Genomic DNA, 65,208 nt, shown 5'->3' on the forward strand with positions numbered 1-65,208 from the left:
TCCTCGGGTCCGATCCTACACAGGTGGACTCTAGTGAGGTGCCAAACATACTCTAAACAACTCATAAACAACTCCCCAAAAACCCCCTAAAGCATCACTTAAACATGCATAGAAAACACTCATGAAACGGCTGGACAGGGCACTTTCGGCGGCACTTTCGGCGGCCGAAGGTCCCTTCCAGAGACGAAAGTCAGGCAGGTTCGGCGGCACCTTCGGCGGCCGAACTCTCTCTCCAGAGACGAAAGTCAGGCCTGACTTTCGTCGGCCGAACATTACCTTCGGCGGCCGAAAGTCTGCTTTCAAGCCAAAGCCCAACTTTCGGGGGCAAGGTTAGGCGGCCAATCCCTGCATCCTCAGGCAGGTTCGGCGGCCGAAACCACCTTCGGCGGCCGAACCTGAGTTCATCCAGAACTCAGCCTTTGTGCATTTCAAGCCTCCCAAACCTTCCAAACACCCCAAAACAAGCATCCAACTTCTCAAACACATGCATACATCCTTAACCATGCACAAGGGAGCTCAAACAAGCTTAAACTCCCAAAAACAACATCTAAAGCATACATAGATAGTTTATGACCCACATAGGCCAAAACCATCAAAACAAACCAAACCTCACATACTCTCTCCCAATCATGCATACTCTCTCCCATATGCTCAAGGGGCTTGAAACTAACTTAAACCCCAACACAAATATCACAAGAACATACATTATCACACATTGGGCATAAAACCCACATAAACCCTAACATGCATATCTACCCATACTCAACCATCAAAATCTCTTAAAACTCACTTAAAACTTCATGAAACGTAAAGAAAAGCATAGATCCACACTTACCTCTTGAAGATCGAGGGTTTGTGCGAGCTCTAACTTGGAGATGGGAGGAAACTACTCCTTGGGTCTCCAAGCTCCCAAAACTCGATCTAAGCTTGAAAACTCTTCAAAACAACCATGGAACTCATAAAAATATGAAGGAGATGAAGAGAAAACATGAAAATGACCAAAGGAGGACATGAACACACCTGAGCTCGAGAATGGGGAGAAAACTCACCCATTTTCAGTCTGAGGGGCTTTTATAGGTGGCCAGCCAAACCTCCTTCGGCGGCCTAACGTGCATGCAAAATACCCCCATGTTCGGCGGCCGAACTTGAGGTTCGGCGGCCGAACCTGGTTTGTTCAAACAAGGCTTTCGGAGGCCAAAAGCACTCCCGAAACCTTCTCATGTTCGGCGGCCGAACCTGGCAAAACCTCCTTGGTCTTTTCTTTTCCAAAACTCAAATCTTTTTCATTTAAAACCATGAAATCAGTAAAAATCATTTTAGAAATCACATTTTACCCCTCTAGAAGACTCTGGCCTCATCAAAATTCCATATTCCAACGGAGATTCCGCCGGAAGGTAGGGATTCCGATGCCGGAATCTAGCCGGGTATTACAATAGTACCCTGACCGGAGATCTAATTTAGTGAAGAATTTTGCTTGACCCAGTTGATCAAACAACTCCACAATTAGAGGTATGGGTACTTGTTTTGCACAGTCACTTTGTTTAGGGCCCCATAATCTACACACAATCTCAAGCTTCTGCCTTGTTTCTTTTGAAAGAGCACAAGAGCACCAAAGCGGGCTTTTGTTGGTCATATAAATTCGGCTTCCAACAATTCATCCAGTTGTTTCCTCAACTCTACCAATTCCGGTGGTGCCATTCAATAGGGAGCTTTTATAGGGGTCTTCGTGCCTGGTAACAACTCAATTTCATGATCAATACTTCACCGAGGCGGCAATACAACCCGTATCTTCTTAGGCATCACATCTTGATATTTCAACATTAAATCTCTAATCTCCATAGGGTATTGTGACACCCCTTCACCCTCCTTCATTATAAGGACTACTACATATGTCAACTCCCTACGTTTAACTCCCTTCTTGAATTGTAGAGCCGATAACATCTTCTTTTCAATAATAGGACTGAAGGTGATAGGTACAACACAAGGATTATCCCCCATCAAAGAAGGCAGTTTGCCGTTGGAACTGGGACAGCCCGTGCCTTTTTAAGGAAATCCATCCTAATCACAACATCAAAATCATCTAAAGGTGTGACCGTGAAAGTTAACTCCCCTTTTCAGGGCCCTATTTCGCAAGACACCGCATGAGCTACACCCACAGTGTTCAACACCTTGGAATTGACAGCCTTTATCTTTCCTTTTTTTGCCTGCACAGACAACTTAAATCGAGTGGCTAAAGAATCTGCTACAAAGTTATCGGTGGCACCGGTATCTACTAATGCTCTTACTAATCCATTGATGATCATATCCACGTACATCAACCCCCTTCCCATAACTGGTTTTTCCTTTTGCTTCTCTAAAGCTCCTAGGAAGCGTAGAGCCCCTACTACTGATGGGTCATCCTTATCTGTAACGACCCGGAAATCGGACTGCTACCGGCGCTAGGATCCAGATCGGCTTAAGGCCGCCGGGACCCGTAGCAAGCCTAACATACATCCTGTCACCTGGTCAAATCCCATACATGATCAAAATATTAACATAAAAACTTAAACATCTGATGTATACACCGAGCTTGACCTGTATGCTACATAAATAGAAACATAAAGAACCCCCTACTAGAGCCCTCAACAAAAGCTCTAGCTGGGTCAACATAACATACATCAAGCGGGAATCACATTCGATGAACCAAAACCTAACCTGTGCATGCATCAAAACCATAAGCATAAGACCTCCACTAGAGTCCTCATCAAATACTCTAGCGTGGTAAACATCACATGCCACAAGTTCGGTTCACACATAACTCAACATTAAAACATAACATACATCATGTACAAAAAGGGACTAACCAGACCTTAGGGCCAAGCACAATACTAATCCATAAACATAACTCTACTTTTCATTACATTACATCACATTATATTACAATACATTATATCAATTTATATTACATGTCCACACTAAAACACTAATCTATTACATAAGCATGACATTACCCTTGACGTCTTCCTGGACTACCTCTGACCTGCAAACCTGGGGGTTAGGGGAAAGGGGTGAGCTGAAAAGCCCAGTGAGCAGAACAATAAACAATAATAATAAAACATGCTTTTATGGAATGTGTCACAGCATAAACAATTCACATCACGGATGGACACGACTATCAAAACTCCCTCTGTCTGTAACATATCATGGTGCCCGGCCTTCGAAGGGGCTCTTCAGGACTTCTGTAACATAACATGGTGCCCGGCCCTTCGGGCTCCTCAGGACTTCATTATGCCCGGCCCTCGGTGGGGCTCCTCAGGACTTCATTAACATACATGGTTCGGGCTATTGGGGTCGCCTTGGTCCATCCACATCAATAATAAATTATGCAATGCAATATATTCGTGATTTCTAATGCAAGCAACCTACTACATATACATTGTATTCATGATGCGTGAAACATGCTTAAAATATTTGAGTTAGTTCTACTCACCTCTGGCAAACGCTGGACTGACTCCGCAACAGCTAACACTGCTGGCCTCCTCGGTCCCTCGGGTCCGATCCTACACAGGTGGACTCGAATGAGGTGCCAAACACACTCTAAACAACTCATAAACAACTCCCAAAAAACCCCCTAAAACATCCTCAAAACATGCATAGAAAACAACCATGAAAGGGCTGGACAGGGCACTTTCGGCGGTACCTTCGGCGGCCGAATGTCCCTTCCAGAGCCTAAAGCCATGCAGGTTTGGGGGCACTTTCGGCGGCCGAAAGTCCTTCCAGAGCCGAAAGTCTGGCACCTTCGGCGGCAGGTTCGGCGACCGAAGCTTCTCACAGATCCGAAAGTCCTGGCCTTCGGGGGCACGTTAGGCGGCCAAAGCTGCCTTCCATGCAGGTTTCGGCGGCCGAACATACCTTCGGCGGCCGAACCTGGTCCCCTCTGAACAGCAGGTCCGAATCCGTCACAAGCAAAACCAACCTCCAAACCACCCAAAACCTCACATGCTCTCTCCCAAACATGCAAACACACTCCCACAAGCATATAGGGGCATAAACTAACTTAAACCCCCAACATAACATCATATAAACAAACATTAGGCATAAAACCCACATAAACCTTAACATGCATATCTACCCATACTCAAGCATTAAAACTTCTTTAAACTTACTTAAAACTTTATGAAACATAAAGGAAATCAAGGATCTACACTTACCTCTTGAAGATCGAGGGTTGGTGCGATCCCTAACTTGAAGATATGGAGAATCCAAGCTCCAAAGATCTCCAAGCTCCAAAGATCTCCAAGCTCCAAAACTTCGATCTAAACTTTAAAACTCTTCAAAACAACCATAAAACTTATAAAAACCTTGGGAGTTGGGAAAGACATGAAATCAACCAAAGGAGGCATGAACTCACCTATGACCGAAATGGGGAGAGAAAACTCGCCCATTTCCGATCTGGGGGCCTTTTATAGGTGGCTGAGCAGAACACCTTCAGAAGCCAAACCTGCTTCCGAAACACCCTCATGTTCGGCGGCCGAACTTGAGGTTCGGCGGCCGAACCTGGTTTCTTCCCTCAAATCCTTCGGAGGCCTAAAGCACTCCCGAAACAGCCCCATGTTCGGCGGCCGAACTTGGGTCCTTCTTCCTTGGCCTATTCTTTTTAAAACTCATTTCTTTTCCATTTAAAACCATAAAATCATGTAAAAATATTTTAGAAACACATTTTACCCCTCTAGAAGACTCTGGCATCTTCAAAAATTCCAAATTCCAACGGGGATTCCGCCGGAAGGTAGGGATTTCGATGTCGGAATCTAGCCGGGTATTACACTTATCCATGTTTTGTTCACCCACTTGAGAATCTTTTCCTTCTTTTTGGAAGGCCTGCATGGCATTTAGAGCTTCTCGATATGGATAGTCAGCCACCCTGTATGGTCCTTCACAAAGGAAATAATTCACTGCATTGGGCTTCGGCATTGAAACAACATTTGATCCTTGGGACCGACTACCTTGTCTCCCCACATTGGACTTTTTCCCTTCCTACGAAACCTGCCCAATTTGAACTAGTCTCAAAACTCCAATTCTTCCTCTCAACCCCTCTAGCTGAGAAATTGGGTCGAGTCGGTCCCCCACTCTATGACTTATTCCACTTGTTTGGTCGGCTATCCTAGGAAATAGGGGGATTGAATTTTCTTTTCAAAGTTGGAGAGGAGTAGTCATCTAGGCCTTCAGCTGCTGCAATGGCTGCATCGACATCCTTTACTTTTTGCCTCATCAACTCATTGAGGGCCCAAGGTTTCAAACTACACAGGAATGCGAAGAACCCGTCAGGTTTGCCCATATCTTTTATATTTAGCATCAAGGTTGTGAACTCCCTAACATAATCTTGGATGGAGCCCGTTTGTTGCAAATCTTTCAACTTCCATCGTGCATTAAGCGCAATATTCTCAGGATAGAATTGAGCCATTAATGTTTGCTTGAAAGCATCCTAAGACTCAATTTGGCCTCGTCTCGCTATTGACTGTTCCACTTTCGATCGCCACCATAGCTTGGCATCTCCTTTTAAATACATCGGGACAACTTTTAACTTGTCCCCATCAGAATCTCATTTGGTGGCATCAAAAAATAATTTCATGTCAAAGAGGAAGTTGTCTACCTCTTTTGCATCCCTAGTCCTAGTGTAAGCCTGGGGTTCTGGGATTTTATACTCAAACTCCCAATTGTCCTCATCAGCACATTCACTTGTGCCTTAAGCCCCTGTACCTTGTCTTCTATAGGCTTGACGATATTGTCGACGCCTTCTCTTATAACATCCACGATGTCTTTGACATTGTCCTTGATCTCATCAACAACCCCCACTAGGGAAGTGTGAGCATCAGCAAGAGATTTTAGATTGTCCATCATTTCATCAACTTGAAAGGCCACGCCCCAAGTTCATTCACTTTTATCTCAAGATCACCCCACTGGGTGTCATTTCCAATAAAGGGATTTTGGGTTGGCTCCACCACTATGGGCTCTTCTTCACTTTTGGACAACTTAGCTATCACAACCAATAGTTGCTCATTTTTCTCTTTTAGCAACGCCATGCACTTGTAAACAGTATCAAACTCTAATGCCATCCCCTCTTGGGTGGCATATGTATTAGACAATGCAGCAAGATTATAAACCCTCCTCTCAAGGGCATCAATATGGGCTGCCGACTTCATCATGCTTCCACACTGCTCATAGATCATCCGAGCTCTAATACTAAATGTCACGGGCCCAGATTTTAGTGTTTACTTGGGACCGTGTGGTACTTGACTTGAACACTATTAAGATAAGTCAGCCGATGTATTTACACGTTGAACTGCATAATGAAACATGTCGGTTAGCACCAAGTGGCTAATATATTATAAAAGTGAGCAATATATACATATCAAGCGGATATCAGCATCAAACAGGCATAATAGCATAAGCAACGCAAATATAGAACATAGGCAAATAGATTTTAATAGAAGAGCTACTTATTTTATTTCAGGGGCAAAACAGTCATTACACAGTTTAAAGCAACAATCCTCACACCACTTGTAGACAGGAAGGAATGCCTACAAGGAGTGAAGGCACAACACAGGGACTCAATAGGCTTACAGTGGCAAGCTTGGCCCAGCTCTCACTGGTGGCCAACTAGTCACTCCCCCTAAAGAGTCTCAAAAACAAGTTGAGCTGTGGCAGGAGGAGACATCAATATGTATGAGGTGACATCCACTTAATAAATACATAAAAATGAATTACAAAAAATTGACACGGCTTTTTTGATACTACTATTTTCTACTAATTTCTACCCAACTTGTTTCTAAGAAATCCTATGTTGAAAAATTACATTTTAGTCTTCCAAGATTCTAGACCCCTAACACTACAGAGCGTCTTCTCCGGCGATAAAGATGGATCAATTCTCCCCTCAATAAAGATGGACCCATCGGTTCTTCCCTCTAGATATAATATGTTTTTGCTCTCTTTGCATATTTGTATATTTGATATACTTGCTTTGTTGATTATTGATTTTGAGATTAGTAATCTTAGATCTACTATATAATGCTAAGTGTTTCTAGGCATATGTTCTTTGATTGTTGAATGTTTTTTTTTTTCTTTTTTTTTTTACGTGGTTTAGATCAAATTTGAAACTTGGGATTGATTTTGCTCATGATCATTGCTGGAATGGTTTAGGTGAATCTTATTCAATACTTCTTGAAAATTAAAAACTGAAACTTTCATTTTCTTTACTGCTCCCATTGTTTAATTTCTTCACCATTTTAAATTACAAGCATTTCCATCATGTAAATTCTTATAAATAAGAGTGAGTCTAAATATTTCAATTTCACAAATGTGGAATCTTAGAGATGAGGTGCCAAGGAGTGCCGAGGATCTGTGAGAGAGGAGTGGAGATAGGACTTTAATTTGACTTGAAATCTTTAGGTCTTCTATTTCATATTTCTACTCCATCTCTATTTCGTGTTCTTGCTCTTTATTTCTATTTTGTGCTCATCTTTATTTTTTATGCTCTAATTTCAAATTGAAATCAGAAAAAGTTCATTTATTACTTTTTATTATTAGAATTTAATAAAGGTATTGAATCTTGTTTGGTTTTGATTAGAGAATAGAAAAATAAAACAGAGAGCGAATATTTTTATCATTTTATATTTCATTAATAGAAAATTAATAAATTTCGGTCTCTTATGAGTTCTGCCATGCCCGTTTTAGCTGACTCGCCATTGTGTTTATGCTTCTGTCCTTTGCCCTTTATCGGCTCATATTTTGGGTTTAAAGACTGTTGTGTGGACTTTTGTTTTATTGCTTTTCATGCCTCGATTGTTGAGATCTTACTATGGAGACATGGAAAGTGCTGGATGGTTACCTATGATGAGTAATTACGCTGTTGACGATGACATTTCCACTTGGTTCAGGAGATGGGCATTTTCGGGTTTGAAATATAATAAAATAAATAATTATTTTTTATTTTAATAATATAAAAAAACCATATAATTTCATCCATCTTTTAACATTTGTAGTTTATTTTAAAATTTATAATTTAATTTATATAAAATAGAATTTTGCAAAAAAATTAAAATATTTTGATATAAATCCATATTAAGTGATATTAATAAATCACATTTATTTATTATTTTTTACTTTTTTACTATTATTTTTTTCATTTTATAATTTTTGAATAATTTTTTAATTATATTCATTTTAAAGATAAAATATTATGAATTTTCATCCCAAAATTATTTTGTTATTAATTTTTTAATTATACTATCTTAAAAAATAAAACTTTATAAATTATAATAATTTACTTATATGTTAATATAATGAAAAAAAATAAATAAAAATTTTGGAATTAATTAAAAAAAAAATTATGGGACAGATGACTAATAAATTTGTAAAAAAGCCAAAAAAAAAAAAAAAAACGAATGTGTTTTCAATCGGCTGGCGTTGGCTGCTGCCGTTGAGCAGATTCAAAAGAAAATAAAAAGCCCTTCTTATAGCAGAAAACTATATCGACTTTCATGTTCAAATCGGGTAATCAGGTAGAAACATTCCAACTGAAAGAAAAACATAATTTCGATGAAAACTATAATCCAAGCCCTTGAGAAGGTACAATTCTCTTCTTTCTTTATTATCCATACGCACTTGCATACAGTTTCAAGATCTGAGACTCTGGCGATCTAAATCTTTCCATTTAAAGCTTAATTTGGGTTGCTCAATGTGCTCAGAATACCGGATCTCGAGTATGGTTGCTCTTTTAATCCTTTGCTTTTGTTGTTTTTTCTGTTTGGTTTCCCAGAAGATTATGTAGTATTGAGCTTTGGAACCCATGATTTTATGCTGCCTTATTTGTTCAGCCCCTTCTCTTTAAGGGTTAAGAAAGAAAATAAAATTGTATGCATTTGAGCTTGTGGATGAGTGATATTACCTTACATGTTTAGCTCATTTCAACTATAATTCCTAATGTAGTTCTGTTGGTCTGCCAGTATTGCTTCTTACAGATCTTCTTTCCTCCTTATATTGGGTAATTGTGCATGCAATTTCTGATATTCCTTTTGTCTTTGCTCTTCGCAGGGTGATGTTGTGGTTATTATTTGAACTTGTTCATGTCTTTTCACACGAATTAATTTAGAACCTGTAGAAGTGTAGAAATAACTCAGCAACAATAGTTGACAGTATGATAACACCTAGATTGTCTTTTTTCGGTATTGGGGGTTCAAAGAAGGTTAATGATTTGTCAGATGGTCGGAAAAGTCAACTTGCACCAACAATCAAACTACAAACAAATAAAGACGTATATAGACCTGGGGATTCCATTTTTGTTACAATTGAGATATCCAATCCCTGTAATGGCGCTTCAGAAAGAACTCTATGTTCATTGTTAATTGAAAAGCTTGGGTTTGAGATTAAAGGTATCGAGAAGTTGGATCCTCAGTGGTTTGCTACTCAGAAGCAATTCCCTGGATCTAGACAGCGGAGAGGTTTGTAGAACTTGTCCAAGTATTTTAGTAGTCTATTCTATTTATCACACTTTCTTTTCAAATTTATTTCAAAGAAAAGGAGACTTTTTAAGATGAGAAGACAATTGATTTATCTAATAAAGGAATTGTCAAGAATTATTAAGCACTAGCTTTTAAGGAAGAAGGCCAAAAGGAATATTCTCTTAAATTATACTACTCGTGTCTCTTTTTCTTTTACCCTCATCCAACAGCAATCATTCTGCTTATCATGTAGGTTCATTTATGTATGATATCCAAGAAGGGATGGAGTAGATTCACCTAATTTTTTTGGAAGGGGAAACAATGTGGATGAAAGAAGAAGGCAGGAACAAAGCATAAGTTGAGAAAATGATTGTTCCCCCTTTTGTTTGAATTGGAGGGAAAATGGGGGGAGTAAAAATGTAGTAAATGTTATTATGAATGATAAAATTATGAGTTTATCCTCCATTATTGTGGGAAAAGTATTATAGGAGGTGTATGGCATTCTCCATCTACCCTTAACATTCTCTCTGATTTGGATAGAGAAGTTTTGGTTGTCTAATGTGCATCTTTCCACTCTCATTTTTTCTTCCTTCACTTTACCTTCTCCAGTGCAATGGAAAATGGTTTTTTGTCCAATGTTCTTCCCTATCTGTTTTCCCCCTATTTTACCCCATTCCAAGAATACAGTAAAAAAAAAATCTGATATGATGATTGAGTGGTTCTTTTGGAATAATTTTGGCCTTATTCACGCAATCAAATAGTACTAATTATTTTTGAGTAGTCAGAGTAGTGAAATCATTAGAAGCTTTAGCAAAAAGAAAAATGGAAAAGAGCCCTGCTGTGTTTTTTAACCTTTCTATTTTTCCCTGTAACTTTAATGGTTGTTTTCCTTTGTTTCGTTTTCAGGTGATCATATTTTTATGGACTGTTCAACATCATCACTGGTTTCTAATCAGATTTTGTCCTCTGGTGCCACAAAAACATGTAAGCTCAGATTCTGGCATTATTTTATTATTTATGTGATCTACATCTGTTGCAGTGTGGTGGTAGTTATTTTGTTGTCCATTCTTTTTGCTTTTGTAATTTCATTGGAAAACATATATTTTGGGCAGATAAGAAATCATTTGTTTTGTTCATTGTTTTCATAACTGTAATTACAATTGTTCAATAGTGAACCCATGTATTAGTTTAGTTCTTCTACATGACTTGGTGAATGATGAATTGGGTGAATTTAAATCATCCAAGCCTCTGGTTTTTCTTATTGAATTTCCTTTGATATCCTATTGCAGGGAAATGAAGCTGACAATGCTCTTCTTGCTTGAAATTGTTTTGTTTGTTCCCACATTCTCTAATTTTGTTTTCTCTACACAATTTGTGGATAAAAGGGTGATAAAAAGCTGCTTCATGCTTTTACACATGTCATTTAACTGTTGTACAGTAAATAACTCTCGCACAGTGCATTTGTGGTTTGTTTCTTGTTGCATGAATGGTGTTTAATCAAAGCAGGGTCATCTTACATTTTACCTTTTCCAAGCTATTAATGTTGTAGGTCATTCTAATCAATTGGTTGATTGAATCACTTGATGCAATCTATAGATGTGGTGCGAGCTGTGCTGCCTGGCATTATACCACCATCTTATCGTGGTGCTGCAATTCGGTATCTGTACTATGTTAAGGGTGCATTAACTGGACAATGGCTGACATTAGAAAATGGCCATTCTCACACAGAGTTATCTAAGGATCTCATTGAACTGGTTTGTACGCTTAACTATCTCACTTCCTTTGATTGTATATGAATGATTTTGTCTCTATTGCCTTCTGTCTTTCTTTCTCTCACCAATGAGGGATCATTCGTTGCACCATCTCCTGCTATTAAGCCATCAAAATTATTTGTGTTTGATCCACTTTACTGCTGATAAATGTTAGTTTACTTAGTTTGATGTCTTATATTTTGGATCATGCATTAGTCTCTGGTTTAGTGAGCTTCAAATGATTCTTTGTTGTTGATGATATAGTGGAGATAGGTGAGATTAATTTTTCATTTTCACAAATTGATGTTATCATTGTCTAAGATGCATAACCTGTTGCCCAAGAAATGCAATTATTTAATTGACAGGCAGTAGCATGCCAGATATTTGAATCATACACATGATATTTATGCCACAGTGCATTGATAATTAGCTTATATGGAAAATTTTGGTATATAATACAGTCACTGCATGGCATATGAGTTGATAATTTGTTTTAGCTTGAAAAAATTCTGGTAGTGCATATTGTGTACCATGTAAGATTTGGCTTTTCCCTTTTTCTTTGGTACCCTCTTCTCTATTTTTGTTGGGTGGAGTAAGGAAACAGTAAAGGGCTTCGTGGGGCTGAAAAGTACAAAGGAGAACTACTGAAATCAACTAAGTCTATAACATTAAGTTCTGAAGGAATGATAATCTATACAAAGGAGAACTACTGAAATCAACTTAGTCTATAACACTAAGTTCTGAAGGAATGATAATCTATATCAAAGCTTAAGATTTCTAAACTATCAGCACAAATCAGAGGAAACCTTTCCTTATCCCCAACAGCCCTTCTTTTGCAGTCCCTCCAAACTTTCGAAAAGAGTTGTTAGAGGTATAAGCAGCAACAAAAAAAAGTATTTCTTTCTTCTCCCAAAGTAAGCCTTCTTAAAAGGAAATTACTGAGTTTTGGCTTTACGCTGTTTCATTTTTTCTTCATTGGGATGGGACCATTTGTCAGTCCCTTTTATTGCCTTATATCTTGAAAGAATTATAGTGATGTAACCTGTTTCCTGTTGATGACAATAACCATCCATTGTGGAGCTTTTTGGGTGTTCACTCATGCTCAATGCCTCCCCGACTGATTTTGTTTATGGCTTATATGCCTTTATTATCCAGTTACATTGTTTACAGTACCTAGATTTTGACTGAATAGTAAGGCAATTCTGTGCTTCTTCCTATCAGATACAGATGTGCACTTTAATTTTTCATGTTGTTGCTATTCATTGGCAACCACTTGCACTCTCATTCTATTTGTTAGCAACTTCTCATGCTCTCATTACGACCTCTATGCTTTGAATCTGCTGAGAACGCTCATGTTCTTTTTACAAATATCTTCCTTGCAATATTTTTACCATATGTTTTCATATGGACATTTATTTCTGTTAGGAAGCTCGCGTACCATTGCAAATATGGGCTACTCAGAAGAGTAATGGCCTGCTAATGGAAGAAGGTCAAAATGACGGTGAGAAGTTTTTGAATCTCATTTGCTTCGAGCCAACTTGTGTATTTGTTGAATATTTTACCAATGTGGTAAATACACAAGTATTTAATATATTTATTTGCTGAATAGCTAATTGGTAACATTGGGCACTGAAGGTTTTTGTGAGAATCTGAGAGTTGGTGATAATTAAGGCTTCAAATCTGACACTATCTATCAAATTGCAATGACTAGAGAAAGAAGAGAGATTAGATAATTGCTATGATTGTATTGATTGGTTTCCAGGAGACTATTTTATAGTAATCACTTCCTAAGAATCTTTTTACTTCTAGGATTTGGGACAGTCTATCAATAGACAAGTAACATAAGACAGACCATTGGGATTCATGCATGTTGACCTTAACTCAGCCGAAGCTGCTTTTTTTTTTTTGCATTTTAGAAAAAAAATTTGTTGCCATAGAATTATGACATTGAATTGCCAGATACATGAAGTGTCTTTCCAGAGAACATCCAGCAGCAGCTCTGATTGGATTCTACCTGCACAGATAAGATGGATCAATTATATTTAGAACCACTTTCTAATGTCTGGGGAAATCTTGGCTCATAAATCTAAAATGTAGGCATGCTAGCCATACTGTTACGTAATTAGTAAATATTGCTTCATCCTTTCATTGTTTGTGGAATTGATGTATCCGCATTTAAAATCACTAAAGCTAAATTACAACCAACAGTTTATCCAGGAGACTATGCATCTTCTTGTTTTCCTTTTTCTTTTTTCTTTTTCTTTTATTTTTTGTTTTGCTTTTCAAGCTCTTTGCTTTCTTGATAATTCCTTGGCTGAGACAGTGGTCATAAGATTTGATCCTTCCAACCTTCAGTTCCATTGTATCCCATGAAGGCATGATGTTCCTATTTTGAAAAAAGCCATATGAAAGTTTTTTTCTGTTCTTGTTTTTCTCATTTTCTCATTCTTTTTTAGCGGCAGCGCCTGCACAAGATTATGAGTTGAATTTGTAGAATTTTAGCGAGATAATTTTTGAATTGTATTTCTCCTCAATTTACAGAGTTAATACATTCCTATTTATACAAGAGTAATAAGCCTAGTTAGGAAGATTTAAAGAAAGATAACAAATAATTTCTACAATTAAATCTCTATCATCAAGGCTGAAATCTTAAAGGCTAAAATCTGTCAACACTGCTCCTCAAGTTGGTGCATAGATATTACATATACCCAGCTTGCAAATAAAGTTGTGTTAACCCTTTTGGTGAATGCATCAGGCAACTGTTTTTTTGAAGTAAAATGAGCTAAGCTAAGCTTAAGACACCACCTGTTAGCTTTTCTTTAATAAAGTGTCGATCAATTTTGTTCTATCATGTTGTACTGGATTCTGAACTACATTGATGGCGGCTTTATTGTCATAATTTATCATTTCCCAACAATTTTAGTTCTTTCGACAATCTTTGTAACCACAAAAGCTCACACATGCCTAGAGTTATAGCTCTATATTCAGTTTCAGCACTAACTACACTTTGCTTCTTGCTCCTCCATGTGACAAGATTTCCTCCCACAAATATACAATAATCAGATGTCATCATCTGGAGATCTAGCCTAATCTGCATCTCTAAAATCTTCTATTTAGAGGTGACCATATTTGGAGAATAGGAGCCCTCTTCAAGAAGCAGATTGTATGTGTGACTCGCGAGGGTCATGCATAAACTGGCTTACCAAGCTAATTGCATATGCTATATCAGGTCTAATGTGTAAGAGATAAATTAATCTTCCCACCGATCTCTAGTATCTCCTCGTATCAATTGACTCGCCAATCCCTCCTTATAGCCTGTGATTACTTTCAATGTGAGATTTTGCTGGCTTGTATCCCGGCATACCCGTTTCTTCCAACAGATTTAGAATATATTTTCTCTGAGAAATGAAGATGCCCTTTTTTGATTTTGCAACTTCAATCCCAAGGAAATACTGAAGCTTTTCTAGATCTTTCAAATTCTTAGGCTAGAAGCTTCTTTAGTCGGGTCATCTCTTCTCTGTCATCTTCTATCATCACTATATCATCCACATAAACTACAAAACTATAGAACTACAAAAAGGGTGACTTTGCCCTTGTGCTGCCTAATGAACATGGTATGACTCGCGTTGCTTTGCTGGTAGCTAAAGGAGATCATGGCTTTGCTAAATCTGTCAAACCACACTCTGGGAGACTGCTTCAGACCATACAAAACCTTCTTGAGTCCGCATATTTTTTCTTCTGTTTGTTTATCAGCAAATCTTAGAGGAATTTTCATATACACCTCCTCCTTTAGATTTCCATAGAGGAATGCATTTTTCACATTAAACTGCTGTAAGTCCCAATCAAGGTTGGCTGCACAAGATAGCAGAGTTCTGATTGTATTCATCTTTGCAACAGGGGAAAACATCTCCTGGTAATCTACTTCATAGATTTGAGTGAATCCTTTAGCCACCAATCTAGTTTTGTATCTCTCAATTGAACCATTGTCTTGTGTTTTACAGTGAACACCAATTTACAATTGATAAGTTTTTTTTCTTGATGGAAATTAGGAATGACAAGTTCCTAAGTCTCTCATTTTTTTTCAAAACTTTCAATTCTTCAAATATTGCTCCTTTTTTATTTTGGATCATCAAAAGCCTCTCTCCGATCTTGTGGGATAGACACAAAGGAAATAGACAAGATAAAGACTTTATAGGAGGGAGATAAGGAATTATAAGAAACAAAGTAAAATAAGAGATGTTTAGTATATGATCTTAATCATAAGAAACAAAGTTAGATAAGAGATGTTTGGCACGGGATCTTTCTCCTTGTCTATGAGCAATGGGTATGTCTAAATCATCTTGAGCTAGAGGTAACTCACTGGGAGAATTTGAGGATGAGTCTTGACATGGTATAGACTGCTCAATAGCTTTATCTGTTTTTTTCCTTCTTGAATACTTCTTCAAATCCGGTCTATTCAGCTGCCCAATGTCAACATTCTCCCCTTGAACTTGACTCTCTTCCTTCCCATGAATATTATTCTTTTCCTGAGTAATCTTCTCCCTCTGAAGATCATTATCAAGAAGTATGGAACCATTGATCACCTCTTCCTATTTCTCATTCTCCCCCTGAAAAGGTGATGGATTTGAAGGTATATAAGATTCAAATTCCCTGAAAGTGACATCCATACTGATAAAGTATTTCCTAAAAGGCGATAATAACATTTGTATCCCTTCTGAGTTAGAGAATATCCAACAAACACATGTTTAAGTGCTTTTGGTTCCAATTTACCAACATTCTTCGCATGCACAAAACACAATAAAAAATCTTTGGAGGAACAGTGTAGGAGGTTTTACCTTGGAAAACTTCTAAAAGACCCTTATAGTCAAGGGCTTTCAGAGGCATCCTATTAATCAAATAGATAACTGAAAGGACGACATCTTTCCAGTATGGTTTTGGTAGATTCATAATGAACATGAGAGATTTAGCAACTTCTAATAAGTTTTTATTCTTCCTTAACCCCATTTTGTGCACTAGTGTAAACACAACTAGTTTGGTGGATTATGCCATCAGTTTCAAGATAATTATGGAACCCTTTCTCCATGTATTCTGTCCCATTATTTGTTCTCATAATCTTAACTTAGCATCAAACTGTGTACAAATCATTTTGTAAAGACTTAAAGTAAGAAAATACCTCATTTTTTGTTTTTATCAAATAGATTCAAGTTAATCTGGTACAACAGTCAATAAAGGTAACAAATCATCTATAACTAGATAAAGAAACATGTTGTGTGGGACCCTATACATCAGAGTGAATGGTCATAAAAGGAACAATGTTTTTATTATTACTTAAAGGATAAGAATTCCTGTGTGTTTGGCAAATTCAGAGGCATCACGGCATAAGGAGTCAAACTCAGTTTGCCAAAACAATTTGAGATATAATCTCTCTAAAATGAAAAAGGATGGATGTCCTAACCTCCTTTACCACTGAATGATTTCCTTATTGGCATCTTTATTCATACTTAGAAAAGCTCTATCTGCATCACCATCTGGATTACCATTCAAAATGCCAGCTATGGGAGTGTAGGAGCCATCAGCTATTCGAACAAGAGCTTATGTCAGACATGGAGTGTAGGTGAGAAAAATTCAAGAACGAGTCATGTTTATTTGCTTTGAAGTCTACAATCCACTCACAAGGATTATGACGAGCAAGAGAGGTAATATCAGGTCTTGACCATGACAGTATTGGAGACAGCAGTTATGTTGCCTTCAGCCATCTCAAAAATAGAGAAGAAAACTACTGTGAAACCCAAAGAGACACCTTACCCACACCAAATGAAGCCAAACACCATAGAAGGATGCCGAAATCACTGAGAGGAAGCCGGCTATGTCAATCGGGAAATGAAACAACATGGGATAAGATTGTCATGCGCCAGCAGAGGTGGTGTGTGTGATGCATGCGCTGGGATCTGGGATGCCGGAGCTGATGGTTCGACCGCAGATGGTGTTCCGACAACACTGAGGGTCGCGGTGAGGGTGGAAGAGTAGTCTAGGTGGGAGAGTACCAAAATGGGTGAGTTAAAGTTTCTGGGAGAAATTGGCAAAAATTGGGCACTAAATCAGGAGCAAGGCTCTGATAACATGTAGAATTTTAGGGTGAGAATTTTTGAATTGTATTTCTACTCAATTTACAGAGCTAATACATCCCTATTTATACAATAGTAATAAGCCTAACTAGGAAGATTTACAGGAAAAGTAACAAATAATTTCTACAATCAAATCTCTACCATCATGGCTGAAATCCCTACATAATTAAATGCTAAAATCTGTCAACAGAATTTCCTGATGCATGTAATTATGGTTTAATGTTATATCATATATATGGCATGTAACAAAGCATTTGTGATAAGAGATATTAGATTTAATTTGTTTTAATATAACCTTGAAAGTTTAACATCATTATATATTATTCTTCAATGTTGTCAGGGACTGTTCCTACTGCAACCCTCCAACTGGATGTATATTGGAAAGTAATCGATGGAGATACTGAAACTGAATGGGTAGGTGGTTATCAACTTATCTTGTCATCGATTCCGAATGGATGTGTATGCTTATGAGTTATGCATATAAAGCCTGTATTCTATGTGAGAGTGTATTTCAGGGTTATTTTTTGGCATTATTTTCATGCAATGCTTCTGTTAGCTAATTGAAGTTAACCGGTTTAAATTATTTAATTGTCTACTAAGGCAGGCTAGAGCAAATGATATAGATGATGGAGTGGAGGAAGGTTATGACAGTTCCAGAGATGATTTCTCATCTTTTTCTTCCTATAATCCTACTAAAGAAAGCTTACACAAAACTTTTGGAAGTTCTTTGTCCTTGCAATCATTTGCAGCAAGGTCTTCAAATAAGGAAGCTTCACTTGTTGAAGGAAGACGTACAAGTTTATCAACTCTGGCATATCCTCGGCTGTCTGCAGCTGAGGTTTTATATGGTTGTGGTGCGGGTAAGTAGAGGCTATATCAATGATTATATCCACTACTTCATTTATTTATTTAATTATTATTCTTTTTTCAAGGTACAGAAGACATTGTATTAAGATAGGTGGAAATGTGGCTATGAATGGTGGAACAAGATCCTTTCTAACAAAAATGGTAAAGAAACAAAGATATTAATATAGAAGAGCTCTCTGAGCTTGATGATCATTGACTTATACAATCCCTCTAAATGAAGTAATGCGTTTTGGAGGGTCCGTTGCCCGTTACCCCATTATACAACGGCCTCCCCTGATTTGCAGACGTAATGGCCGTCACCAACCGTGAAGTAATGGTAACGGCCGTTACTTGTAATAGAAATTCTTTTATATCCTTCCTCTTCTGCCCCCTATTCTCATTTCCATTAGTTTCTACACTTTTTAACAGTTTCAAAGGCAATATTTTTTTAGGTTTTCTCTTTCCTTTCTCTTTCAAATTTCCATTTTTCTTGCATATTTCTCGTATAAGCTTAAATTCATATAAACTATTGTATTTCCAAACTTATTTATTCTAAAAAGTTAGGTAAATTTTATGTATTTTAGTTTTTAATTGTTGTTTTTTCCTTTTTTTTTTAAAAAAAAATTGTGGATTAAAGGGTTAGTTTTGTGTTAAAATTATACTTTGAACTATTAGTTTGCTCGATTTATAAAGATTATGTTGGTTTTTCTTATTTTAAACTATATGATGTTTAACTTAAGTTAAATAATCTATATTTGATATATTTATATTTATTATGCATTTGTATACATTGTTCTGAATTAAATTTAATCAATATCATTTCATTTATAAACTTTCAAATTCTTTTGAAAAATTTGCATGCGCTAGGTCGTTACCGTAACGTTACAGCCCTGTTTTCATTACTCGTGACTGCGATTAAAACCATGGCAAAACAATTCCATCTCATCTAGGCTGTGAAGGTAAATAGTAACCTTTGAAATTCCATTCTGACTTTTCATTTCTCATTCCTCCCCAAGCCTGTGAGTTTAGTCAATAATGACCCTCCACACTTTAGGATAAGCCCATTGTTCATTAAGTAGGCTGAAAATGTGTTCTATATACTCAATGTGAATGCACAATGCACCAATAGAGAAAAAAAAAGATTTCTGTTTATTCTTACTGATATACAGATTAGGTTATTTGTTACTCCATAAACCTACAGCAAGTTGTTGGTGTTATTCTATAACCAGACTAAATAGAAGTCCTTATCATAGAGGGGAACTTAGAGTCCGTTAATCTGTTTGGTATAGAAAAAGGGTTTGCATTCAAGATGTTTCCAACACAAATGAAGGCTGAATTTTTCTATTGAAATTTAATAATTTGAGTTTTCTAGAAACAGAAATTCATTTCCACTTTTTAAAGTTTTTACCAATATTAGAAGCACAATTGAGTCTTATTTCCTATCATATTCCTTTATAAAGCTTTTAACTTGTTTCTCATGCTATTACCAGCACTGCTCCAAACACATCTCTGCATAAAAGGGGTCCCTGCCAGCCTGCCCCCAACACATACGCTGCCACCACTAATGAAACTGCGTTCATACGAATGCCAACAGCTTGACAGCCACAACCATTGTCATTGCTACTGACCAACCACCCTATTAAAAACATCCATATTTAAGAGAGTAATTCTGCTGCTGCCATGTGATGTAGCCCCAGAAAGAACAAAGGCAAAACAAGGAATAAATCCTCAGGGAAAAGAGAACTAATTCTCAATTGTATTATTCTCAAATAATTATAATATCCAAGTCTAAAGCTACTGAACAATAGAAAACTAGCTCTATTTATAGAGCTTACAAAGATAATTAGATTAGAATTAGGAAACCCAAATTCAAATCTAATTGTGAATGCTAAATAAAATAAACTAGGAAATAATAATAAACCTAATAAAAATAAACTCCCCAAGCAATAAAACGATAAATAAATCATTAGAAATTCCTATTCTTATCTTCATCCAATACCGCATCACATTGTCATCACCACCCACCATTTAGCACCTTTCTAAGACCACTACTGCCATATTTGAAGAAGCAATTACCTCCAAATATTTATAACTTTGATTATTAATTCTACAATATTTCACTAATTCCAGTTGCCAATATAGATGCAATCTGAATGGAGCAGTAAAAAGTATTAGGGAACAAGGAGGAAATGAATGCATTGTCTATTTTTCATTGAGAAAAAACTGGAAATAAAAAAACCAGAAACTACTTTCTCCAAGTAAAAACTCCGTAATTTTTCAAATATGATTAGTAGTAGGAATTAGAACAGGGACTAAAATCCTAGGTGAAGAAAGATTTCTGTTACAAGATCCTTGAACTATTAAAAGTCCATGAACTTGACTGGATTGACTGTTTGATTACTGGATCTCTTTTCTTGAAGGTTCACTTTCTGAACAATAGTTTATATCTTAAAACAGATATTTCATCACCTGATAAGTCAGTATCCACCATGTCTTCAAGTCAGCAGCAGAAGATTGTGAAACCCCAATCTGAATATGGTATTGTAGGGGAATCCTCTCCACCTGGTGTAGGAACCAGTGGACCAGCAACATGTAAATTATCAAAAGCTTTTTTTTTTCCTCCTCTTTGAATATGATAATTACTTCTCAGTGTATTTTAGATCTACTTTAATTTGTTAATATATAGTGCTGGTAAAATGCTTATTTGTAGCAAACATTCTCTGCAGCAGAAGGCTTTATTCGAGGAAAGTCTTACAACATCAGGATGGACGATCAAGTTCTACTGAGATTTTCCCCAAAGAATTCTGACTCCACTTATTACTTCAGTGACATGGTAATGAACTTCCTTTTTGTTACTCCTTCAGTATGTTTCTTTGAATTTAACGTTCATGTAGTCCTTTTTTTCCCCTCTTCTATTAAACTGTTATATTGATAGATTGGTGGAACTCTTACTTTTCTTCATGAAGAAAGATCAAGAAGATGCCTTGAGGTAATGTCAAATAATAGCCATTTTAAATGAAAAAAAATTATCTGCTATCTATATGTAAAATAACTTGTGAAACTGGAAATATCTACCTAGAGCAAGTTTGATCCCTCTAGAGCACTGACCACCTATTACTACTTATGGGCAATCAAGGGCTACATTGTGCTGTCTAGAGGGATCAAATTGAGAAGCAGCACTTTCAAAATTGTGAATGCTGTAGCATTGAAGTTGACTGGAAGGACGACATCTTGTAGGTCTCAGTGACACTAGAAACTTCAGAGACCATAAATAGGCAATTTGTTCATCCTTCTCGCAGGAATTCCCCAACAATCACAAAGGTACAATGTCTGGGTATATGCAGTGCTGCTCAAATTGATTGATTTATGGATGTCTCGTGTACTGTACAAGTCCTATTTTAAAAAAATAAATTAACCTTCATGATATATCTTAATTGTTTTGGAATGATCTTTACTATTTTTTTCATTGACATCTATCTCATTTTACAAGTATGTCATATTTATTCTCATCATGTGTGTTAATTCATAAGAAAGAAAATATTAGAGAGTCAATTTGATATCTTACAATTTGGAGGCCAAACTTTTGTGTCCAATATCTTGAAAGTCCAAGGGAACTGGCAGTGTGTAAAACTGGTAGCAATTTCTGTTGCTTGGTTATTGCAATAATGGAATAGATAGGTCTGATTCATTCACATCTGGTGCTTAGTGTCCAACTCTAGATGAATTTTTGATAGCTTTCCATCACATTTTAAAGCTTTCATTCAAGTCCTTTACTTCATTCTGTATAATAGTCCATGTGGTTAGAGGAATGACCATGAAAGCCTATATTTGAGTGGCAGTAACCAGTTCAGGCAATGGGAATGATCATTATCTTCACTGTCCAATTTTTTATACTCTTGTAATATCTAAAGACCTGATTGTTTGCATTCTCATAATATCTAAAGACCAAAGCAGCAGAGAGCTAAATATATTGTTTGGTAGTATCCAATCCTTGAGTCGCAGTAATCTGTTCCAGTAATTCGAATGACTATTGCCTTCTATCTTATAAAATGTTCTTTGATAATATATAATGACCAAGGAAGCAGACAGATAAATTTCTTGTTTGCTAGTGTATATTGTGGCTTAAAAGAAATGCAACTGAGCCTTACCTTATTTCTGTTCTCTTTTGGAATTTTGCATGTAGAACTTTTACAAATATTCATAGAATCAATTTTCCTCTATTCTTTGATTTTATATGAAGGAAACCAAACTCAAAGTTGTTAGGGCGAGAGTCAACACAAAAATGTTCACACAATTACACATTTTAACATAAAGATGTCGTACTTCTAATTAGTCTTCTAAGTAAATAAGTACTAAAACAACACCCATATCAGAAAAGCAATCAACAAAAAGAATAAACAAATCTGTCATTAGTTTATTACTGAAATTGCAGAGAAGTTAAAAAATTATAAAAAAAGAGCAAATGGAAGAAGAGAAGAAGAGGAGGAGAAAAGAGAAAAAGAAGAGAAATAACAGAGAGAGAGAGAGAGAGAGAGAGAGAGTCCTGATCTGCTAGTACGCCAGCTTTAGAGGGAGAAGAGAAAAAGAGAAAGAGAAGAGGAGACAAAGAGAGATATACCTTTTGTTAGGACTTAGGAGAGCAAGAGAGAGGAAGGGGATAGGTTTAGTTTTGTTTTTTTTTTTTTTTTTTTGTTCCTGGTCTTTGGAGTGGAAGAGGGAGGCTAGGGCTTCAACTCTAAAAAAAAAAAACAAAAACTTACTGTTGCTTTGAAGAGGCTGCACCTCTCTGCCCTGAGGTGTGCAAAGGCAGTGACGCCTTGCCTGGCGCCTTTCAGCACCTTTAACAACAATGGCCAAACAGCTTTTTCTTCAAGTATGCACTGTTTAGGAGTTATGTTAGTCAAGCATGTTCTTCATATTATTTTTTGCATCAAATTTGCCATCAATAAAAATGTAGCATGTCAAACTTTATATGTATTGTATAAATGATCCGATATATGAACTTATGGGATGCTGAAAAGGGTCTCTCTGAGGCTCTGAGCTCACCTACTCACTGCCCCAAGCTCATCTCAGGAAAAAAAAGAGGCCTTTTTCCTCTTCCTTTCTTCTGGCTAATCTAGTGTCGTTAATTTCAGGCATTTAGGATGTAAATATAGAATTCGTTACCTGCACATTAGTACTTGAAAATTTTATTTCATATAATGCGTGCTACATCATCCTTGTAGGTTCAGAGTGATCATCATGAGGCTGTTGCAGATTTGGTGGAGACCAGCTTTCTTTTTTCTGTACCCATGGATGGGCCCATGTCCTTTTCTACTCTACATGTCTCGGTGCAATGGGTCCTGCGATTTGAATTTTTTACAACCCCAAAGAATGTTGATTGGAGAAGGTATTTCCGTATATTATTCCGTGAAGAATTTGTTCAAACATTCTTTTGATATTTAAACATGGATCTTGTGCTCCATTTGGTTGCTAAGTCGAGATGACAAGTTGAATCCGCTACTGAATACATGTTTAAGCATAAGACAGGAAGAGTTCCTGAAATGTCAACCGTAGGAACATTAATTTTCTTGGAAGAGTTTAGCGTTGCTAAGGGAGTCTGCCAAAATATAGGCAACTAGTAATCATTTTGCGAGAGCTTTCTGTCATAATGAATATTCTTGGGCTGCCATTTGCCCTACATGATTATCTATAGCATTTCATTCTTTTATAAATGACCTAAAGGCAATTTGTGAAATAGTATTTATTGGAAGTATGGAATTCAAGTGAATGGAAGTTTTTTGACCAAGCAGTACTAGAAATTCAAGTACCTTGTGACCTTGTGTTGTGTCCTTGAGTAAGGGATCGTGTCACGAGTCGATGAACCACAAAGTCTTCTTTAAGAGTTAGCCCCTCGTTTCTATTTCAACCTCTTCTTGATGAACCTATGGTTGCTGAAACGTAGAGCTCTTTTGAGGGAGCCCTTGAATCTCGTGACAGAGTTTGACTTTTCAAATTATGTGTTTGAAATATTGCTTGCTTTATTAATGTAAATTGCCTCTTTAATAAGAGAAATTACAATGAGGAAATATAATTTAATTACATGATAATTGCTCACTAATTGTGTAACGACCCGGGGACCGGACCGCTACCGGCGCTAGGGTTCACATCGACTTAAGGTCGCCGGAGCTCGTAGCAAGCCTACTATACATCCTGTGTGCCTGATAAAATCTCATACATGATCACACGATATAACAAAAACTTAAGCATTTCATGAACCAAGACTTGACCTGTCATGTAACAAAACTATAAATATAAAACCCATACTAGAGCCCTCATCAAATGCTCCAGTATGGTAAACATCACATGCCTCAAGCTTGGTTCAGGCATAAACTCATACATAAAACCTTTACATGAGGATCATGAAAATAGAGATTACAAGGTCAAAAAAACCAGGACAAAGCACAATTCTAATTCATTAAACAATACATGTCCACAACTATACTATTACAAAAACTATACCAGCCACCATGCCGACTTTTCCGAAATATCTCTGATCCTGCAAACCTGGGGTTAGGGGAAAGGGATAAGCTACAAGAGCCTAGTGAGCAGAATATAAAAACAGTTTAATAAACATATGATCGTATGAAATGCGTCACAACACAAACAATTCACATCAAGATAGACTTGTCACCAGTAATCCTCTACATATTTCAATAGTGCCCGGCCCTCAACAGGAGCTCCTCAAGACTTCCTTTTAAACATAACATAACATATCCATAATGCCAGGGGTGTAGAATGGGCAAGCCCTGGTCTTTCCATATCCGTCATAACATATCATATTCGAGGGTTAGTGGGTCATCAAACATCCATCCACAACAACAGTAAATTATGCAATGCATCATATTCGTGAATTCTAATGCAAATAACCTAATATTTAAACATGGCATTCGCGATGCATGGGCATGCTTAAAAAGTTTGATTCTTTTAAAATAATAGATCAGTTCAGTTCTACACACCTCTGGCTGACACTCGCCTAAAACTGACGCAGTTATCTCACTGCAGGCCTCTATGGTCTCTCATGTCCGATCCTACACAGATGGACTCAAATGAGGGACCAAACATAACTTTTGCAATACTCTAAAACAACTTCCCAAGCACCCCCTAAAACATACCAAAACATGTATATAAAGCAAGCAGAAAAAGGCTGGGCAAGGGATTTTCAGCGACAAGTTCGGCGGCCGAAGGTCCCTCATAGATCAGAAAGTCGAGGACTTTCAGGAGCAGGTTCGACGGCCTAAACTCCACACAGATCCGAAGGTTGGAATCTTCGGAGGCGGGTTAGGCGGCCAAAAGGCTGCCTCCACAAGCAGGTTCGACGGCCGAATCTGGCTTCGGCGGCCGAACCTGGGTCCTCCAGCAAGGAAGCACACAGCCACCAAACACTCCGATCCTCACACACAACAACTCATAACCATCCATACCCACCCAACAAGCATAAGGGACATAAAAACTAGCCTAATCCCCAACAAACAACAACAAAACAACACGAGAAAACATTCGTTGTCAACCTAATCCAAACCCTAAAACTTTAGATTTAACCATCTTCCCTGCATAAAAACCCTTTAACCCTTCTTAAAACTTATTTAAAACATAGGAAAAGCAAAGATCTAAACTTACCTCTTGGAGATTTAAAGGTAGCAGCAACCCAAACTTGGAGATGAGAGAAAATCGATCTCCGGAGGTCTCCAAAGTTTAAAACTTAGATTCAAACTCAAATCTTCAAAAACAAAAGAAAACTTATGAATTTTCTGAGAAATTTGACAAAGTTTCAACAAGAGCATCAAAGAGAGGGCATGGACTTACCTCTGCCCAAAAATGGAGAGAAAACTCTCTCATTTTCGGGTTGAAAGCCTCTTATAGATAACTAGAGAAACCACCTTCGGCGGCTGAACAGGAAGGTCCCGCAGCAGCATGGAGGAACCACCTTCGGAGGCCAAACCTGGGGTTTGTTCGAAAAAAATTTTCCTTTTTTCTTTTCTCAAGATTAAAAATTAAAAATTCAAATTCATTTTATGAAAACCTTAATTTTACCCTTCTAAGAGATTCCAGCTTTGAGATTCCGGATTCCAACGGGAATTCCGTTCGAAGATTGGAATTCTGACGCCAGAGTTTAGCCGGATATTACAAATTGCAATTAGAACAATTGGAGTAATTGCTCGACAGCATAATAGAATCCTGAATTGAAGGTGATTGATATGATAATTGTTGGACAGCATAATGAAATCCTGATTTGAAGATAATTTCCATGATAATTGCCATTTCCTATTTACTTGTCGAGAGCTTAATTAGTGTGTGAATTCTCTCCTGTTGTGGGCTTATGGCGTCTCCGATACATCTTTCCAATGAAAGCATCTCAATCCCTTTTTGTATTATTCAGGTAGGTGAGAGAACTTGCTATCTCCTGTCTTCAACAATTACTTTAACTGATTAATTGTTCCTTAGCTGGGTTTCCTTTCTCTCTCTCTCTCTCTCTCAAAGAATGACATTATTTTTTAGTGCATGAATTTTTCATATAATTTTCCTTCAGCAGCTTTGCATGTACTTCAGTCCTTGTCAGTTAGAAAAATAATTACATATACTCGTGCAGTCATTCATTTATGCAGATGCATACAAGAATAATTACATATCCTCCTGCAGTCATTCATTTATGCAGATGCACATGTGACTCCACTCGAATCATTATTTTTGTTTTGTTGTAATACTGGAGATATTCAGTTTTATGCAGTTACATGCTTCTCAGCAGTAAAGTATTTCAACCATCTCTTTTGTATTAAAAGTCTCTTGACCTTCCAAATTCAGATACGAGCATCCTCTTCTGGTAGAGGGTAGAGACAAGAGTGAGTGGGTTCTCCCTATAACTGTGCATGCACCTCCACCTGGTACTCCAGGAGCCCATACCCACAGCGAGAAGCATTCCTCTTTGGAACCTTTATGGTTCCAAACTTGAAGGTACAAGTGAATCTTGTATTACATTTATTATTTAGGTCATTTTTTGTGGAAACAGTTGTGCTCTGTGCAGCCTGTGTAAATCAAATAGATTTTGTTTGCAGCTAAATTTTTTCTAAATAACATAGAGAATTAATTGGCTTCTAACAAATTTATTATTAGAATTTGATTAGATCTTTTAATATTCCACCTCTTTGGATTGTTAAGAGGATAAGAACCATGTTATTCATAATAGTAAACTGGAAGTTCTTAACTAGTGAAGTGCCCATATTTGTTTCTAATGAGGGTTGAGACTAGGTCACATATCTCTTGAAAGGAAATATATATTACATTGCTTCTTAGTTTACCTAGTAGTCGTTAGAGCTAAGGAGCATGAACTGCAAATGATAACATTGACCAAAATCGCTCTCCATGCCTACAATGCAAGCAGGCTTCTCTCATGATGAACATGTGGAGTTTTATAGCATGCAAATAGCATTCGCAGTAATGGAATGTCTTGGTACTGTTTAACATATTTGAATAAATGAATTCCATATAATTTATGAAATTAATTTGTAATATTTTATGCCTTTCCTGTTTGGAATATAAAATATTTATGGATATTTATTTGTCTTTCCACACTTGTCATTAGTAAGGTATTGACTTACAACTCAATTTTTTGTTTTATGGATTTTTCATTGTTCTTCGAACAAATTCAACCAAATGAATAATCACCCGTCCCTTTTTCTCTCTCCACGCTATTTTTATCTTGTTCTCTCTCTCTGAGTATAAACTATTCCCATTCTAAGCTGCCAATCATCCACATCTGAATGTTTATTTATGCATTCTACACAAAATTCATTTTAAAAATGAAATGAATTACTTCTTTATTTTGTCCATAGTTCTGTTAACCTTTTACAGTGATAAAATTGCTGAAGAAGTGCTTCCAGATACCCATGCATGAATCTTTTTTGGATTGTGTGTTGATTTAAATGTCTGGGTTAATTGCAGGCAAAACTTTCACATTAATGCATCAACCAAGTTCTTAATCTTGGATTTCATTTAATGGAGTTTTTCTCATAGTATGCTCTAAGTAGTATTGTCTGGCTATTATCGTATTCTTTATGAATTTTGTTAATGTTGTTTAAACTGTTTGTTAAAATAGGAAATGATCGGAAAGTAAACAAGTGGAATTCGATTTGATATTTATGGCTTATGACGACGAGCCAAGAGGAGCTGGCTTAGCTTCATTTCCATGCAAGGTTGCTTTTGCCTTTAAGCTGGGGCCATGTAAAGAAGATGCGCAAATGCTCGGCTAAAGAGGGACGTCTCCACATTTGGGGTCTGAACATTGCAACTGTGATGACCAGAATTTCAAATTTTTGTAGCCTAATATTGAATTTTTTTTTGGGAGTAATTCAGCCTAAGCACACATGGGTTTTGAGCGCTTGAGCTAAGACATTAGGTGCACACCATGCCACTGGCTTCGGCCTGCACAAGGCACTGCTAACACCTTCCACTACATGAAACCTAAAGAAATTCCAATTCTCCAAATTTTATAGATTGTAAGAAATTTAAGAGTTATTCTCTAAAAGGAAAGGAAATTTGAAGGCAGTAGCCTATCGAAGCACCATATTCTTGTTTATCTAAAGGGAACCTAGGAATAAAATTGAATATAGCAATTCTTTCCTAACAGCAGGAGCTGCAAGTTGCTCATTGGGTTTTTTAAAATGACCGATTAGCTAGAAAAAAAATTTTTCAATTTTAAATGGTAAAATTTTAATTTTTAATTTATTATAATTATAGTAAAATTTTAAAATAATTTCTCAAATTGTATAAAAAAATATAAAATTTTATGTTTAATTACGATTATAATTAATAATTTTAATATTATATCTAAATTTTTTATTTTTTTTAACAATTATAATCAATTCTTCAAATAATAATGAGTAAGGCATGTATTTTTTTTTTAAAAGAATTAGTACTCTAAAAGTATTACTCTTATTATTTTAATTCTTTAACCCTTATATCTAATAAATCATATACTTTTAAAAACACTTAATTTTTATTATTCTAATCTCAAATTTAATCTTTAAAATTTCTAATTTAAAACTATATCTAGAAATTTAAATACTTTTAAAATATATAATAATTAGTTAAAAAATTAATATAATAGATTTAACTAATATTTAAAGAAGTAAAAAGATAATCCATGATATGATAATTACATTAATTTTAAATTAATTAAAATTATTTTAAAAATTAACAATAATTATAATATTAAAAATTTTATTTATAATCATATTTAAACGTAAAGTTTTAAATTTTATTTAGTTTAATAAATTATTTTAGAAATTAATTATAACTATAATAAATTTAAAATTTTGAGTTCAATCATCCAAAATTAAATTAAAATTTTTATGATTAAATGTAAACTTGTGATCTTTTACTAACAATACTCTTATTTTAACAAACATGATCCCAAATAACCCACATGTTTAACCCTGGGTAGTAGCATACGAGAAATTGAAATCCTATTCCTGTAACTTTTGTTTTTGAGAAACATTATCTTTTTGTTTTAGAATGTAAACCTTGTAAATTACCTGCACCAACGGCTATAGGAATCCATTAATCTGCACTGCCATATTTGTTAAACCAACTTACTACAAGCTCCAAAAATGAGCTTATTTATTTATAATATTTAAAATTACTATTTACTTTTGATACTTGACCATTATACTTGTAGCTAGTTTGACCAAGCATTTTTACCTCAATTTTGAAATTTCACCACCACCTCATTTAATATCATTTTTAGTAATTTTAAACACATTAACTAAACACTTAAATTTAAATGGTAACTTGAACTAATAATCTAAACCAAATACCTTCCTAATTTGGTAAACCCTGGCCCAACCAACATAGAACTTCCCATGTTAAACAACCTAATAAAGGATCTAAACATAGTCTGGACGGTGATTCCATGTCAATATATAAAACGAACCCTTAAAATCATACATCTAAACAATCATGCATTGTGTTCAATTTCAAACCCAAAAAGGTTCTAATTCCGCATGTCATACATCAAGAAAAACGTTAAACCACAATGATAAGAAACAACTCAAATGCAAGCACCTGCAATTAGCAAGCACTCAGAAACCCCAAAGGATATATGAAAACAAAAGGTCTCTACATATTAACTTTTAATTAAGCCCAGGGTATAACAGATTCATTGCTACTCAGTGAGACTTGACATGTTGCTGGACAACATTAAGACCTTCACTCTCCTCACCGTAATCCTGCAAAACAATTAACCGTTATATATAATTTTGGAAAAAGTGAAAGCAATTAACTCAATCAAGAGATGGTCTGGTATAAACATAAAGCTTTAGAAATAGAACTGCACCTGAACTACAGCGCAAGAACAACCAACTACCTTCCTGGCCTTGCCCTCGGGATCAATCTTGCACAACTGAAATATCGACCCAAGAAATGTCAATGGATGGTGTTTAAGAATAATGTACAAAGCCTAACTAGATTGAGAAAATAAAGAAAATTCAAGGGAAGTGTACTGCAACAACATAGAAACATCAACAAGAACAAACAATTCATAACTTAGAGAAAGCGCATGATTTGGAAGAAAAAAAAATAGATAGCTGAATAATATAAACATCTCCCGGTAATAGTTCTTTTTGAGATATAAAAAGAAACCCCTGGAATACATTAGTTGCATCCAGCATCCAATTGACTTCCATCTTATGCTTATATCCATGCATCTCACAGCTATACATTTAGCAACATAGAATCTTTGAGACTAAGCAACATATGTTTATGGTTTTGGTTATTAACCCATAGATATACTGTTACAGTCAAATGTTGCACCGATTGAACCGAGATGCTAAGTATTTACTGAATTTTCTGTTCTTCTTCAGAGATCTTTCAACCCACTAATATATTTTCAAAATACAAGACTAAAAAATGAATAAAATAAAATATCAATCTTCACGAAACCATATGCAACATATTTTTTCATCATGTGCTTATATTAGTAAACTAAATGTTTGATAAACAAACTAATCAACACATTACTTTAAGATTCTAGCTACCTCATAATAAGTTCTACCATTAGAACAAATTTCAGATTCAATGCATAAAAATAAAATAACACCCAGTGCAGATTTCAATTTAGCGTATTTGAAACGATTTCAAGAAAGAAAATCAAAATGGACAGATACTCACTCCAACCCATTCTCCAAGAGTCTTGGCACTGGGAACCGTTAAGAGGCCAACACCATGATCAGCACAAAGCCCTTTCACAAGCTTAATATAGTCAGGCTGATTGCAGTCCTCAGCCAATACACAGAGCTGGGCAGCATGTTTCTCGATCACTTTTGCACCTTCGTGAAGACCTCGAACAAGCCCACCATGAGCCAAAGATTTTCTGAGAACTAGCTGCAATGCAGTCATCAAGTCCATGGCCTCGCCAAGAGGCTGAGACGGGGTCTCAACGGCGACGGTACCCTCCTCACTGGCTCAAGTAACAGATTCAAATCAATAAACCAGAAATTCTCCAAAAACGGCAACAAAAGCAGCAAAATATTCAGAAAACTTACCCGGACATTTTCACTCCTGGAAATATAGAATTAAAGCGTAGAGAGAATGAGGAAGAGGGAGAGGAGGTGGCTCGTGGCCGAGTCTTGTAAGTTTCAGTTGAAGAGATTAGGGTTTTGAGTGTAGTCTTCGGCTTTTAATGTCGTTGCCTGCGGGGACTTGGGAACTTTTCTCATGGGCCTAATTCTCCAGTGGCCCAATTTTAAAAGTCTTTTTAAAAAAAAAAATTGAGAAATGGGATTGAAAAGTAGAATTTGAAAATTTATTGAGATGCATTTAATATTACATTATATCTGTCTGTGAATACCAATTCTAAAAGTTAAAACGTATAGATTTTTTTTTAATAAAAAAAATATTCATTTTGAGATTTATTTTGAAATTTTACCTTAAAAATAATTTTTTCATATGAAATTTACATATTTAAATGAATTTCATAATATCAGAATTTTATTACTTGAAATAAGAATTACATTAAACGAATTAAATTCTCATAGATCACATTATCCATCACACAAAGTTATCTCTTTGATTTATTTTTTTCTGAGAGGGAAATATCTTGAAATATTTAAGATTTACGGCACTTGTAATTATTATTAAGTCTATATTTTATTAAAGTTGGTTTTTTATTGTTTTAAAACTAGTTGATGAGGAGGATATTTGCACGGATGAGAAACATAAGATGAAATTTTTGATAATTGGATACAAAGTAAATTTGCTTAAATGCATAAGTGAATTGGAAGCAACCTAAGCATAATCATTCAACCAGTGAGCAATTGGATACAAAGTAATTACAAACTTCTCCTTCACTTACACCTCTGCACATCTTACGAGAATTACAATGAGAAAACACAAGGGGAGAGAAGTGCAAGGCTTTCCCAGATGAACAACTTCAAAACCAGAACTAGACAAGTCCATTTTAAGCTTTTTGAAGCTTCTGTTCTATTGATGAACAAAGCCCAATGGAAAATGCAAAAGAATGGTGATAGTAGAGATACCTCAGAAGAATTAGCATCAACTCTCCAACAAAGATCCTGGAATTAATTACAAACAGAAACAAAGTCCAGAATTATACATTGTCAAGAAAAACTTATGGACACTCTAATAATCAGTCTAAACAAAATCAACTAGCACCTGGATTAACATATATACATAGATCAATCGAAAAGAAAAATTTACCTCGGAACTTGGTTATTACCGTGCCTGCATTTCCAATACTTACAACTTCTCAAAGAGTGAGCTTAAATCTATTTCATTGGCATTATCTATAGTGAATATTTATGTACGCCTATGCACATTCATGATACAATGTTATTGAGCCAGAAGGGGTATTAAGACAAAAAGGGGGTTTATAGCCTATGAGCGAAATACATATGCATGTCTAAATAAGGTGAGGCTCAGAAAAATAAATTTTAATAAAAAACTATAATTACAGAAAAAAAAATCATAAATGTAGCTCCATTTAAGTGAAATTGTGAAAATAACCAAATTTAAAAAAGTAATAACGTAGAATATATACAACGAATATAAACTTCACGCCTGAACAATAATTTTCAAAACACTATAAGGACTTGTTTAAAAATAAGACAATCCGAATTCTAGACATTCTAAAAACAAACTCCAACACAAACTCAAACGGCAATGTTAGTGTTGCTAGAAAAAGGGGGTAGCAATATTAGATGAGTTATAAAGGGCCTAAATAACATGTTAGCCCTTTTTATGTTTAGAAAAAGGCAAAATTCAAGAACTAGAAAACCTAAGCAGCAATGTCATTGTCTTCCTAAAAAAATAAATAATAAATAAATAAAATGCAATCTCAAAAAGTCTGAAATAAAAAAACCCACATGGTAGTTGTTAGTGGTTTTAAAAGCAACATAGGACAATATATAATTTATAAACATAAGAATCCAACAGCAGGAACGATGAGAGGAAATAAGAGAAGCTTCAAATCAAGGTACGAGAAAATGAATTAAAAGAGAAAGAATATTGAAAATAGAAATATGAGCTGTCCGTGATATTGTGATTGTGTGATGAGATTCCGACGATATTTTATCATTCGCAACCCTGACTCCAATGACTTCTTAATGCACCACCACCAAGTTCTAGCATATCAATAAATTCCATATGTAGTTATAATGTCTTTCGTCATGGAAGTTCTAATCAAAGTTGAAAATAAATAAGGTGCACCTTTTTAAAGCCTTGCTCTTGGGACAAAACATACACCCGTTGAAGATTACCACCTCTTTACTTGCATAGACATTCGGATTGGAGCCTTATGAGAATAAGGCCACCATTAATAACACCAGCAGGAGGTTGGAAAAGCAGGAAGATGGTAATGATGCTTACTCTCTTATATATATCACCTTCAAATTATAGAGGAGCATAATTCTTCTTTCCCACCTGTAACTATTGAATCATCTTTCAAGAGTCAAGCAAGATCATCAAGGATTAATGCAAATTACCTCCAATCAACAAAACATTCAAGAGTACTATTATAATGATGACATTGTTTAACCAAACAGCTCCAAGATTCACAGAAATTGTCTTTTTAAGAAGAAAAAATACCTTGATAAATAACCATCACAATCCATTTAGGACATATAGCACAGATTACAAATTCATCCTATACCAACATATTCCCTCAATTTTATGACACAAGACGGACAAAATTGGAAGGAATGTGAAAAGAAAATGAGAGAAACAATTAGTTTTCAACTCAGAATCTTGGTATTCAAGTCATTAAGGAGTGCAGTCCTCTTAAATAATACTCTAGGCCAGCAACTTCAGTATGTGTTTATTATGAAACTAAATTTCTTCTGAATATTTTCAATAAAAACCATGGAACTTCTTCTTCCGTCATTTTCAAAATAAATAAATTTTAAGAGAAAGAGGAAGGTCAATTCAGATTTTCAAATAAGGGTAACAGGTTAAGACTTAAGATGAAACACTGAGACTTCCGGACCAATAACAATATTTACACAGCAATCGTAGTGTGGACATTAGCATTCGTATAATCAATAAAAATTACAATAAATACTATTAGCCAGTCTGCATTTTTAAAGTGTAGATAGAGATTAAGTACAAGGGATACTGAAACCAATAACTAAAAAACTCCTTGAGTAACAATAAATATTGAACTCTGTGGTAAGTCATAAAATATTACAAAGAAATGTCAAAATACCTGAAGAGTGATCAATTTTCAAGTCATTCAGTGGTGCAGTCTATGAGAATGAATAATCCCAAATGCCAAAGAAGTCTAGCCTTACACAATAAGTGTCATCATAATGACAAAGAACCAACTAAAACATTGGGTTAAGTTATAAATATAAAAAACAAATGAAAATAAGATATCAATCACAAAAGAAAAACAAATTGATCTATCCTTGTATAGCCATTGTTATTTGACTACCAATTCAAATACTAAAGCCATCAAAGCCTGGAATTTTCAAATTACTCAGACTAAAATAGCAACTTCCTCACAAGAGAAAAGAAAGAGACTACAGAAAGATTTAGCTTCATGTAGATTGTTCATTCCAATGTCCATCACTATAAAGAAGCACCAAATCCATATAGCATCAAATACCAAAGTGTTCTCACGTTATGTGAAGCTAAATCCATTCATTAACACTTCACAGCATCTGAAGTGAAATGCAGCATCCAGCAGTAGCAGTTAATAACAATTTAGAAGAGAGGTACGCCTAATGCATCCGCAAAGACTTAACATATGCAGATAAAGAGAAAGATGTGTAGAGACAAAAGAGAATTGAGTTCTATAATCAATGGAAAGATTAACAAGAAACACAGCCCTAGAGAAAAATTTAGCATGTCTAGAAAGCTGCATTAATACTTCTTGCAGAAAAATTTGTTGTTTGTACTGAGAAACAGGCTGTATTATCATTTGCTCTACATATTTTATATTCACCATTTAAGTTGAGACTAAATGAATTAGTTGAAAAATTGGAAGACACTAAAATATGACTAACATACCAGAGAAATTGATAGTTGTCACAAAAACAAAAGAACAACAAAAATATGAAAATATTCATAAAACATGAAAATTTGAAGACAAAAGTGTACATAAATTGTGGTGCTCATCACACATACATTTGAATGAGCACCTTTCTAATCATAATTTTTTTTAATTTTTCATAATCAATTAGTATTCACTCCATTTTCAACACCTAAACCATACAACACACCAGCATACTTTTCCAAGGAGCCACTAAAGAAATTCTCTTTTAGTTTCCTGAAAGTACAGGCTGTGAGCAAACTATCTGAACCTGCCTGATGGCATATCCCAACTCTCTCCACTTCCAACAACTCGGCTAGTTTGTTCAAGCCCCCATGAAGGCTATTGCAGAACTTCATCAAATGCTTTATATCATACAGGGTTGGAAAATACATCTTGATCAAGTTAAAGAACCCTACTTGTGTGTCGGGCAAATTCTGGCATGTCAAGAGCTTAAGCAAGTAGCCAAAATCATAGCCACTGTGGAAAGTTACCCAGTGCACACTATCATTCAACACAATCCCTGAAGACATCAAGAGCTCACCAAATTTCTTTGCATCAATACCCTTCTCATTATTCTTCTTGAAATCAATCCCACTCTGGCGCAAGAGTTCAATTGAATCATTTGCAAAAACATCCTCATTCACGTTGAATTCACGAAAGTTGAACTGCCAAATGCAATATTTATCAGTTCCACATGTGGGTAAATTCCCTTGCTCATCTGAAAATGTCAGACCCAATTGAATTAACTTCAACATGTCAACATTATCCTTCAAGGTTTGATAATGATATTCATTGCTATTCTTAAAATTGCCTACAGGGCGCAACACAATGCCTGGGAATTCCGTGTCCATCGCTATATATGGATAATCATCAACAATTTCACGGAGAAGAGCAAATTCTTCTTCAAGATTGTCATCCCACACCTCGCGAATCTGGATAGAATCGCCTTTTAGCAACAGCGACATTCCTTGGACTCGAAAAAGAGGAACGAAATAAAAGAAACAAAATTGCTCAATCCCAGGCCTCTAATCAAATTAAGAATTCCAATTTCACGAGGAAACCCTAGTAAAAAAATATTGCCAACCCAGTTGAAATCACCAAATCTGCAACCAAAATTTCATAAGATTTAGCCACAACGACTAAGAACCCTTAATAGACTTAAGATCTAAAAACTATAGCTAAAACGGCAATCAAATCAATCCCTCACAAAAAGAAAATGAACAAAGATCTCCACAAACTCATGATAAAGCAAAAAAAAAAAAAAAAAAAAAAAGAATCGCAGAGAAATAAGAAACCTGACCTGGTATCAGAGAGGTTTGAAGCATCTGATTGCAGATCTTAACCTGCAGATTCTAGACAGAGACGCGAACATTTATATAGCCCAAAAAAAGCTGTGGAAAAAGAAGAGGAAAAAGGACGAGGAGGAAGACGAGAAGGCTGTACTTGTTTCCCCTCGTTCAATGAATCAATGGTAAATATAAAAAGCAGCTACAGGAAGAGATAGCGAAAGCGAAAGAGATATTTTTCAAATTTTTTACAAGGGTAAAAAACGAGGATAGGTTGTATTGTTTCCTCCTCTTTTTTATATATATTTTTTTCCTGGAACCGACTTATTTGAAAAAAAATCTGAAATTTTTTGATTGATTGGGTAAATTTTGTTTGTTTGCAGAGAAAAAACAAATAATTTTCATGAGAAATAGAGATTAAGTTGTTCTGGTAACTAAAAAGAGAGAAAATGAATAGAGGAAAATTGCGCTATTGAAGGCGTTTTTCCCCTTCTCACCTCCTCATCAACATGAGAAGAGAGAGACAATTTCTCTTCAAAACAAATTTTTAATTTTATTGAGAAAAATAGGAGTAGTGTTAAGACAATGATCCTTTGTTTCAGGACAAACTATTTTCCTTGTCTTTTTTTAATTAAAAAATATAAATCTATTTAAAAAATTACTACCATATCTATTTTTCATGAAATTCATTTTTATTATAAACTCATTTTATTAAAACTCTTCTAATAACAGTTTAATCTATAATTTTCATTATATATATCATTTAGTTTGTATAAATATTTATATTATATAATTTTTTACTAAAATCAAAATACAATAATTAATATTTAATAAAGTAATTAAAGAATTTAATTTACAAAATAAAAAGATGTTGTTGAATGATTTAGAAGTAAGAAATGAATTAATAATTTTCTTAAAAAAATAGAGATTGGATAATAATTTTTTGATATTTTATTATTTACCAAACAGTCCACTGACTATGTAAAACTCTCCTCTCAATATTAGTTAATAATCTATCTCCACGTGGATGCTGCAGAAGTTGCCCTTTTTTTTAGTATGATTCCATTTGGTGATTTTTGAACAACCATTTTAAATTAAACGGGCAAACTTTTACAAGTTATATATGTATATATGAAATTTTGAATATACATAAGAAAAAACGGTTAATGGTATCTTAAATTCATTGAGAAAAGAGACACGCAAGGCGAGTAGAAAGAAGAATCGGAGAACGGATTGGGCTTACGTTCGACAAGAGTCTTCTACTTTATTTCAGTTTTCTGAGTATCTTTGTATGTAGCGGTTGTATTTCGATATTATTTTATTTCCCTTTATGTTTTTAGTAGGAGAAAGATTTATAGTTGTATATTTTATTTTTGAGATTTTCACTGTTAATTTCTTTTAATAATTGTGAGTGGCTTGATTTTATTTATTTTATTTTATTTTGTATTTCTTTTGCGAGAGTTTACTTATGGAACCTAATTTATTTTGAAGGTTTCATTTGACTTCAAGGAGGGTCTTCTGCATCTGATTGCATTTTATTAAAATTTCGAGACTGCGCCGATACATCCAGCGAGCTCCACTCCCAAATGCCATTAGACTAAATACATCTAGCGAGCTCCACTCCCAAATACCATTAGACTAAGTTCTGTAACATTTTTTCTTTTGTGGTGCTATTTGGATGATCCGTGCTCTTACTTTATTTTGAACGTCTGTTCTTTGTATATTATGTTGCTTTACTTTTGGCTTTGTTTCTTTTTCTTTTTGAGTGGAGTTTGGTTGCCTTCTTTTATTTATTGTTTTGATGTTATGGACGCTTCTGTTTGGTCGACTGTACTGGAATATCGACATAAATCATTAGAATTGTAGTGATAGTATTTAGTGAAATTAGTGTTCAGTCAGTCATCTAAGTTTTCATGTAGGTTTATTGATATAGTTTAATTTTATTTTTTGGTTGGTTTAAGTTATTTATTTTTCTTTGGTTTGCTCTTTTGATTTTGGTCTCTATCTCTTGAATTTGAACTGGTCTTTAGGCTTTTAATTACGTTTTATATAACCCTCCTGTAGATAGTCCTTTGAGAGTTTTGGTTAGAGTTTTGGTTAAATACAACATATTAATATATATATTTTTTTTTAATCTGCAGGCCTTAAAATATGGCAAATCACAACGAAATGAGTTTATAAACTTGACCAAAAAAAAATCAAAATATATCGGTTCATAAAAAATAAAACCTACTAATTGAACTCAAAATTAAAAATTGAACACTATAAAACAACTGACAAAGTAGATCAAATATTGCATTTTTTCCAGTTTCACATACTACCACCAACCAGGCTACCACTACATCAACCATAAGCCGCCAGATATTGTCTAGTAAATTAAACTCCTCTGAAAACACCCAAAAGCTTTAAACAAAAGCAAGAAAACCGAATCAAGATTAGGGTTACTCATTGATCAACCACTCTACGGTCTAGAGAAAGCTAACCGATCATACTTTGGAGCCACTACCATCACAATACATGCAGCAAAACTCCACCGAATCAAAGGAAGATCCACTTACAAACAAACCTCAACAACATAATCGCTGACTATCAAAGATTAGAAAGAAAATATAACTCAGAAAAATCCAAATCAGATCTTCAATCTACAACTTCTCACAAAAATTCAAAATTCGAAAATAAAACTATACAAACAAAAAATCACGAGCAGGGACTCGCTGAGATAAAGTAACTTCCACCATCGGAATCAATGGTATTTTTTTAAAATACTGTTAGTAAATTAGATAGCTTTGTTTATCAGACTATTTGGTAACAATGGTTTTGATACATATAAATAAATTATTTTCAACTTGTAAATTATGTTAAAATTAATGAATGTGTCTGTTTGAATATTAATTTCTCTTTTATTAGAAAATCGGTTAATGAGATGGTACGTAAATTATATAGCAGAATTATTTTATATTTATTTAATTTTTATAGATTAATAAATTTATTTTAGAAAAAAATAAATGTGTCATTCATCAGTTTTTAAGTTAACTTTCTCTTTACTTTTTTAAATTTATCGAACAAAAACTTTTTTTTTTAATTAATTTTTTTAATTTAAAGATTTGTCATTTTTTTTTATTATTCAATATAAATAGACAAAAAACGCTTCTCTCCGAGTTTAGGTTAACTCGCCCATCATCGAAATAGAATATAAATATTTATTTTTAATTTCTCGGTGTCTTATTATAAATTTATCCTTTATTATGAGAGCTATTATTAGATTTGCATCAAGTTTTGCTAGTGTTTTATGCATCTTCGCTGCTTACTATGCAAGTTTTTTCAACTTGCAAGGACTGTTTGGTGAAGAAAGTGATTGTTAAGACATTGTAAATCTGGTTCATTGCTAGCTTTTAGGTTTAAATCCATATCAATTGATGCAGGTAATTACAACATTTGATTTAATTTATGAAAAAGTTATTTTTTAGTATCCGTAATTAATGGATATATTTCTTTCATTTTAAAATTTTAACGCATTAATCTTGAATGTTAGTTCGTTAAAATTAAATCTTTCTATTTAATAATTCTATTAAATCAATAATTTAAAATTAGTCAAAAGCAAAAGTGTTAAAATTTTATTTAAAAATACCCTTATCTAAGTACCCAAATTTCTGTTTATTTTCTCCTAAATCAGCAAAGAAATCCCAAACCTTTTCTTCCACTATTCATAATACCGGTCCCTTTTACCACAATATGCCCCTTGTTTCAGCAAATCAGGGAAAGAAAACGGCGGCATCAGTTAGGTGGTTGTAAATCCCAAATTATGCCCACTTGCACTTGATTCCCTCTTTGATATAGACAGGATATTTTTTATTCTGTTATTCCTTTGCTCCATACAAAACTCCAAATACTAAAATCACACCTCAATTTCTCCCTTGCGTCTCATTTCATCAAAGCTAGCCCATAAATAATGATGATTCTAGAAAAGCTAACAAATTCAAAAACCAACATCTTCAATTTTTTTATTTCCTCACAATTCTCTTGTGAAGGTGCCATTGATTTTTACTTATCTCGCCACACGTGAACGGTCCTTACTTCTCTAAATCATTGAGTTTGTCGACTATGCGCTCGTGCTAGTTTTACACCATGGATCAAAATAAAATGAATTCAAAATTAATTGAGGATGTTTCTCAAAAGATAGAACGTAATAAAGTAGGTTCAATTATGAATTAGAAAGTAATGGATAAACTGGTGCAAGCCATTACTGTTGGGTTTCTTGATATTTCTTCAATTGATAAATGTTTGCTAATAATTTTTTATAATATTTTATTATTTTTTTCAAATTTTATATTGTAAATTGATGATTTTTAAACTAATTATTGATTAATTGATGTAAGAGTTTATTATAGATTGAATTGGTTATAACTTATTTTGTAATTATTGAATTGATTGTCATAATTGTTATGAATTTGAAAAACTGACAAATGTTATGATAAGAGAAGGATAACAACATTTTTTATTAAAAGACTTTGACAAAATTAATATTAAAAAGATTAAAATATTCAATTTTAAAATAAAAAAATATTAATTAAAATATTTAATTTTAAAAATAAAAAGACACATTTGTCGATTATATTTTATGTTAAAGACTAAAAAATATTTTTTCTGAGCAGCTCCATTCTAGAACGAAACGATTCACTTTCAAAAGGCTCATAGTCGACCACTTTTTTTTTTAATCGCTGATCCAGAAAAGCAAAACAACTGAAAGAGTTCTAGCCGTCAACTATCCCGTTGATTTTTCAAAAATGAAGGTCAGTATTTTTAGGGCAGCCTCCTTGTGCGTAGGGAAGAAGTGGTTTTTTTATCGCTAGCAGTTAATCCCATCTCAAGCTTCCAGCGACATCCACTAGAAATTTTTAAGGATTTATTTCGCACAGCTAAAACAATTTTTAACATATACTATTTAGAAATATTAAAAAATTTAATTGAAATTTACGTTTAAGTTCAAAATTTATCGGATTTGAAACAGATTCACAATTTTTTACCACGTGCTCGTGCAACTCCAAGTTGATAGGACTCTGCTGCTTTGTTACTTGGTCTTCGAATAACCTAAAACCGAATTCACTTGTAACAGAGAGCAACAGTACTAAGGACCAAAGAAACTTGCAATCTGAAATACATTCAGTATTCTTGTACTCAAAATTACGTTTAAGTTCACAACTCGTCAGGCCCACCAATATAACAACTTTCTTTAGCTTACAATTTGGTGGAGTTGGCAAAAAACCAACTCCTTGAGCAACCACTTTGCTGTTGAAGAGCTTTCATTTCTTCTAGAGACACCTGGAATAAAAGTTCAAGTATATGCAAAAGTAGAATAAATTTAAACAAAGTACATGCTCATGCACATGAATGAAAAAAAAAAAAAAATACTCACAGCATTCATCCTGGGTTTCACTTGTTCATTTCAATTCCAACTGACTCAATAGCTATTTATATATCAATGATGACATTCCTTTTGTATCAATAATAAGATCTCTAGAGAAAACCACTGATTTAGTGCGAGCAGTGCACCAGAAAATGGTGCAACCTCACCTGCACTAAAATGGGATATCCTACCCATATTTTCAGGTGGCCTTGTACATTTGTGAGTATTGGTGCATCTTGCATGTTCTAGTGCATTAGATGCAATAAATAATTTCTCCAAGAAAAAAAATATATATATTTAATGAGCATGTAAGTAAAATAAACAAGAGAGAGATGCTTGTTTATTGAATAAAGAAATTAAGACATTGGTGTTCTAACCTCGGCAATCAGTTTCTCTTCATCTCTTGCGCTTAAGGGTCTTGATATTCTTCACAATGTAAGCAATCACCTCCTTCAACGTGGCCTTCCTTTGTTCTTTGAAATTCCAGAGCTCAGCAACCACATATCTCCCACTTGGATTGTACTCATTTAACTCTTTCAAAGCAGTAATAACAGCCATGTATATATCATTCCCCCACTCCTGCTTGAGATTTTGTAGCTTCTCATCTTCTTCATCTACTATTTCCTGCATCTGTCACCATTCCATGCAGTAAAAGGTCAAGTGCGTTCTCTAGGGAGGGTGAAGATAAAGTTTTACCTGTGAATTCCCTTGAGCATTATTGATAATTTTAAATGGATGCCAATCTGGATTCTTCAAATTCTCCTGCCACAAGCTGCATAGGGTAGTGGCCTGAACTTGAGCTTCCTCGGGAGGAAATCTTAGCTTGCATGTATTAAAGAATGGCTTTTCATCAATTTCTCCCATTCTCTTTACTCCAATATTAGTCCTAACAGTTGAGGACAATGTACCTTTCAAACCCTAAAAGGGACAAAGGGGTAGAAGCTTTGATCATTCAATTGTACCACAAACACAAGTAAAAAATAATAAACAATTCAGATCCTTTCATTCAAATTTTAGGAAGAGAATATGACACACATATATTACTGATTGATCTCACAGACCAAAGAACTAGGTGGAACAAAATCATTAGTTTGCAGCATTCAACTGATAAGTCAAAAGACTTCCTGGGAGTTCCAATTGGTTGCCACAATTAATTATGCTAATTACCGACTCCTATGTGAATAAAGTCTACAATTTCAGCTCAGAGATGCTTTTTCCATGCAATTCCAAATTTGAAAGCAAATTTAAACCAATAGCATGAAGTTCAACTAGAGAGAAAGAGAAAAGACATCAAAATGAGGAAGAGAGAGAGAGAGAACAGAAATTCAAAGACAGATGGGGAGAAAGTCATTTTGTCCCTGTACTTTCTCAAAGATGCAATTCTTAAATTGTTAATTTGGTCACTAAAGTTTACAACAGTCCAATTGCATATTACCCACAACCAGCTATTAAAAGTTTGCCCAAGCAACCCACTAAGATGGAATTAAATTATTCACCCCGCGATTGGTGTGGATTAAGTTTAATTCAGGCCTGACATATGAATTTGCTCCTGAATCAGTTGAAAAAAGCTTATTGTACCCTTGATCTGATCCTTAACCTTTTAACATCAAACTATTGCCCTTGACATTTAATTCTAATTGTTATAGGTTATAAGTTATAGAAAGTAAATATGTTAATATAAGAAATAAATATTGATAGATGTGTTAGTTGCTTAATCTTGGGGATTACATGAACATAGGCTTGATTTCCTTTCCTTTCTAGATACGGTCTCTCATGTATAAATATGTTGTAATCTCTATTGTATCAGATAACAAATATTACCTTTCTACGCTGATAACTAAGTAACATGAGTTTTTCAACGTGCAATGTGCTTGTACCTGCTAGCACAGATGCAAGTGCAAACAATTAAGCACTAGCTGCAATGTGCTTATGCCCTCATGGCAATTTTTATCATTTAAAAGGATGGTAGTTTATTTGTCTCTATAAACACTCTCTCCTTGTCTATGTAATAAAAGAAAAGAAAAATTCATGATGTAGGCATCCATTACTGTGTTGATTAGACAACTAGGTAGCATCCAAAAAGAAAAAAAAGAACAATGACGAGTGGAGAAGTACTTCCCAAAATATTCAGGGGCAAATTTAAATATAAGGGCTGCAATCCATAATTGAAATAAGAGCTTGTGCTAATTTGGCACTTTCACATAGAAGAAGGAAACTAATGTGGCAAGTTACCTGAATTAATTCTTTACGTGCTTCTTGTAGCTCATCATTGCTCTGGCGCTCCTTAACAATAAGAGTTTGATTCAGAGATTCCCCAGCAGTCAAATCATCTATTTTCTCCTCCAGTTCATCATTCATCTCCTTCATTGTCTTTTGAACAGCTGCATCATTGTCATCACCGAGATGCTTCATAACCTGAAGTTTCCCTTTTAACTCTTCAATTTCCAATTCCAACTTCTGTTTGGCATCCAACTGCTTTTCCAACTGAAGTATCTTATTTAGAGCCTCTTCTTTCTCCCTCTGAAAAATTACAAATTTCCATAGGTAAAAAGCAACAGAAATCCTATAACATCAAAGTACTGCAAATAACCGTGTGTATACAATAAGAAAAGCACCTTTTGTTCTTCAACAAGCCTTAAGACATTCTCATCAGCCTTTTTTTGCTCCATGGATGCCAACTGAAGTGAATTGTTTCTCACATCATTCTAGAAAAATAAAAGATATTGTCATTGCTGAGAACGAAACATGACCAAACATATACATATACATTGCATGAGCTTTGTGTAAAAGACATTCTAATTCATTCAAAATTATTATCATGTTATTACTTCATACATGTAACAGCTGGCTATTCTTTAAAAAAGAAAACTTTAATAACTGGGCCACTTTCCATGGTTTGACACATTATTTTCCTTGGGAGAAGAGCAGTAAATTAAGATAACAAAACAAGGTGAATCACACATTGACACCCTAAAAAAATGTAAAAAATGACAAAGCTAGCCAAAAAGAAAGAAAAGGAGGAACTCTGAGTTTTGATCAATAGGAAAATAAGCAGGAATCGGGGCAGATGCAGATTAAGACAAATAGCATAACCATAAGCAAGTATGCCTGAATGCTTGAAATTTCCTAATGCAAAATCTTTGGCACAAAAGTTTTTACCATTTTTTTCTCTTCGTCAAGTTTTTGTCTCTCACGCTCAGTTATTGCTTCACGTTTGTTCAATTCTTTGCTCCAGCAATCAAGTTTCCTCTTCTTAGCCTCCAGTTCATCATTCAGATTTTGTGTCTCTTCCATGATTCTGTGAACATTATCACGTGCAAGTCGCTGCATCTTCCTTGTTTCTAACAAACAATTGGATAAGTCATGTAGGAAACATTACCAATCTCATGGATAAGCATTGTTTAACCATAAACTTCAACCATTACAAACAAGTTTCAACATCTAAAGACAGCCTGTATTTTTTTTCACTATTTTTACCTCTCTGGTTTAGATAGACAGTCCGTTCAAATGGTCAACAATACAAAAATCCCACAGGGAAAATTACAAGAGCTACACCCTTATCAAGAAATTTGGACATTTATGGTCAAAGCATACAAAAGGCAGAAAAAAGCAGTTTTTAGCCAAAATGGCCATGGAGATGCTTTTCACCAAAGAGTAGTTGCAAAAACCACAACTGTTTAGACAGACACAGAATACACACACATATAAATGACAAACCTTCAAGAAAAGCATAATGCAGTTTGTCTTTCTCTTCAAGCATCCGACTCAAGGACATGGTCTTCTCATTGTATTTGTACTGGAGTTCGTCCAAATTTTCATTTGTCTGATCTATTTTATTGGCTAGGTGTGCCACAACGATATTTCTACTTTCAGTTGCTTCTTGGACTATGCTAGAGATTGTTCTTAACTTCCCTTCCCTGCAGAGATACTCTCCTATTGGTCCCTCAGAAGCGTGATCATCAGCACGAGCGCACCAGCCATAAATAGTTGAGCCAGGATGTGTCTTTCGTTCTTTCCAGTCCTTTTTACCATGATGCACAGTCTCAAATGATTTTTCAAATTCAGTTGCATTCACAAATCCATTCCAATCATTGTTAAATTTCACCACAGCCTGTGCAGTTTGCTCTTGTTCACTCCAGAAAGTATAAACTTCCAAAGGTTTATACTGAGCAAACTTTTTCAACCAATATCCACTCTGCAATGCAGCATTATCATTCTTTGGATCAGTCACAATGTTAACTACTATTCCCATCCAAGGCCATGTAAAGACATCAGCTTGCTCTGGAGTTTGATTGGCAGGTTGAGGCAAAACTGGATTCTGAATTTGATCTGCTTCATTTGCTAGGTCGGTTTCCAAATACAATGACAAGGCTAGATGGTTTGCCTTTTGTTTTCCTCTCCTGTTAGCAGAACCCTTAGACACTCCTGACGCATGTTGAAGCAAATCCTTGTACTTGTAATCCTGCTTCTTTTTCCCAGCACAGAATGGACATCTTAACATTCCATTTACCTTTACTTTGTATTTTCCAGCCCTCAGTTCTTCATATGGCTTGTCCTTGTAGTCATTGATCTCCGATTCACTAATGTCAGATTCTTCATCAGAACTGTGATCCATCTGACTGACAGAAGGGGAAGAAAATGTAAGAGTGCGTGCGTTTAAATTGATGGCAAATAACAAGCAAGTAATTATCCAAGAAGCAAATTATTGGAAACTGGGATACACATGGGCCACAATATATCAAATACACAAGAATACACAAGAAGTTATCAGATTGTTTGGTTGCAGTGCTCTAGTCCCACAAATACAAACAATGGACGCAAACCTGCTGAATCCCAGATTATGACATTGAGCAAGTCAAAATTTGCAAGATTTCCACGCTCAAAGACACAGAAATGTCCAAGGAGAAGTGAAAGAAAATAAGGGTCTATAAGAATGTATCTTCTATGGTTATCTTGATTGTTTAATACATTTCTTTCACATAGTTACCTAGTCAATGACAAAATCAAAGTATCAATAGGAAACCAATAGGGAAAAGGTTGACTCATCTGTCGGAAAGCAATAAACATACAAAATTTTAACAAATATAGAGTGGAAAGACAATATTCTCTTTCCATTAAAATGACTAAACCAATACAGTGAACTTCATTAATATTTTTAAATATACTCCACTTATTAAAGGGTAAATAAGGAAATAAAATATTTAATAAACTATTGGAATTATAAAAAGTCACTTATTTGAAAGAAAAAAAAAACCTCCTAAAACCACATATTAAAGAAAAGAGGGAGCACCTTTTAATATAACTCTTGAACATGCAAAGAGAGCAGGCACCATTCTATATCACAACCATACTGACAAATTAAATAATAATTAAAAAAAGCGAATATAGGATTCTCTAATAGCTTAAGAAAAATACTGTTGATCCCCTAAAAAGCATCTAGCACAAGCTCACTCAAGTTAAAACTTCTAGTGTTTACTCTAAATGCTTAAGATATAGAGTACAACTCATGATCAAACCCGATATTTCCTAAACCTAGATAAAGAACAAGCTTATTTCCCAAATAAAACTCCAAAAAACACCCAATGAGGGTAGAAATCAACACACATTTTCAGGTCTGGTTAACAAGCTTACGAAGAATACGAGAACCCTAGTCATCACTCACAAGTTAACACCCTAAATCAAGCCCATTGTTGTCTAATCCAATCACCGAGCAAAGCTCATCGTAAGCATAAAAGGCCGAGTATATATATATATATATATATATATAGAGAGAGAGAGAGAGAGAGAGAGAGAGAGAGAGAGAGTTAACCCTTACCAGTGAATTTGAAGAGTATTTCTCTGCTTTCTGATGCTGATTTCGGTTTGGAGAAGACAAGTACTCGAGTTTATATTTCCGATATTTGGAAGGGTTGTATCAACTATGCATGGATCTATATTACCGGAATACGTCCATGATGGGTTGATGAATGTTTTCAACTACACTGGGTAAATTTATTCAGTAGTCCTGATGTTGGAGTATTGTAAAATTATCATCCTTAAATTTAATTTTGTAACATAAAACTCTCCCAAACTTAATTTAGTTAATATAATATATTATTTTATCTCATAATAGTTTGTTTAATTTTTAAAAAGTAATTTAAAATATTTTAAATTAATAAAAAAATTTAATCATTTATAATATTCTGAGATTCATTAAAGAGTGAGTTCAAAGTGTATTTTGATAAGTTTAGTCTCTTTAATTTACTTTATTCATTTTCTCTTTTATTCTCTAGTAATGTGTAACCATCATCCTACTTTTGTACCTCCTGTCATAGTTATGTTGGTCCGTACATATACCACCGTCCTACGTTTGTACCATTCTGTCACAGTTACGTTGGTCGTACGTACAGACTTACTGTGTCATTTTTCATTGTCAGATGACCATTTAATTCAATCCGACGCTATGTGGATACGATTCCAAATGTCACGGGGTTTGTTGTCTCACAGGGCTAGGGAATAAGCATGGTTCGGCCTCTCATGTATAGGCTCGAGCTCGTCAAAGTGAAGTTTGGACTTGCATGTGAAGCAAATCTATGTATTGGGCTTCAGTTGAGTTAAGACCTAGCCTTTCCAGTATGGGCTCAACCAGGGTCAGGGTGTCCAGGACCTGATTATCATCAAATACCCCTTTACATATTCATTAATTATTTCATAATTAATGAGAAGTAAATCCCGAAACTTTAATTATTACTGCGTGAGTCTATGATATTTCTTGTCAAAACGTCTCCTCTTCGCCTTTATCCATTTCAAACTTACGCTTTTAATTTCACTTGCTACTCTGTCTCTTGCGCTACTTTTGCTATCTTGCCCTTTCTCTTCCTTGTAATTCATGCCTTTCTCATCCGAGGTACGTCTTACTCTTCTCATGGCTTCTGCTAGAATTTCTGATACAGTGGGTCTAGTATCCCCTATTACCCCTTCCTCTTTTTTTTTTTTTTTGAATCAAGAAAGACTTTATTTATCTTGTAGAATAATAATCCAAGAGACAATCAGGAATGTCAATCCAAATCTTGAATCTACCATGATAAATAGACTCTCTAGCTAATAAATGGGCGGCTCTATTTTCTGAACGCCGTACCCAACAAACATGAATGTTACCCTGAGACCGCATAACATCTTTGCAATCAGAAACAACTAATCTAAACTCTGAAAAGTCATCCAGAGGAGAGCGAATAGCCAAGGCTAAGGATTGGTTATCCGTAAAAATACAACCCGCCTGAAGAAAACAATCTCTAGCATAAGATAAACATTGACGCAAGGCCAAAGCTTCAGCAATAACAGGTTGCCCACCCCCCTCATAGAAACCCGAAATTGCAATGGAAAAGAAGCCTTCCAAGTCCTCAAATACTGCTGCAAAACCGAACAAATCAGCACTAGCAAAGACTGCACAATCAATGAATGCAATCCAATCAACTTCAAGAGTGGTAGCCTCAACCAATGGGAGCACACGAGGAACAGATGGGTGGGATAACGTCCTTGGTCGAGACACAAGTGAAGCCACATAATCATTAAAATAGGAACTAGCAGCATGATGAACCTCACTGGGTGACAAAACTTTATTGACCCACAATCTTTCATTCCTGGCATGCCATAACTTCCATGCATGTATAGCCATACGTGCAGTCCTTTCTCTGCCAAAAGTATTATAAATATGAATAAAGAAATTCATGAATATAGAAATTCATGAATATAGAAAAATCAACAGCAGTAGAAAAACCAGCAAGTCTCCATAACTCAACAGCCATTGGACAATGCAAAAAAACATGTGAAATAGATTCATCATGATCACAAAAAAGACATGCAGCAGGTACATGTATCCCACGCCTCAAAAGAATATCCCGAGTAGGAAGCACTCCACGACAAGTACGCCAAAGAAAATCCCGAACTTTGGGAGGAACATCAAGAGACCAAAGACGATTCCACCCATCATTATAACCCAGCACACCAGTCCTACCCGGCAATTCTAAGGCACAAAAATAGGCAGATTTAACTGAGTACACACCCTTCTTATGCAAGTGCCAAATTAATTTATCCGGTTTTGGGAATAGAGGCAATGGAATAGTAAGAATAGCTCTCATATCAGCAACACTAAAAATATTCATTAGCTTCTCTACATCCCAACGCAGCTCACCTTCAACAAACAAATCACATACTCTCATGGCTTCAGGAACAAACATCGCCTCATCTAAAGGCATAAAACCAATATCCCGAGGAATCCAAGGGCAATTAACAACAAAAACCTGCTTACCATCACCAATTCGCCACCTTACCCCACGTTGCAACATTTGTTGAGAAGACAAAATACTCTTCCAAACGAAGCTATAGTTAGAACCTAACCGAGCTGACAAAAAATCCCCATTCGAAAAATATTTAGCTTTGAGCACTCTATATAGAAGAGAATTGGTGTCAACCAACAAACGCCAACCTTGCTTTCCCAATAAGGCAGTATTAAAACTAGCCAAATCCCGAAAGCCCATCCCACCTTCCGATTTACGGCCGCACATTCGATCCCACGAGAGCCAATTCATCCCTCTCCCATCCTCACGACAACCACCCCACCAAAATTTATTCATCATGACCTGTAGTTGTCGGCAAGTGGAAACAGGTAATAAAAAAACATTCATGCAATATGTTGGAATTGCCTGTAATACCGATTTAATTAATACTTCTCTGCCTGCACGAGAAAGAAAACGATTACTCCAACTACTAATACGTTTCCAAATGCGATTACCCCTTCCTCTTTTTCTCATTATTTTTTTCAGTGACTATTCTGACGCCACCATATATAGGATTAGGGCATACCTTCCTAATGAGAGGATTATTCTCCCTACCTACTACCGAGAAGTCTAATAGATGCCTAACAAGGGCGCAACCTGGTCTTTTTTATCAAACAGCGCAATTTCGGGCTGACCATCCTTTTTATCCCTTCCTTTTTACCCCTTCCTTCATTGAGGTCCTTCATCATTTTAGAGTGACTCCTCAGATGATGTCCCCCAATTTCATTTTATTCATGTGTTACTTTAAGTCAGTTTACCTAGGGTTTACCCCTTCTATTGAGCTGTTCTGTACTTTTTTTTTTGCCTCGTTAAGTCTACCCATAGTTTTTATTACTTTGGTTCTTGGACAAGACTGTACATATTTGCTAGGTATAAGGACTCAGTAAAATGTTGGGTTGAGACTTTCGTCGTTATTGAGCTAAAAGAGAGCTCAAGTATCAATTGGAATGTTGACCTCTCCTAAGGAGAGGTCCCGTAGAGCTGTAACAATTTTTCTAGATCAAGCCTAGTGGACAAAGTTTGTCTTCTTCGACTGACCTCTATAAAAAAGAAATATGAAGTTGAGAAGTGCATATTTATGTCTAACTTGCAGGACTTCTAGGAAGCTAGTTCTTTTCTAGCTTTCCTTCTTTTTTATGTCTTTCTTTTGTTGTTTCAAGTTCTAACTGAATTGACATTTTCTTTTCAGCTTCTGCTGTATCAATGGATACCATCAAACTCCCCAAGAATTTCACATTGTCCCGAAAGAGCATGAAGGTGACTCCCGGTGATAAAAAGATCTGCTTCGTTCCCATAGACGGCGCCAATTGATACTCTGAAATCCAATAAAGAGTAGGTTCAAGGTGTATTTTAATAAGTTTAGTCTGGTTTGTCTCTCTTTTGCTTCCTTTATTCATTTTCCCTTTTGTCCTTACATGTAACCGCCGTCATGCATTTGTATCATTCTGTTACAGTTATATTGGCCGTACGTATTGACGTATTGTATCTTTTTCCATTATCAAGCAATTTCAAACGACCATTTAATTCTATCCAACGGCATGTGGATATGATTTCGAGCGTCACGGAGTTTGTTGTCTCACAGAACCAGAAGGATAAGTATGGTCAGGCCTCCCATGTGTAGGCTCGAGCTCGGTTTGGCTCGTTAAAATGAAGTTTGAACTTACATGTGAAACAGACCTATATCTTAGGTCTCAATAGAGTTAAGGCCTAATTCTGTTCTTATGTTTTCTTTCTCTCTTTCGATCTTATGTTTATTTATAGAGTAAATCGAAGTTTCTGGGTACATTTTGTTTAGGTTTTGATCTAATTTTCCTAAACATTTAGATTTCAGTTCACATTGATCCACCTTTTAGCCAAGAAACAAAAAATTCATTGGATAATATTTAATTAATACAATTTTTAATTAATGATTAAAATAATTAAAATTTTAAATTTGTCTCGAAACTGTGAGCTTTCAAGTTGGGGTCCAGAAACATTAATTAAAAGTTCTTGAGCGACTTGACAAAAAGATCCAAATCTTAAGAACCTATTTGTTGTTGAAACCTTCCATATCTTCCAGAGAAAGCATTGGTTGTTCTACCGTTATTGGCAGTAAACTTCTGTTCCTCTCTTGCGCTTAAGGGTGGCCATGTTCTTCACCATATAAGCAATGATCACCTCCTTCAACGTGGCCTTCCTTTGTTCTTTAAAATTCCAAAGCTCGGGAACCACGCTTCTCCCGGTTGGATTATACTCATTTAACTCCTTTAAAGCAGTAGCAACTGCCATATATACATCACAACCCCACTCCTCCTTGAGAATTTTGAGCTTTTCATCTTCTTCATCTACCACTTCCTCCATCTGCCACCATCCCATGTATACAATTAGGGAAAATTTTTACTTGCACCCAAGTATTTATATTGGACAAATAAATAGTGACATACTATCCAAAATCACGGTTGCCCAGATGCATAAAAGATGGAGAATATTGTAGGCCAACCATTTACCTTTGAAATATTCCCTTCACAATCACTGATGAATATGGTTTTAAATGGGTACCAGTCCTGATCCTTCAAATTTTCCTGCCACAAGCTGCATTGAGTAGTCGCCTGAAGCTGAGCTTTACATGGTCGATAAATTTGCTTGCATGCCCTTAGGAATGGCTTCTCGTCAATTTTTCCCATTTCCTTGATTCCGATATTAGCCCTACCAGTTGAGGACCATGTATGTTTCAAAGCCTAAAAAGACAACAACAAAGTTAAAGACATTCTATAAGACATGCAATCTGGTATATGCATATTCAACCAATAGAAAATTAGTACCTCGATTAATTCTTTTCGTGCTTCTTGCAGTTCATGATTCCCCTTGTGCAAAGTTTCTACCTCAACAAATTCCTCCACTTTCTCCTTCAGCTGTTTATTCATCTCTTCCATTGCTTGAATTTTCCCTTGTAGCTCTTCATTTACCATGCTCAACTCCTGCATGGCCTCCATCTCCTTTACAACTTGATGCATCTTATTTAGAATCTCTTCTCTTTCCTTCTGCAAATTTTAAATCTACTATCAATTCCTATCATCACAAAGCAATGGGAAAATAAGAATTATACAATAAGTAGAGAACCTTTTCTTCTTCAACTAGCCTTAACATATTCAATTGAGACTTTTCAATCTGCTCCATGGATGCCAACATTAGCAAAACATTTCTCTCATAATTCTAGAGAAAAACCGAAACATAAATATATATATATATCATTCATTGATGAGCACAAAACATCACTGATAAACTCAAACAATTCAGAATTTTGACTTAAAGACAAATGCAATAATAACTTTAACCATTCTCTTATCTTCATCAAGTTTAAGCCTCTCAAGCTCAATGAGTGCTTCACGTTCGACCAATTCTTTGTTTCGGCATTCACGAATACTCCTCTTCTTAGCTTTCAGTTCATCTTTCAGATTTTTCACTTCTTTCAAAAGCTTGCCAACACAATTATCACGTTCAAGCTGCTTGACCTTCATTCTTTCTGATGGACAATTGTAAACAAACAAGCCCATATCAAAAGTGTCAAAAAAATATTACACTTCACATTCCTCTGAAGCAAGCATATGTGCAACAGCCTATCTGGCACTGTGTTAAATTAGAACCAACATTGGGAAAAACAATTGACAATGACTTCCTTGACTGCTTATAACACAATTTCCCAAACGCAGAATAAAATCAGATTTTAAATCCCTGATTCTTGAACACTTTGAGATGAATGGGAATACAAGAGAATTAATCTGATGAACCAAACCTTTGCTGCGAAAGTAGTGCAAATTGGACATCTTGTCAACCATCTTATTCGACGACTTTCAGATTTCTGCTTCGGGTGGTTTTCTTTAGCACCTGTGCTTCGGCGAGAATTTGCTCCCTCGTCCATGGAGATCAATCTCGGCCTCACTTAAAAGGAGGGGAGAAGAGTGCCGAACCGGTTAATGTTCTTTATGAGATCGAAGAGAGGAGCAAAGATTGACGAATAAGGAAAGAAGACAGAAGGCCAAAGGGCGGGTGAAGTTGTGAGGCAACAATCCGCTGCTGTTGGATCTATGTGAATTCAACCACGCGTTTAGTTAATAACAACATATTAATTAAAGTAATTTATAATTTTGTAAAAATCGAAGAGGCGGTCTAGTTACCTCCTCCTCCTCCTTATTTGCATGATAATAACACTCTAGATATCTTTGTATGAAATATAAAAATAATAATTTCAAAATAATTAATACATATCTTTGTATGAACTTTTTTTTTTAATATTATTCAAAATAACTAATATTATTCATTTTTTAAAAAAATTTTCAAAATATTTTTTAATATTTAATAAAAACTAATATTTTTAAAATAGATATAAAAAATTATTTTAAAAAATAAAATAAAATAATTATAGTGTTATTTTAAAAGACAATGACCCAAATCATTAGTTTTAATGATTATTAGTTTAAAGCGATTATCGTAAAAAATCATATTATTTTAAGTTTGTTATAATTATATCTTGTGTTTTATTTATCAATTAAATTTTAATTTTTTAAATTTACTTAAAAATTAATAAAATTATTAATGTCTTTTACAAGTTATTGTCATAACAAAAATTATTTTGTTATGTCAACAAATTTTAAAATATATTTAATAATAATTTGAAACTTTAAAATTAAATTGTTAATTAACATTTTGATATTGATTGATTTTATTTTTAAATAATAAAATTATATTATAAAATTATATAATAACCAAAACTATAATATGTAATGTTTATTGTCATTATGAAAATTTTACTATAATTTCTTAAATCGATTAAATATTATCATAATTTGTTTTTATGATATATATTCAGTTATTAAAATAAGGTTTTTTTTTATTTTTTTAATTTTTGGGATTAAGTTCAGTGTCCTCAATTTTAATTTGATTTATTAGTAATATAAAAGAGTTAAAACTAAATAATAGAAAATTAGTTATTTCTTTAAAAATATTTTTTGAAAATATTTTCTACAAAACTAATTTTGGATGAAAATATTTTATACAAGGAACCATAGATGGAATTTTATTTTTTGCAATCTACCTTTTGGTTATTAAAAAACTCAAAGCAAATCAATGAAAGAGCTAATATTCATATGCAATCCAAAGTTAAATATCTTTACAAGTACTTTTTATTTATAAATCCCTTAATTTTATTATATTTTTAATTTCATCATTTAATTTTAATTCTTTTAATTTTACATTAAATATTTTTTTAACTTTCTAATGTAGGTTTTCAAGTTAATTTAATTAAAATATTATTTCTCTCTTTACATCTTATAAAATTTCATATTTTTAATTAAATTTTAACATATTTTAAATATTTACCCTAACAATAATATATTTAAGCTAATCACATTACATGCAAAATTCTTTTTTATTGTTTTTAATTATTAAATATAAACCTTTGACTTCTTTTAAATAAAATTAGATTTTTTTATTTTTATCCATTTATTTTTATAAAATTAAATACTAAATAATTAAATATCTATATTACCATTTAAATTCTTAATTGGTCTTCAAATTAATGAGCTAATAACAAATACAATTATAATTAACATAGAGAAACAACAATAGTAAGGATCAAAGGAATTTTGCAACCTTAAAGACATTCAAAAGTTTAATTAGACCTTAATTTGTACTTAAAATTAAGCTAACAATTCATACAAAAAAAAAAATCCCCAAATACTAAGCAACTTGGCAAAATCCAACTATTAATTAGAAAACTTTGGGCTGTTGAAGACTTGCGAAGAACCTGCACATATACAGTTTCAAGTTAATTTCACAGCTCCTGCTTGAGATTTTGCAGCTTCTCATCTTCTTCATCTACTATTTCCTGCATTTGTCACCAACCCATGCATTTAGACACAAGGTTCAGTACTAGGAAGGATAAAGACGATGTTTTTAACTACCTCTACTTTCCCGTAATCATAGTTGATGATTTTAAATGGATGCCACTCTGGATTCTTCAAATTTTCCTGCCACAGGCTGCACAGGGCACTGGCCTCAACCTTAGCTTTCTCATGTGGAAATCTTCGCTTACATGTCTTAAGGAACGGCTTTTCATCAATTTCTCCCATTCTCTTTATTCCAATAACAGTTGAGGACAACGTGCCTCTCAAACCCTAGTTAAACATAAATAAACGAAGGGGTAGAAGTTTTGATTATTCAAGTGAGGCCGCTCTACGGCTAGAGATTTATTGTAAAAATACTAGTCACACTCAGATTACAAGACTACCTGAATTAACTCTTTACGTGCGTCTTGTAGCTCGTCATTGCTTCTTCGCTCTTTGACAATAAGAGTTGCATTCAGAGATTCCAAATCATCTAGTTCCTGCTGCATCTCCATTGTCACGTTTCGAACAGCTTCGTCACGTTCATCTTCGAGTTGCTTCTTCATCACTTCAAGTTCCCATTTTAACTCTTCAATTTCCAATTCCAACTTTTGTCTGGTTTCCAACTCCTCTCTGGTTTCCAACTCCTTTTCCAACTGTCGTATCTTATTTAGAGCATCTTCTTTCTTGCTCTGAAGATTAAAAAATTTCCATCACAAAAATCAAAAAATATATAGAGAAACACAAAAGACAGACATATAAATGAACAATATGCATCAGTTGTTTGTCTTAAATAATTCGAAGATCAAGCAAGACAACCTTAACCATTGTGCTCTCTTCATCAAGTTTATGTCTCTCAAGCTCAATTAGCGATTCACGCAGGTCCCATTGTCTGACCCAGAATTCAATATTCCTCTTCTCAGTCTTCAATTCATCATTCAGACTTTTCTTCATTGTTTCTGATGGACAATTAGAATCAATGATAAACTATATACTTTAACAAATGCACTCTTATAAAATCTCAAGACTTATTATAAGAACACACACAAAATCTAATCAGAAACGAATGCACATACTGGACGAACCTTAATTGAAAGTAGAGTGCAAATTAGCCATCTCTTCTCGTAGTGTTTCTGCTGCTTGTGTTAGAGTGTATCTGATTTTGTTTCAAGTGTTTTCATCAGAAGAGAGGAGATTAACGAGCAAGCAAGAAGGCAAAAGGCCAAAAGTCACTCGAGAATACAAGAATCTGCGGTGATTGGGCCTACATTAATTCACACGGTGAGAGAGGAGAGGAGCAGGTAACGTTAGCCGTGAAAAATACTTGAAATAGATTGGAGTGGATGATAAGCCCATCATGAAAACATGGGTCTGCCGCTCAATTAAAAATTGAAAATGAAATAGCTTCTTCCCTAGTGGTCTGGAAGTGCAGTAAAGAAAATACCTGCTATAATACATTAATTAAATATATATTACAAATAAATTCAATTTAAAAATCAATGTATTAGTAATAAAATATTCAAAATATTATATATGTTTTTTAAATAAGAATTTAAAAAATAAAGCTCAAATGCCCTCTTTACTTATTGAATATATTCAATTTAGCATATTTTCCAGAACTCGATTTTCATATAAGTATCCATATAAACATATAAGAGTTTATTTTTTTTTATAAATTATTTAGTATTTGAAATTGATTAATTATTATTATTATTATTATTATTATTATTATTATTATTATTATTATTATTATTATTATTATTATTATACTTCTAATTTATTTAAGTATAAGAAATTATAACATTTAATTAATATTAAAAATATTTAGATATTTATTTTATTTGGCATTTGTTAATAGTTTCAATTCATTATATATTTTAAAAATATTGATGTGGGTTTCATCTATTTTTTATAAAAAAAAATTATACCTTGATTTAATCTATAATAGAATAGACCGAGTCTAAATAAATATTTTCCCATCTTAAATAAATTCAAAAGATAAATAATTAAAGTATTATGTTCATATCATGATGCTAGCTGTTCTAAGGGATCCTTTTGCCTTTCAATTATAATTTCAAATGCAACTTAATTAATTATATGTTTAAAGAATTACCTAGTAAAATATTAAATATAATTAATCAATAGTTTAATAAGATAAAATAAAAATGAATTGAAAATTTTATTTAATTACATCTCATTATTGTCAGTTATTATCCATCAGAAATTAAGGATTTATCTTAACATAAAAAAATTTTCAAACATTATTTTTGTTATAATAATTATTACCTGTTTTAATAGGAAATAATTATATAAATAATAATTAATTAAACATTATAAAAAATAATTTTCATCATTTATTTTTTCAACCATTAAATACTGAATTAAAATATTATCTAGAGCTTAGTATTAGTGGAGATCAAACACTATTTTCTAACTTTATGTTTATCATTTTTCTGGTAAGTCTCTCTCTCTTTATTTTCACTACCACAAAATTTCAAATTTATAATATTAATTATGAGTCCTTAAAAATCTTATATTTTTATATATTATCAAATATATATTGTCATAATGTAAATGGTTATAATTTCAAATTCTAATAACAACTCTTATAAATTTAACAAATAGTAAATTTCTCAGCCGTAAAGAAACTTAATTATTCATCACTAGAAATAAAATAAATATATTAAAAAAATATATATTTTTTCCCCTTTTGCTTGACTGAGTTTGATATGAGTAAAAGTGAAAAATTCTACATATTCTTCCAAGCATGTGCAATGTGGGAGCATAAGGCAATAGGGATGGAGAAGGCAGAGCCATTACTTTTCTCTTTGTGATTTTATGGTTTTGGTGGAGGCTGCTTTCTTATGCATACACTAATCTAATGATGTTAAAATTGTCTTTTAGAACATGGCCCATGTTGGCTTTTTTATATTTTTAGCAAGTGAAAGAGATTGTAATTTGTAACAATAAAAATAAAATTGGCTATTATGTTTAAAATTTATTTTCAATTTAATTCCAAAATTAATTTTATTATTATTATTATTATTATATTATATAACTTTAATTATTAAAATTATGAAATTAATATGACACAATATTTATTCAAAATATGCTATGAGTTATTACTATACAATAGAATTGTATGAAAATATCCTAATAAATCACCACATTTGGTCACACAAGTTCCATCTCCTAATAAAAAAGATTCAGATATTATAACGGTCGATATTCAAAACGATAAAAAATTCACCCTAGCCGGTCGAACCTTTCTCATGACACAAATTATCATTAAAAAATAGTATACAACGGATTTTTATTATGCATATAATTGTGAAATTCCTTATTTATTAGCCGGTACTAATTAAATTTTCAAGAGATTCATTAACTAATTTTATTTACTTATGGTATAAAAGCAAAACATACACAGAATTTAAGATACTTATTTTTACACATCCTTTTTAAATTTAAATTACATACTTACACTCATTTTTTATAATAAAGTGACTGTCGTTAATTATCTTTTTTTTTATATATATTGACCAATTATTTTTCCACTCATTTTGGATCATGAATAATATGGAATAACGTGATATAATTTCACATTTTGAATTTTCTAAAAATGTATAGTAATTGATTTTGAAAGAAAAAGTGTAGCAATTATGATAAGCCTTTTAAAATTGTAAAGGCATTATTTCGTTTAAACAATTTTAGTAAGTAGTAAAAATAATATCAACCAAAAAAACGTAATTTAATGTTTTTTTATAAATTTAAAATTTTTTAATTGAGCTATAATTAGCAATTAAATAAAGCCAAAATATAAGTGAGAAATAACTGTTTGTCATTGAACGAATCAAAGAATTCCATGTCTGTGGTTTGGGTAGCTTAGCTTGGAATAATTAATAAGAAAGCTTAAGAAGAAGAGTTGATAAGAAGTGAAACATCAAAATCATAGGGTGGGAATAATGCTCATAAACCTAAAAAGGAAGATTAAGGAGAAAAAAAAAAATTATATTAGCTGTGGAATAAATTCTCTTTTCCATGTGAGCACTCTTGAGGACCCAAGACGTCTACCTGCTTATCTTTTTTTTTTTCCCCTTTATTTTAGGTTCCACCTCTCCATCTAATAATGACAGTCACATCCAACTAAGGTAGGCATACACAGTGGCAAGAGTAAGGGGGCCAACGTGGCTACTATAGATGTTTGTTCTTAAATTCAGCAGCTATTTTTCATGTGTCTCCCTTCGTTAGGTTAATTTACTTTTTTCAAATGTATATAAAAAAATAAAAATATAATTACGGTAATTTTATCGATGGTATTTTAAAGTGATAAAGATGAAGTCCATCATCCATTTCAAATAAAAAATGATGAAGTCCACCATATCGTCCTACACTATATGGTCAACTCATAGGTGGAAGATTGGATTTTTGTTGTAAGATCAAATACAATGCGTATAATAACGACACAGCCCACTTCTTTAAAGCCGGTCGAATAATATTCGAGTTTAAATAAAAAAAATTATTAAATTAAATTAATTTAAAATTTCAGTTTAATTTTTTTATTTATTTCAATTTAATTTAATTTTTAATTTAAAAAATTTTAATTATTTTAATTTGATTTAATTTTAATAAAAAAAATTAAATCGAATCGATTAACGATAACAATATATTATTTTTAATAATATAAAGATATTAGATTATAATCAAAATTAAAATATTTTAATTAAATTTTAAAATATTAAAATAAATTAAAAATTAAAATCAATCAAATTAAATCAGATCGAATTAAATTAAATCAGTTCAATTCGATTCGATTTTTAAAATCAGTTCAGTTCGATTTTTATAAATATCAAAATTTTAATTTTTAGTTTATTTAGTTCGATTCGATTTTGAATCGCACCGATCCAATGCGCCCTACTCTAACGTAACTAAATCATGAATGATGTCAATGGAATCATGCAACCGGATCATAAAATTCATCCTGCTTTTAGATAAAAAGCAGGAACTAGAATATATAATTCGTTTTAAATTTTAACAAGAAAATATATCTTTCTTCTTTTTTTTTTGCATATTTTTATCCATCTTCGTTTAAATTCAATGATTGTTATAAATTCAGTCTTTCATTTTTAATTCATTACCATAAAATCTATTATACTCTTAATTACCACAAAATCTATCATCAATTAAACATTATATAAAAAATATTATATAAGAATCACTTTTTTCCATACATTAATTTGTTAGATAAAATCGATATGAGGCAGTACTATAGCATAATAATTTTTTTAAAAAATCACGTACAGTAATTTAAAAAATATAAATTATTAATTTATTATTATATTATTAATTAATTTAATATACCACTTCAGTTTCATAGAGTGTTAATTCAGATTGATAAAATATCCAAAATCACTACTAATTTATGCCTGGTAAAGTTAATTAATACAAACTTGGCTAAAATTCTGGGGACCTCAGCGAATAAAATTTCGAGTCAATTTTTTTTTTTAAATTATGAAATTTTACAGTTAATTAAATAAAATAAAATTAAGAAAAACGCCGATCTTTCTTTTATCCGGCAAGAACTTATTCGTGCTGGGGAAGTAGTTTTCCAAAGGCACCAGTTAATGGATTTTACTATTCACCTTTTAAAAAAAAAAAAAAAAAAAAACAATTAAGAGGGAAATGCAAATTTATAAATACTTGCTTTAAAATAATTCAAATGGCTGACCACTTTACTAATTAAAATTAAATTAGCTATTAAAAAATTGAAATTCATTTTACCGTTCAATTAAATATATAAAAAATAAAAAAATAATATTTTTTCTGGATATTAAAATTAACATAAAAAATATCGTCAATGATGAATATTTGATTTGAAATAGTTGATGAAGTTTCATTTATCATTAAGATTCTATTTATTTTATGAAAAATATTTTTTATATATAAATTATTTAAATAAATGGATTTTAAATTTCAAAATAAAAATATATTTTTTAAAATACTATTTTATTATTATTAATACTTATTTTTGAAAAAAACCATTTTAATTATTAGTAAAACTTACCTAATTTTTTTTTAAAGTCCCACGCTTTGACACATAATATTTCTTTTACATCGTTTGGAATAAAATTTTTTGTAAAAATTTAATTTAATTTAATTATTTTTAAATAATTTTTTATTTAAAATAAAAAAAATTCAATTCTTATTAATTTAATAATTTTTTATTTTTTTTAAAATAAACTTTTTCATAATTTTATAAAAATTTATTTTAAAAAAAAATGAATTATATTAAAAAAAATTAATGTTTATATTTGTGCGATTCTATTGTATTTTCGCTTTTAAGAGAGACCTCTACTGTTGATAATATGGTTTTCGCTTTTAATAAAACCAAATAATTTGTTCTATATGGTTGGATTTCAACTTCTCTAATTTATGGGAAATTAGACTATCTTCATCAAGATTAAATATTTATATTAAAAAATATTAAAAAAAAACTTTAGATTTTTTTAATTAGGCCTTTTATTTTGGTTATTTCTCTTGTATAATCTGCAATATCATATTAGAATAATTAAATTAAATTTTTATTTGTTTCATAAAAAATATATATTTTAGTGTTTAAGATAATTAAAAAATTTAACCAAAAGAAAATATTTTCATAGTTAAAAAAAGAAAATGACTTTCTTTTAATTTTTAGCATGATATTTCAGATTTTCAAAAGTAAATTTACTCAATTTAAAAAATTAATTAATTTGGAGGAAGCATATATAATATCATATATCAATATAATTGACCTTTTTATTCTTTATATATTTATTCCATATATATGAAAACAATTGATAATTGATACAGATTCAAATAGCTGATTGGTAATTTCTATGAGCTAGGGTAACCACTATTCGGTTCAAATCGAAAAAATCGATTCAACTGAATTAATTTTAAAATTTAGTTCAGTTTTTTATTTAATTTAGTTCGGTTCAATTTTTAATTTTAAAACTTTCAGTAATTTCGATTCGATTCGATTTTAATCAGAAAAAAATTAAAAAAACTGAACCGAATCGATTAGTGATAATAATATGTTATTTTTAATAATATAGAGAAATTAAATTATATTAAAATTAAAAATATTTTAATTAAATTTTAAAAAATTAAAAATAAAGTGTAAAAAATAAAAAATTTATTAAAAATCAAAACCGATCAAACCGAATAGATTCAGATCGGTTCAGTTCGATTCAGTTTCTGACCAAAATCGGTTCAATTCAATTTTCATAAATACTAAAATTTCAATTTTTGATTTATTCGATTCGATTTGATTTTGAACCGAACCGACCGAATGCTCAGCCCTATATATTAACTCTAAGATCAAAATTGTTAATTTCTACTTGCTTGCAGCTGATTTACTTTTGTTTTTTATTTAGATTATATTATTTTTTTTAAAAATGTATTATTTATAATTTTTAAAAATTAAATTTTTGGATAAAAAAGAATTTAAAATTATAAAAAATATCAGATAAATATAAAAATATTATAAACAATAATTAAATTAAGAAGGTAAATAATGTTTATATTCATAAAAAAATATTTTTTAATTATTATATATATTGCACAATATATTAATAATTATATATATATTTTATTAAAAAAATAAATTGATATATACCCTTAATAATCATTTTATAATCAACCATCATAATTATATACATATCAATTAGCAATTAGCTATCAACGATCACTTTCAGTTACATGCAATTAAATACGCTATTGATTATATCAAACTAAATGTGTAAAAATAAAAATTAGTGTTTTAATTATTAGAGGTTGGCATGTGTGTAGGGTGAGCAGTATTCGGTTTAAATCTAAAAAATTGACCGAATCGAATTGATTTAAAAATTTGGTTCGGTTTTTTATATATTTCGGTTCGATTCGATTTTGATCAGAAAAAAATTGAAAAAACCGAATCGAATCAATTAGTAATAATAATATATTTTTTTAATAATATAGAGAAATTAAATCATATTAAAATTAAAATATTTTAATTAAATTTTAAAATATTAAAAATAAAGTGTAAAAAATAAAAAAATTATTAAAATTTGAAACCGATTAAACCAAACCGAATCGAACCGAATCAGACCGGTTCGGTTCGGTTTCTGATCAAAATCGGTTCAGTTCGGTTTTTATAAACACTAAAATTTTGATTTTCAGTTTATTCAGTTCGATTCGATTTTAAACTGAACCGACCGAATGATCACCCCTACATGTGCCTATGAATCTGGGATTAGGTGAGTATTATTTTCATTATTATTATTATTATAATTGATTGTCGAGATTCCCATTTACGTAATTAATTCGTATAATGTTTTATTATTTATATTAAATTATTTAATATTTCCCTTTAGTTGTGATTTCATAATCACAAAAGCGTCGATCGATGACGATGCATGATTGTAATTTAATCATCTAATATTTGTTTTATAATAATAATAATAATAAAACAGCAATTAAGCATCATTGCTGAAAATAGATTCAGACACGTGGATGATGGTTTTTTATGATTTTGAGAGAAATG

The 65,208-nt window shown here is 33.4% G+C and overlaps 6 protein-coding genes across 19 annotated transcripts; 1 reads left to right on the forward strand and 5 right to left on the reverse strand.

The window, feature by feature from the left end:
* The first annotated feature begins 8,407 nt into the window (after positions 1 to 8,407).
* On the forward strand, positions 8,408 to 28,798 carry LOC110613071. 6 transcript variants are annotated; one of them, XM_021753997.2, is made up of 14 exons: positions 8,409 to 8,738; positions 9,070 to 9,476; positions 10,383 to 10,460; positions 11,073 to 11,230; positions 12,653 to 12,728; positions 17,693 to 17,766; positions 17,957 to 18,212; positions 20,656 to 20,790; positions 20,925 to 21,031; positions 21,134 to 21,187; positions 21,436 to 21,519; positions 23,424 to 23,587; positions 27,040 to 27,189; positions 28,331 to 28,798. In XM_021753997.2, exons 2-13 carry the CDS (start codon positions 9,173 to 9,175, stop codon positions 27,185 to 27,187), a joined length of 1,638 nt encoding a protein of 545 aa, XP_021609689.1. In that variant the 5' UTR covers positions 8,409 to 8,738; positions 9,070 to 9,172; the 3' UTR covers positions 27,188 to 27,189; positions 28,331 to 28,798. The 6 variants fall into 6 exon arrangements, 4 of the variants coding, with proteins under 4 accessions (XP_021609689.1, XP_021609690.1, XP_021609691.1 ...); XM_021753995.2 differs by having other exon boundaries at positions 8,410 to 8,604; XM_021753998.2 differs by lacking the exon at positions 27,040 to 27,189 and having other exon boundaries at positions 8,409 to 8,604.
* Positions 28,799 to 30,177: 1,379 nt separating this feature from the next.
* On the reverse strand, positions 30,178 to 31,935 carry LOC110613022 (40S ribosomal protein S12). The gene is made up of 4 exons (XM_021753924.2): positions 31,776 to 31,935; positions 31,402 to 31,690; positions 30,569 to 30,634; positions 30,178 to 30,461 (listed from the first exon to the last, which is right to left on the reverse strand). Exons 1-4 carry the CDS (start codon positions 31,781 to 31,783, stop codon positions 30,402 to 30,404), a joined length of 423 nt encoding a protein of 140 aa, XP_021609616.1. The 5' UTR covers positions 31,784 to 31,935; the 3' UTR covers positions 30,178 to 30,401.
* Positions 31,936 to 35,789: 3,854 nt separating this feature from the next.
* LOC110613701 (probable CCR4-associated factor 1 homolog 7) lies at positions 35,790 to 37,284 on the reverse strand. Its single transcript, XM_021754939.2, has 2 exons — positions 37,083 to 37,284; positions 35,790 to 36,885 (listed from the first exon to the last, which is right to left on the reverse strand). The coding sequence occupies exon 2, from the start codon at positions 36,745 to 36,747 to the stop codon at positions 35,923 to 35,925; it is 825 nt and encodes a 274-aa protein (XP_021610631.1). The 5' UTR covers positions 36,748 to 36,885; positions 37,083 to 37,284; the 3' UTR covers positions 35,790 to 35,922.
* A 4,910-nt stretch (positions 37,285 to 42,194) lies between these two features.
* Positions 42,195 to 54,782, reverse strand: LOC110613019 (factor of DNA methylation 1). Of its 7 annotated transcripts, none has more exons than XM_043956302.1 (12): positions 54,560 to 54,782; positions 54,102 to 54,289; positions 53,887 to 53,934; positions 53,589 to 53,807; positions 53,274 to 53,504; positions 46,190 to 47,087; positions 45,632 to 45,813; positions 45,088 to 45,177; positions 44,705 to 44,992; positions 43,169 to 43,390; positions 42,850 to 43,102; positions 42,195 to 42,387 (listed from the first exon to the last, which is right to left on the reverse strand). In XM_043956302.1, exons 1-11 carry the CDS (start codon positions 54,600 to 54,602, stop codon positions 42,869 to 42,871), a joined length of 2,643 nt encoding a protein of 880 aa, XP_043812237.1. In that variant the 5' UTR covers positions 54,603 to 54,782; the 3' UTR covers positions 42,195 to 42,387; positions 42,850 to 42,868. The 7 variants fall into 7 exon arrangements, with proteins under 7 accessions (XP_043812237.1, XP_043812236.1, XP_043812238.1 ...); XM_043956301.1 differs by having other exon boundaries at positions 53,887 to 53,979; XM_043956303.1 differs by lacking the exon at positions 53,887 to 53,934.
* LOC122723577 lies at positions 49,546 to 51,109 on the reverse strand. Of its 3 annotated transcripts, none has more exons than XM_043956306.1 (3): positions 50,937 to 51,109; positions 50,643 to 50,852; positions 49,546 to 50,142 (listed from the first exon to the last, which is right to left on the reverse strand). In XM_043956306.1, exons 1-3 carry the CDS (start codon positions 51,085 to 51,087, stop codon positions 49,694 to 49,696), a joined length of 810 nt encoding a protein of 269 aa, XP_043812241.1. In that variant the 5' UTR covers positions 51,088 to 51,109; the 3' UTR covers positions 49,546 to 49,693. The 3 variants fall into 3 exon arrangements, with proteins under 3 accessions (XP_043812241.1, XP_043812242.1, XP_043812240.1); XM_043956307.1 differs by having other exon boundaries at positions 50,760 to 50,852; positions 50,937 to 51,108; XM_043956305.1 differs by having other exon boundaries at positions 50,643 to 51,109.
* Positions 54,783 to 56,408: 1,626 nt separating the features above from the next.
* Positions 56,409 to 57,964, reverse strand: LOC110612778 (factor of DNA methylation 1). Its single transcript, XM_021753567.1, has 5 exons — positions 57,734 to 57,964; positions 57,468 to 57,607; positions 57,053 to 57,340; positions 56,727 to 56,939; positions 56,409 to 56,650 (listed from the first exon to the last, which is right to left on the reverse strand). Exons 2-5 carry the CDS (start codon positions 57,600 to 57,602, stop codon positions 56,597 to 56,599), a joined length of 690 nt encoding a protein of 229 aa, XP_021609259.1. The 5' UTR covers positions 57,603 to 57,607; positions 57,734 to 57,964; the 3' UTR covers positions 56,409 to 56,596.
* Between the last annotated feature and the right edge of the window lie 7,244 nt (positions 57,965 to 65,208).

The sequence above is a fragment of the Manihot esculenta genome, chromosome 4 (assembly GCF_001659605.2).
Source record: "Manihot esculenta cultivar AM560-2 chromosome 4, M.esculenta_v8, whole genome shotgun sequence".
In the NCBI taxonomy this organism is placed as follows: domain Eukaryota; kingdom Viridiplantae; phylum Streptophyta; class Magnoliopsida; order Malpighiales; family Euphorbiaceae; genus Manihot; species Manihot esculenta.

Coding starts and splice junctions, on each gene's coding strand:
- LOC110613019 (XM_043956301.1), bottom strand. CDS start 54,602: ATGGTTGACAAGATGTCCAATTTGCACTACTTTCGCAGCAAAG. Junction 54,290..54,559: donor GCACTACTTTCGCAGCAAAG/GTTTGGTTCATC, acceptor ATTGTCCATCAG/AAAGAATGAAGGTCAAGCAG. Junction 47,088..53,273: donor GTGAAGGGAATATTTCAAAG/GTAAATGGTTGG, acceptor TCTGTCAGTCAG/ATGGATCACAGTTCTGATGA.
- LOC110612778 (XM_021753567.1), bottom strand. CDS start 57,602: ATGAAGAAAAGTCTGAATGATGAATTGAAGACTGAGAAGAGGAATATT. Junction 57,341..57,467: donor AAGAGAGCACAATGGTTAAG/GTTGTCTTGCTT, acceptor TTTAATCTTCAG/AGCAAGAAAGAAGATGCTCT. Junction 56,651..56,726: donor ATGATTACGGGAAAGTAGAG/GTAGTTAAAAAC, acceptor TGACAAATGCAG/GAAATAGTAGATGAAGAAGA.
- LOC110613022 (XM_021753924.2), bottom strand. Junction 30,635..31,401: donor CTCTTGGAGAATGGGTTGGA/GTGAGTATCTGT, acceptor TCGATATTTCAG/TTGTGCAAGATTGATCCCGA. Junction 30,462..30,568: donor GTTCTTGCGCTGTAGTTCAG/GTGCAGTTCTAT, acceptor ATTGTTTTGCAG/GATTACGGTGAGGAGAGTGA.
- LOC110613071 (XM_021753997.2), top strand. CDS start 9,173: ATGATAACACCTAGATTGTCTTTTTTCGGTATTGGGGGTTCAAAGAAG. Junction 10,461..11,072: donor CTCTGGTGCCACAAAAACAT/GTAAGCTCAGAT, acceptor TGCAATCTATAG/ATGTGGTGCGAGCTGTGCTG. Junction 21,032..21,133: donor CTTATTACTTCAGTGACATG/GTAATGAACTTC, acceptor TTATATTGATAG/ATTGGTGGAACTCTTACTTT.
- LOC110613701 (XM_021754939.2), bottom strand. CDS start 36,747: ATGTCGCTGTTGCTAAAAGGCGATTCTATCCAGATTCGCGAGGTGTGG.
- LOC122723577 (XM_043956305.1), bottom strand. CDS start 51,087: ATGATGAATAAATTTTGGTGGGGTGGTTGTCGTGAGGATGGGAGAGGG. Junction 50,143..50,642: donor ATGTGATTTGTTTGTTGAAG/GTGAGCTGCGTT, acceptor TACTTTTGGCAG/AGAAAGGACTGCACGTATGG.